Source organism: Fundulus heteroclitus, chromosome 5, assembly GCF_011125445.2.
Source record: "Fundulus heteroclitus isolate FHET01 chromosome 5, MU-UCD_Fhet_4.1, whole genome shotgun sequence".
In the NCBI taxonomy this organism is placed as follows: Eukaryota; Metazoa; Chordata; class Actinopteri; order Cyprinodontiformes; family Fundulidae; genus Fundulus; species Fundulus heteroclitus.
Window position 1 is genome coordinate 27,766,802 of NC_046365.1, and position 72,089 is coordinate 27,838,890.

A 72,089-nucleotide genomic window follows, 5' to 3' on the forward strand; every position below is an offset into this window, starting at 1 on the left:
AGGAACTTTACTCCGCCATGACAGTTTCTGTTTTCTGATAGATACGTTTTCTGTCTCTCTCTTTGGAGAAGTACCCGTTCTGGCATCTTGGCCTTTAATAAAACATTTAAAACTGCTTCAGTGTTTCACAGTTTTTTGTCTGAAACACACAACAAAACTTAAAACTGGACCCCTACAGACCAGCAATTCGTATATTTCCTTAATGGGGTATATGTAGTGGGAATTTTTTGATGTACCAGAGGTGGGTGTGATAAATATTGAGAAAATAATTTCTAATTGGATCAAATCATTAAAGAAAAACAATGGTCCTGCAGAGCAGCAGCTGGGCATAAACAAGTGAGCAAACCACAAATTATTAAATTTCAGGTTTCAGCTGGTGTATTCAAAGTTTTTCAGGCATCCAGAAAAACTTTATTTGGATTTTAAATTTTGATTTTAAAGAAGATAAAATAGGATAGGGCAGCCTGATTGCCTGAAGGATCTTCAAATCTCTCTGTCCTGCATTGGACAGGAAACGTCCACCATGTTCTGATCCAGCAAGGTACCATGAAGCAGATGACCTGAGATTGCTGTGTCTCCACCACATCCCTCTGAATCCATCAGGGACACACAGGGTCTGAAGTCATGTTTTATTTCATGAAGTGATGTGGCTGTAATATAGAGTACATCAGGATTTGTAGTCTGTATCCTGTATTTTATTAAAATCTTTTGCATAAATTAAATTATGATTATGTAGACCAAGGATGTCCAAACTTTTTGTTACGGGGGCCAAAATTGTGTGGACAAAAGTATTCAGGGGCCAAAAAATATTATTTAAAAAGACGAAAATTACTAACTCTTGCAATATTATCATTGTCATGAATACGTATGGTCTTGGTTACTATGAAATTAAAGAACATGTAAAAAGTGAGGTTATTAAAAGACAGTTACTTTGTGTTGTACCATTTTACATTCTACAATTTTAACTTTTCTGTAACTAATTTGTTCTAATTAAAGCCAAAATAAGCCCCCATCTGCATCAACCATCTGTGCTGGTGGGCCAGACCTTTCGTGAACTGCCATCCGGGGCCGCACAGAATCAGTTCAGGGGCCACAAATGGCCCCTGGGTCGCACTTTGGACACCCCTGATGTAGACTACCTTCACCTATGCCCATTGACAGCTGGAGATAGGCACCAGCACCCCTCGCAAACCCAGCAGGGATAAGCGTGTTAGAAAATGAACGATGAATGAACTGGACAATTTCTTTTTCCTCTCCATCAAGATCTCTGCCAACTGGCACCAGGAAATGCTATTATTGGGCTTTCTTCGTCTGGAAACAGATGCACACAAACTTTACGGTCGCAGCCATGATGAACTGGTTGAACTCGCATGGCTGACAATACAGCGATCTGATTGGCTGAGCAGCAAAACTCGAATCATGTGACCTCTTGGACCGGAGAGCTACTGTTTAGATTTTTTTATCGGCTATAACTTATTAATGTGCAACCGAAAACGTGGGAACATTGGTGTTTTGAGATCACTGCTATGTGTAGCAACTTATCCAATTGCAAGCAAGTTGCCCCCTGACAGTTCATACGAAAGTTCTTAAGGAGACGTCCTACAGATTCTGGCCCATGGACTATTTTGACATAGTTAAAAAAATAAATAAATGAGTGTGAAAGACGCAGACACTTTTGCTTTGGGAAAGAAAGCCTATTTCTGTCATCACGGACAGTAATACATTTTCTTTCAACAGGACTTTTGATGATGCACAAAAGATGATCTCGCTATTGAGGAGGAGCTGTATGGCCAACCGCTGAAGGAGCTGAAAGTGAAGATGTGCAAAATACAAGGTGTCTGGAGGCGGTGAGAAAGCATGAATGGAAAAGCCACGCTGCTTTTTCATTCTCGTTTGCCTTCTGTATACCATGACGCATTATTCCACATCTGCAAGGACACATGCAGCCAACATTTCTCTGAATTCAGCTGGACACGCACGCCGGCAGCTGAGATCCTTCTGGCACTTACCGGAGTTATGGGTCTGCTGCATATGAATCTGAGTCCTGGCTCTTTGACGTGTACCCAAACTAAAAGCTAAAGCAGCGATGGATGCGGTGAGTTCATCCATTAGCCATTACATCAGATGGTCGCCGCGGTGATGTAACGCCGGCTGGTGGACAGGCATTGATGGGAAGTCCTCCTGCTGCTTGGACTTTAAGATATGTGACAGGTGCTGCTACCTCCTGAGGGCTGTGCGGTCTCCCACCTCTGAAGCAAGATGCTGCTGAGCTAGACTATTTTGCTTCAGTATATATTTAATTTATATGAAGTATATTCCTTGTTACTGTTTAATTTAGCACACAAAAGAAAGATTATTAACCCAACAATGTTGACATTGTAGACTCTGCATTTTAGGCATTTTTTGGGCCAACATTATCTTCTCTTATAAGCGTGATGCTCAAACATGAGCAGATTTCCTGCTCTGCAACCAAAACGTGTTCTGTTGTGGATGATTGAAAGTCCAGCTTTAAACCGATTTATGGGAGTAAAGGTAAGTACACATATCACACCTTGTTAGAGTCTAAACAACACTATTTATGGTTCACAACAAAAACTGTATGAGTTTGACTTTTCTTCATCGTTCAACTCTTTACTTTTTCAAATTTTTCTTTATCCGATGTTAAGGGTAAAAAAAATATGTTACATTTAAATGATGATAACATTTAACTTAACAAAGTCATGTCTTTTGTTTATTGTGCTCTGCCAAAAAAAAATGTTGCAATTAATTGGAGGAAAAATTGTGCAATTGCAATATCAGTCCCAAACTTTGCATCAAAGCAAAGCATAAATATAATCTAAAGATGAGGTTCTTAGTGTGAGGATGACTGCCTGGTGCACCCATCTCTGTATTAATATTATTTTTTATTTGGACTAATATAGATGAGAATCTGGAATAGTTTATGATTTTTGTTAACAACAGAATGAAGAATTTCAGGGAAACTGACCAACAGAAAGAAAATTGCAGCCACATTTACATTTTTCCCTCACATAAGACGCGTCGAAGATGTTCCTCGCTGGGGGTGAATGTCCGTTCTGTTTTTATGTACGTCTTAGTGGGAACAGAGCTGTGTGTTTCTGTGCAATCTTCCATCTGATTCCTAATTGGTCCGTTCTGGCAGAGGCACCTGTAAGAGATCCATCTCCTCCACAGGCAAGGGGCCCAGGCGCTGCAGCATCCCCCACACAGATGGACCTCACAGTGGGCGAGCAGCCATGTGAACCCCCTGGCCCCTCACCAGCGGAAGGTGTATCACAGTGGGAGCGTGGTCACACATCAATCCCAATAAAGTCCTGGCCTGGCATGTCTCGCTGATGACATTTAGATGCTGTTTATTGTAGGCTGCTGAAAGGAGGGGCTACTCTTTCCTTCGGTTTACTTTGGGGCTGAGGAAGACAAAGCTCCTTATGCCAGTTATGTTTCCTTGTGTGTGTGTCATTTTGTGTAATTTTAAGGTCCAAGTCAAAGGCATTAAAATATAGTTTCAATTTTTCTCTGCCTCATAAAAAAGCATCTAGAGTAATTTTCTATTAATTAAATAATTTATGGCAGCTTACATTTCATTTAACAGCCCCGATTATAGCACAATTAAAATGCCATTACATTTATGTTGCTGTTAAAGTTATCTACCTAAATAAAGGCAGTTTTCAAATAGTAGAAGAAAAATGAAATTATTTTATTAAAACAATATAAAAAGCGGATCCTTTAATCGTCTGTGTGTGGGTTGGTAAAGGAGAAGCAATGTAGGACAGACTGATGGATCAATAGGAGGATGTGGGAGGACTCTGTCGCTGTCAGGAATGTCCAAATAAACACGGTCCAAATAATTTCCTGTTCTGGTTCAGATGTAAACACAGTGTAGGAATTTAGGTAAACCAGTAAACCAGTGGCCTGATTGTTTGAAAACCCAAGCCACTCTGTATATATATATATATCTATCTATATATATATATATCTATCTCTATATATATATATAGATATATATATATATCTATATATATATATATATATTTGCATGTTTTTGAACTTTTGAATTGGGATGGGCAGGAGATAACCATTTTCTATTCATCAGTACTTAAGTACATGGCCCATTTTAGCACTATTCTTGCTTGGAAGACAAGCAAAAATATTTTTATTATCAATAAATACATCATGGTCATTTATACAGAGATGTAGGTTTAACGTTCTGTACCAGCATGGAATATTTGATGCAAATTACCTGCTTTCCTGACAAACTGTCACATTATATGGCAAAATTATGAAAAAAACATTTTGGAAAAATTATAACAAAAAAGAAAATTGACATATTTTCCCATGAAATACAGCAATTACTTCCAGTGAGGAATACAGGCCTTGTATTTTCCTGCCATTCAGCATTTAGTTCAATATTTAGACTTTAACCCACTAAAAAGGGGGGTCTGGTTAACCAACTCCTCTTACTCGCTGTAACCCTCCAAAATCAAAACACATGGAAAACATAATTGATGTGGAAAACATAATTGCAAGGGCCATTTTCTTGTGTTGATGGAAGATGATGACTACAGCTCAAAAAGGTATACAATAAAGTAAATTTTTATTTGTCTCTAGTTAAGGTTGCATTGTTGTTTTTTTTCTGAAGCACCATGCAGGCTTTCTGTCGCTTGTCATGGGGTTGGTGGGCCTTTTGGGGATTTTATCATGGTTCTGACAGTCTTACTTCCACGAATTAAAGGGTTGGTTTACCGCATAGTGAATATTCAATGTCTTTCCACGTACCTATTGGCTGGAATGCAACATATTGGGCACATTTTGCTCTCCGTCTCCCTCTCACATAAATATTTTTAAAGGAAAGGGCTAGATGCTTGGCGCTACCTTTTGCGTGCCTATCTGTGGTAGACATCTAGTTTTCCCAGTACGAGTCAGATCCCAATCTGGATGTGTACTGATACCGATATTTTCTGAGACAAAATGCTTTTACTTAAACATTTCTAAACTCTTTCTTTTTTTTATTCAAAGTTTTGTAAAAGCTCGGGATCTATTACATATTTAGCATCAAAACGATGCCTTCATGTCTAAATTTCCATCCTTTTCAAGTGTCGAGGTGATAAATCCAAACACGTCATGTTGAGTTATAGAGGCAGAAGGGCAAACCTCAATCAGATATTAACAATAGTTCAAAATACTGACTTTAACTGTGTTAGAGAAAAAGAACATTGCTAAAGTGATCAGAAAAGCAGCCAGCAAAAAAAAAACCTTGGTTCTAGTGTCTCTTAACAAGCCTTTCTGTCGTGACCAAATTAATGATATGATTAATGAACTTCCTCGGCAGCTGCAGAGGAAGGAACTTTTCTTTCCTTTCCTTTTTCATGGCACTACAATGTACTTTTTAATTGGTTTTCTTATGTTTCGTCGTGTAAAGCACTTGGAACAGTCTTGCCGCTGGAAGCTGCTGTACAAATAAACTTGCCTTGCCTTTTCTTGTCCAAACATAAACGGACATAAACATCTCTCAGGATGTCTGTGACTCCTGAGCACCTCTGGAGAGCCTGACTTTGTTTTGCCAGAACTCTTCACATGTTGCTGCGACCTGTGTCGCCCATTGTTACACTCTCTCTGCTTATCCCCCTGCCTGCAAAAGCATCAGGGAGGAACCCCACGGTAGCAGAGAGACGTTCTCTTCCAGAGCCATCAGAGAGAGCGGTGTTGGGGAAAGTGCAGATTCCACGCGCCGCCACATCCAAACAAAACTGCTGTCTAAAGCAGCATGACACTATCCATTAGCAATGCTTTGCCACATTTTGTGCCAATTTTGAAGCACAGGCAGAAGCAAATTTCTGCGGACACATTTCTTCTTAATTGCACGCCTGGTGACAGTGACATGAGATCTACTGGTGTTTCTGAAGACACTGACCTCTGTGGTGCAAGTGCTTCTAGCATTGGAGGGGGTTCTGTTTGGGCCCAAAGCAAAATGCCTTCTCCCCCAATGTCATAGTGGAACTTTGTGTCTGTTATGCAGCTAAACCAGTGTGCCGGTGCAGTCTATAAAATAAAACGTCTGAGTTTCAATGCTTTACCTCTTAAAATCTAGTCTGTGAAAGAAAGGGCTTCCTTACATTTATTTATATCGACATTTGGCTTGACCACTGCAACAACTGGAGTTTTTGTCTGAGTGGTCATTATTTTTTTTTATTTACAGCCAGAGAACCCACATGTAAATAATTATAATAATTAAAAAAAAATCCTACATTCTTTCAGACCACACCTATGGTTCATAAAACTGGGTGTGGCTTAGGAATCAAACAAAGCTTTGAATCATGTGGTGTCATGATTTGAGAACCAAATAGATCATAACACCCAAGCACTAAAACAGTTTGTACTCAAAAGTAATGACAAATGTGGGGAAAGTTTCCAGTTTAAGTCTTGAAGAGTGTAAAGTTGTGAAACGGAAAATTTGATAGAGCACCTTTCCTTTTTGCCCCCAAGACCCGGATAAGCGGAAGACAATTGACGGATGGATGGACTTATCCTTGTTTTTTATTTCGTTAACAGTTCCCTAATATTACATTGGAATAATGCCAGCAAAAAGCTATATTTGGCTTAAAGAGCTGTCCTTGTTGTCCTTGTAATGCTCTTCATTATTAATGCTTAGAATTATTATTCATATTCAAGATTTCAAGATACAAATTGCCTTTTTTAAAAAAATCTGAATATTCCAATGTATGACAGATCCATGACCTACTAGATATGTTTATTTATATAGCACCTTTCAAGACAGTACAGCGATGTACGCTGGTGTCTGTCCACGCAGAGATCTCCAAGTCACACCTAAGATCTTGAAATGCACTTTATAATAAACCAGGAGCCAATGAAGTTGCATTAGAAGTGGAGTAACACAGCACAATTCAGAAGATCTTGTCAGGAGCCAAGCTGCAGCGTTTTGTACAGACTGCAACCGGTCTGGGGAGGTTTTGGTGAGGCATGTGTAGGGGGCATTACAATAATCCAGACCTGACGAAACAAAAGCATGAATTAAAATCTCCATCTCAGGACGAGAGACAATAGGGCTAAGACTGGCAATGTTTCGCAGACGGTAGAAACAGCAACGAACCAGAGATCTGACATGATTTCAAACCGTAAAGCCTGAATCCTAAGGTTTCTGACAAGTGGCCCAAGGATCTGTTCTATCTTTGCAGTTATTTTGTTCATTTAATTGAAGAAAACTCTCAGACATCCAGGTTTTAACTAAATCCAGGCATTTTAGTAAACCCGAGGGGAAAAAAAAATCAGAACAGGGTTTAAAACTGATTCTGGCAGCCACACAGCAAGGTTACAAGAAAGGTGAGTTCTTTGGATCGCAGCATTCAGAAAGCCATAGTTTCAACCAGAATCCAGTCTTTTTACCCCGACAGACTACTGTATCTGTGGTGTGTCATATTAACAAAATTGCAAAGCGATGCAATAAGCATGACACATCTCATTTTAGGAGGGTCTCCAATGTTTCTGTCCTCCATCGGCCAGCGGTAATTCCACCCTACAGTGGTTATTTATCAGAGTGAAGAAGAGCAGCTGGTGTTGGAGGGACTTACCGGGATAAGTGACTGTAAGAAGAAGCTCACAGTGCCAATTAAAAATACATGTGATTGGACTGAAGGAGTGAATGAATGACTCACCTTCTGTTATATAATGTGCTGTTGAGTTCTGAGAAACATACTGACTGCCTGCTTGGCGTTGGACTACAGACTGTTTGCTCCAATAAGACTCTGGAGGAATGTCTGTGTCTGTGTTTTTCAACCTCTCGGTTAGGTCTGGGGGTTCAGCAAAACTGCAAAGGCAGACAAGTGAGTTGAGAACAAAAAAAAAGGGGGGGGGGGGGGGGAGAGGTAAAGAGCACAGTTTTTATGCGGTCTCTTGAGAAAGTAAAATGCAGAAATGTTGCCTAAACCATACAAAGGAGAATAGACTAAAAGGAACAGAGAGAAATGGGTCTGAGAAAGGGTAAAGAAATGGTGTTATGTAACTTTGTCCTCATAAGGCTTTGCCAAAATCTAGCTTGGCTGGGCCCACCTCGCTGCTGCGATGGCAAAGATTTTCTCATGGAACAGATTTAACGCCACTTAAGCAGGACAGTGGCAGATGTATGACGGCACTCAACGCCTCTGTCTCCCATAAACTGCAGTAAAGCACCTCTGTTCCCTCATGCACCGCCCGAGGACACTGAAACGTGTGAGCACACCACAGAAAGCAGGAACAGCGCAGCGTCACGTACAACATGTATGTTCGGATGGAATGGGGACGGTTCTGCAAAGAGGTTTGGGTCTAGAGTAATCTTGGATGTCTGTGGATGCCTGGCATTTTGAGCGCAGCATTAAACTCTCTTTGCATTTTCATGCATAAATTTAAAAAAAAAGTGTTTTCAAACCGTTTTTTAAAGAAAACAAAAACAATTACACCTCTTTCTGGGAAAGATGCTTAACAGAAGAGTTGGAAGACATGAAACTCTTCTGTTTAAGACACTGAAGTTGAATGTGGAACAAAAAAAAAGTAGATTCCTTGCAGGCTTGTAAAAAAGACTCCCTGTGCACAACAGACACTCAGCAAGGCTTGGAACAAACAAGTCACGCATTTTAGGTTGTGGATCCCAGGATGACTTTTCTTTTTCATGCACGTACCCACTTTAAACCCGGTGAGAAATGTAAATATGTCTTAGAAATGCTGCTTAATCTGTTAAAACTATTGTTTTCAGTTATTTGGACTGTGTTAAAATGTCAGAAAGCATAGAAAATTAGTTCATTATGAAATCAAAGCACTATTTTTCTTTTACCACAACCATAATATTGAGGTTAGCTTTGCATTTTGATCCCATAAAATACTATTTTATAGAAGTTAATATCTACCTCTCTGCTGATGTGACTTAGATTCTTTTGCACATGTCAAAACAATTCTCTCCCAATGTCATTGCAACTTAGAGACACCGTTAACACCTCAGAGATGTGCCAATGATCTAACATTTACCCAAGTAATGACCTAATAATGTTAATACATCAGAATCTGTCCTGGAGCTAAATATGCACAGATGAAGGTTTAACTCACCTAGACATGCTGCTTGCTTGGAGAAGCTGGCATGGCACCGGAAGTTACATTTCATTTCTGATTGGTTCGCCTAACTCTTTGATGACTTGGGGAAACTCTGCTAAAAAACAACAAACTTTCACCCTCAGACGTTTAGGTAACCAAAAAATAAATAAATAGGGAACTTTGCTTTTCTGTTTAAAACAATAGCACACTATATTCTATTGTTTATTCCAAGTTAAACACACACTGAACGCAATGGGAGGGTGCATCACGGATAAGATGCAGCTGAGCTGATGGTTTAAAAATGTAATTAAATCTTCACGTTTACATCCAGGTAGATACGGTCACATGCACTCACGGGCCGCTTTATTAGGTACACACTGCAAGTATCAGGTTGGACCCACTTTTGCCTTTAAAACTACGTTTTTACATCACACCAAAAGTCAGATACACGTCGTCAGTATAAATAATTAGGTAGCTGGTGGAGTTTTAGCCAACCACCACAGTCCTGAACTATTGACACGTTTCAAGATAGCTTCTTGTTTTCCTGTTGGCATCTGGTGGGGGTCTTCTGCTAATATAGCTCATCTGCCTGAAGGTCTGAAGCGTTCGTAGGTGCTATTCCACAAACCATAGTTTTCTACCTACTGGTGTTGTCAACTCAGCCGCCGCTCACTGGATATTTCCTCTTGTTTTGAACCATTCTTTGTAAACCCTAGAGACACTTGACACATGAAAAATCCCAGTAGATTACCAATGAAATAGTCAGCCTAGGCACCAAAAACCTCCAACACGTTCAAAGTCAATCAAATCCTACTTCCTCCACATTCTGGTGCTCAGTTTGAACTTCAGCAGGTTGTTTTCACCATGTCTTCATACTGTACCCATATATATATGCAGAGATTGACAGCAGATTAAAATATATATAATTATATTCGGTTTATATTAATCTCTATATATCTGGCTCCATTTATTGCACCACACGGCTAGAAATGTCACGCATATTTTTATACTAATTTAATGATTTTCAGTGCTCCTTCCTTGAGTCAATGTCTCCCTTTTTCAACACACCTGGTTGATATTGACAGCCGTTCGACATGCTTCTCCAGACGGTGATGAAGAGGTGTTAAGGTAATTCCTTCCTAGGAAGGGACATACAAGACAGTGCGTTCTTAGTACCAGAATTTGGAAATCCTAACACGAATCCCTCGATGGCAAAACGAACTAATGAATGCCCTAGCTCTGCTTTCTGAACCATCATCCTGAAATGACATCCTCCTGACACCCAGCGGTGGAAAATGCTGATTCCCAGATTGTTATATTGTGAGCACGGTTCAGGAACCTGCTGGAAATCTTGACTAATTTCTGAACCCGAATGAGTCGTTTGAGTCATTCCGAAAATGGGTCGTGAAAGTTAATTCAAAATGGAATAAAATGAGCTTTAAGGAAACCTTTGAGTGTTTACCTTAACAATTGGTGCTTTGCCAGATCATGTCATCCAGACATGAGTGCTCTCTCCTGTCAACAAGTAAGCTCTCTCATTTACTGCCTAATTGGGCACTCAAGGATAATGGCCTGTTTGCTTGTTTTGTGCGCGAGCAATCGAGAGTTTGGTGGATGTGTGCTTCCGTAATTGTGTTTGTGTGTGCAGCGCTCGCATGACCAGCTTTGTGTATCTGTGCGTGGTTTGAGATGGCCCCCTTTTTTTCCCTCAATGTTAATGTCAGGCGAATGAGGCAGAGCTATGGCAGGTGCGAGAACAGCTTGAGGCGCGTGTCATTAGCTCGCCACCAGTGTCACTCCATCCTGCACTGATCCAGCCTGGCACCATCCATCCGACACACACTGCGCACACACTTTTTATTAAAGTGTGCATTCGCTGTTGGATGATTTAGTGCCACCGGGCTCCATTTGTGACTGAGCTGATTACGGAGGAAACTTTGATTTCAGCCGAGGCTTATCCAAGGTTGAATCCCTGCGCCTCTGTCGCACCTAACTGATTTTGTACCTAAATATATTTCAGTTTTTACGGGAAAGTGGATATTTCTATAGCAGCAAAATTGTTTACCAATCCAGAGCTGAAAGAAAGTATAAAAAAAGGGAAAGTCTAAGGTTCGCTGTAGGTCCTGAAGCGTGTCATCTTGAGCATTTGGCACCTCTGTGAGTGTGAGATTCAACATGAGGAGAGGCTTTGGTGAGGACAGCGAGCAGAACTGGGAAAAAGTGACAGACTGCCCCTGTAAGCCTTTGGCGCCGTTGACACTCACCATAGTGGATAATGCCACTCGACACGTCCACAGGAGTCGGAGGGGGGGGGGGGGGAAGGGACTTTTGCAACACTGCCTCGTGGCTTCGGGGCGTTCCAAAATACCAATTAACACTCATTGATCATGATTAATGTGCAATCAAGGTGCCATAAATGTTTAATTCTCGTTAGAGGCCAAAAACTGAAATGTCTCTTTGCATTGGTGACTTTTCCATTAACTAATTCAGTTGAAAATCAGGTTAAACAATGCATCTAATTGACTTTAATCAATATGTTTAATAATTTGGTGGTGAGAAGTTACTCCATCGGTTTCGGATGGAGATTGTTACAAGGACCAGCAACTACGAAACCCCAACCAGCTGCCTCGTTCGATATTTTATTTCTTGCCAGATATATTTACCTTGTTTCTCACACTGGAAGGGTTTGCTGAGCGTGCACACTCTTTCGAAAATATTCTGCTTGTCATTCATAAAGTTACACCCAATCTAGGTTGACTGTGGCTGTAATAAATCACCCCAATTTGCTACTTCAGGCGAGGGCGAGGAAGCACTCCATCTTACGCGGCAATAAACACCAAACAGCAGGGACTCTCCTCTGAAAGGCAGGTATGCGTAGACTTTAGCCTAAGAAAAAAGTAGTTAATGTAGAACGTGTGAAATGTGCTGAAGCGCCAACAGGGAAGGATAGTCCTAGTCTGAAGATTAAGGCGTTTCACTTTCAACATTTGGAGTGTTGCCACGATTATGCTGGCTATCTGGGCCTGGTCTACATAGGAAAAGATATTTTAAATCTCACTGGGGTATTACCTGGTTAAATAATAGTCAAATCAACCAAATACAAATTTAAATAAATCAAAAGTATCATGGAGTTTGTGATGGCTGGCTCTGCGTTCCTCCCACAACGGCCTGCATCTTTTTCCTGTCTATGTGTTCAACTGCACATTAGTGTAAGAAAAAGGAATATATTTTATATATAAAAATATTTTAAATATGTTCGCTCTGGTGGAAGACTAAGGCAAAATATCTAAGCCATCCTCACAGAATTCTGATGTTTTTTTTAGGGAAAACATGCCAATTGTACAGAACTGTATTGCTTTCTTGACATTCTGCTCTTTACAGAGTAATTGGGCGATTTACTGGGTTTTCAGCATCTTTAGCTTGTCTGCATGTACGGCATTGGCCACAAAGGAAGTTGCTGGGTGCTGCACACCATTTCAGTACCCACTAATGTGTTTGTATTGCTCAATCGAGGACCGTAGGTGTGTTGTGCTGGGCTGGGCTGAGATTAGCGATGGCAGAGCGTGACACACCCTTGAGCAGGCGCTTTGCATCCTTCTCCCAACTCCAAAAATACATTTATTGGTTATATTTTATTTGAAATGGTTCACTGTTTTTCACTCTGTTAGGACTTTTTCAGCTTTTCACCACTGAAATTGAAACTTCGTTTAGCAAAGTTCTTGTATTCGCATGGATGGGTCCTAACAACTCAATGGGTTTTAATAAGTAAAGACCTCAAAATGACAATGGGAGAAAAAAACAATATTTTTAGGAAATAAAACAATTCACAAAAGGCCTATAGGCAATAAAAAGCTATAAATGCTTTAGATTACTATTTTGTTGCCAAATGAGCACAAAAAACTTTTATATTTATTACTTTACTTAATTTATTACTTAAATTTATCACTGTATTGTAGATGATTGGTGTGCTCAATGAATTAGGCCATTTTGACAGCTTTTAACTATCATCCTGTATCTTAGCAGATCTGAAAGGATCTTCTACTGGGCGTCTGTCTCTGTGTGCTGGGTGGCAGATTAATAAAGATCACCTGTAGTTTACTGAGTCATTTGTTCCAATGAGGAAAAAAGCCTCAGATAAAGTAGTTCTAATATTATAATCTGTTCCAGGGTATCTATCTTCTTTAGGGACTGTGTGGGAGGTGGATCTGTAAACATGGTGCATGTGAGTCATTTCAGCCTAATAGGGCACTGATGTTTCAGACGAAAAAATCAAATGGCAAAATCTGATCCTAGGTCAAAAACTTCCAGAAAAAAATATATATCGGCCAAAAGAAAAGAAAATAATGGCCATTGCCAATATCAATTTTCATTTTCAATACCAGCATCGGCTATAATTTATAAACCAAACTCTCGTAACCTCTATCCAGTAAAATAGTTACTTGAGGTAAACTTGTCTTTTTTCTGCTGTTTGGTGACGCCATGATTCCCATTCTTCAGTAAGATTCTTCTTTCACATCCATTTGCAGGGCTTTCATTAACCAGCATTTCCACAAGCATCTCAGCATGATGTGCAGTTTCGATATTATTGCTCGTACCATCTGTGTTGTTGTTTTTTTTCTTTCTCTTTTTGGTGGAAATCACCATTAATCACATATAACCCTTCCTCTTGTAATATTCACATAAAAGTATATGGACCCAAATTTATCACGTCTGCCTCATCCTATTAGGTTGATGTGATTTTTTTTTTTCACACATACTCTTGCATAGTGGGAGAACAACTTCCTTCCTCAAGGGCACCTTGCAAGTTTAATTTCAGTGAAATAGTGGCAGTGTTTTATGTCCCATTCACATTTTCCTTGTGTGCACGGGAAAAAAAAAAAAAAAAAAAAAGGTTCAACAGGGTCGTGGTTGTACTGTCCCCCAGCAGCTGTATATAACACAGCAGAGCTTGTTAGCTGGACCGGCCCGATCTTGGGAGTACGGTCCTGCTACATTGGTTTCCCCAGTATACAGTGGCCACACACACACACACACACACACACACACACACACACACACACAACAGCCCACGCACAAGCCTCTGATTGTGTACGCGAACCGGGGTGGCATAAACAAACAAATGGTTACCATTCTTCTAAAAAAAAAAAAAAAAAAAAAATACAAAAAAATAAAAGGTGCACACACAGACTTGCACTCAAAACACTCCCACGTGTAAAGGCACAAAGACACCAGGCCACATACTGAGAAACAATCCCCAGAGCCCAATATAGAGTCCATTACTGCGGAATGCCACACTGCTTTCCTCCGGACTTTAGATGCTCTGTACTCAGCCTCCGCTGGACCTGATTGGCGTGACTCACGCAGAACGAGCTGACATTAGAGCTACCCCCGGTGGTTGAGATAACTACGTGTTTAAGGACAGAGTGAGTCACAAATGCCCAAGATTACCCCGGCATTATGAAGCCACAGCTCGTGTAAATGTAGTTCTGGGATTCCCGTTGAGTTCTCTCATTCACTGTTTACAGTGGAGTGATTCATGGAGACAGAACACGTGACCAGAGGAGAACCGCTGGATCAGAAAGAAAGCGTTTTAAACAGAGGGGGGATTTCCCTGCAAAATGGACGACATAATTGTCGGCCCACGGTAGACTCCTCATGATTTCAGCTGACAATTTCTGTAACGAGCTGGAAAAGATTACAGCTGTTTAAGGACAGCGTTAACCATATCGTCTCCTGTTATTTTGCTGCAGCAGAATAAAAATAAAGAATTATGAGTTTAAAAGCAAGATAAACAGTTTTTGCTCAAAAAAAAAAAAAAATAGCCAAGCAATGTCTTGAGCCAGGCTGTATCCAGTAACTGGGGGCAGGGAGCATTAGACTAACAAGGGGAGTCTGGTTGGGTAACCTGGGGACAACACGGCTACATGGCCCCCACAGTTTATAGCATTACTTGAAACGCAGCAAAAAAAAGGTTCCAGGTTCACAATAGAAAGATTTGCCCCTGCATGTAGTTTGCATGTTGTCCCTGTTTATGCAGAGGCTGTTTTGGGTGCCCAGGCTTTCTCCCACAGTCACAAAAAACATCCATTTGAGTTGAATTAATCTCTCTAAACTTCCCCAGGGTGTGAAGGTATACATCAGTGGTCCTCAACTCCGGTCCTGGAACTTTTAGATGTATCCTTGGTCCAACACACCTGAATCAAATGACCCGATTAGCTCCTCAGTGTGCAGCCAGGTTCTCCAGAGTCCTGCTGGTGACCTGATTATTTGACTCAGGCGTGCTGAAGCAGGGTAGCAAATAAAAGTTGCAGGACACCGGCCCTCGAGGAAGAAGTGAGGACCACTGGTGTGCGTGGTTTTGCTGCCCCGTCACTGGTGATCTATCTAGGGTTCCTCTGGACATTGACCTCCAAATGGATTACTGGATGGATTTTCTGGGGATAGAGATGTAAATTTATTTGGGGGATCCGTGTCAGGAAATGGACTAGCTAATAAGGGAACTGGGAATATCAAATAAGGTAGACGAGATAAGAGTATGAGAGGGATAAGAGATGGATCAAAGGCTTCAGGAATTAACCGATTAGTTATGTAGTGGTAAATGGTTCAATGTCAAAGATGTCACTGTTGGTAAGAAACATGACAGAGGTCTGACACATTAGCATTGGTTTAAATAAACTACTCAGTAGTACTGCTTGGTAGTTACTGGGGTTTTTGAGGAGGGGCCTTGCTCCTCAACCTAAATTAACAAATTAAAGTCATGCAAAGAAGAGTATGGGTTAAATTAAATTTTAAGGAATAACTTGAAATCTTTGTAAAGCAAGTAACAGGTGGGTAACATTGCAGCAAAGCACTCATTTCTACTCCAATAACTGAGTCAAGGGAGAGTCTTTGGTGCTTGAAATCTTACAATTTAATCCACCAATCTATGATTTTACAATTGCTTTTTTATTCTCAAAATATAACCTTCTCAACACATTCAACATGATGGAGTTCAGGAGTTTTGCCATATTTAAAGCCTTTGCCATTAGGGGGTAACCTGGCCAGCCATATTGATAATGTGTAGCACTTTATGTTCTGCACATTATCAATCTGGGACTGTTCCTAGAATCCATTTGGGGAAAGGAGCAGAAATCTCCAATCTGATTGGGCGAAGCTGAACCAAGTGCCTAACTAAAGTTTAGTTTTAGCCAATGACGGTATCAAATTAAAATGTAAACATCGGACATCATGAGAAACCATAACGAGGTAAGCTAATCAAGACACCACTTTCTGTTTTTCTTTCCAAGAAGAAGTTGTGGATTCTTACAAAACAGATGCGATAGCAGCAGCTACGCATGCGTCCTCCTGGGCTGCCGTGTTTATGTTGCTTCGGCTGTGGGCTCAGCAGCTCTTGCTTTCATTGCACTGGTATGTCCCGCCTTAAACCACAATACTGGACACAAACGGTGAAAGCCGGAGCGGGAAAAGATGGATTCACGTATGTTTGTCAATTCACAAATACCGCAATGTTCCTCTTGCTGGCAAATTTAATAAGGGGATCAAGAGAGCTATAAGGTCAGACAGAAAACATGAAAGTCAGATTTATTCACAAATTGTGAACTTTTCAAGTTAACGGTCATAAACCTTTGATCACTTGATGAAAATGTGACTTTTTAATGAATTACCACAATTTCTTTTGTATATTGCTCTGGCTTCCTCTTTGTGAATTTTGAAACTCTACTTGTAACCTAGTCATGATCCAATGACATAAAATGCAAAAAAACATGTACTTTTTTTCCCTGGTCTTAAGAGCTTGATGAGCAGTGTATATTAGGAGACGGTTCAGGCAAAATACAACTTTAGTGATGCAACAAAAAAAGCTTTATGCTGGTTCTTGGAAAATCAGAGCCATTCTAAACAAGCTCTGAACAGGCTGTAGCAAGCTGAGCCAAAGCACCTACAGTCCCAAAACCCAGAACACCGTTCTCTACCTCCTTCAGTGAGATCATCAAGTTAAAACCTTTCTCTTATGCTGAACAGAATGTTTTCTTACGAACAAACTGTAACACTGTGGTTAGCTGCTGCATTTAGAAATAAAGCATTGAGCCACTGAAAAAGTGCAGAGTAAAAAGAACGATGGTGTCTCGATCATTTCAGATGGTTTACTTGGAAAACTTTGTTAGACTGGATGAGAATTAGTCTTGACAAGAACATTAAAGAATCCAATTTCCAAATAAACTAATGTAACATGTTGTTATATATAAATGGGATTGCTTAAAATAAAAAAAATAAAAAATAAATTAAATTTATGATCTGACAAAAAAGTAAAAACTGCAAAAAAATCTAAAGATTACGATTTTTTTATTCAGTGAGATTTTCACAGGATCAACCTGTGGTCCAAAGCACGGAGCAACAGACAACTTTTAGCCTTCTTCCTCTCCAGCTATGAGTGCAAACTGCTCATACTTTTAAAAACTTGTGCATTTTTTCCCTGATCTCCAACCAACCTTAAAGAAATTAAAGACAGTGTTTCCAGAAATCCTCACAAAGTTAATTACAAAAGGAAACTTAATCTGCCTTTTTTTATATACTGAGTTTATATGAGATTAGAATGTTATTTACACATAATTGGAACATCGATGACCAGGTTAGGTGCAAAGATGATTTAGCCATCTTTTTTTTTTTTTTTTTTTTTTGCCAGAGTGATTACGCAGAATTTCCATCTTTGCACATTCTCAGGGAAATCCACCGCTGCACTGCCGGCCATAGTTCAAGCATTCCCGAACAAGATGTGTTAAAAGTTTAAAAGAAGTTTTTCTTTTTTTGGCATAGACGTAATCGTAAAGGAGATATCCTGTAAAACCGATAATTGCACATTGATTCTGTGTATAAAGAACTCCTATTTTCAGAAACAATTGATTTTAAAAAGATAAGTGTTGCATTATAATTCCTTCTAAACAAATGGGACAGAAATGGTGTTTATTACGGTTCTTATTAACTTCTAATTAGTATAAAAGATTGTCTGCTTCCCAGACACAGACCAGATTAATTTTAGCCACTAGTCTGAAAAGAACCTGATATATCTTGCCAAAAAACCTAGTCATGAGGTTGGTAAGGGAGGAAAAACATCATCCAAAGCTCACTGTTAGAGACCTGCAGCTAAGAATGGCCTCTTTGCATCACTAAGTCCCTATATTAGCCCTCAGATGCCATCTTCATGCCAACAGTTAATTTGGGATGCATATCGGACAAAAAAAAAATATCATCTGCGTTACCATTAGAAATATCAGTATGTGGAGTTTGGTGATACCCATCAGGATTTTACCTGAAATTTCCGGCTTTGGTCAGATTAGAGTAAAATTGAGTTTCTCTGCAGCAAGCACTCTGGGAAGGTTTGAAGTGAAACTGTAAAACCAGCCTTTGCCCTCCGTTAATAATAGTGGAGGATCTGTGATTATGTTTTTTTTTTTTTTAAAAAACAGGGAGCCTTGTAAGAATGCATGACATCATAAAGTCATCGTATATCAGGACATCTTGCATAAATATTTTGCAGAAAACTGAAACTATGTACTCATGGGGTTCTTGGTAGGACAGTTGTTGATTTGGTTAAATCAACAGAGCAACTTTTCCCCAAATGTAAAACACACCTTGTTCGACGGCCATCTCAGTTCCTGTACCTGTACATCCTTTAAGAGACATGCTGGCTGAGGAAGAAAAGAGAGCTCTAGTGATGCTGTGACCTTGTGAAATGTTATGTTGGCCAAAGGAGGTTATTGTAAGTATTTTGTTGAAGGCAACAATTTTTCAACGTGTTTTTTTTTTTTTTCTCCTAGCTGAACGGGGCTACTCAATGCAGAAGTTGAATTGTGCAGCTTGAGATTGTGCTACTGCAATAAAAGTTAAGTTTATAGGAAACACTGCTGGCCAAATTTGCGCCTGGATCCCCCCATGGAGCTTGTTATAGAAATGGAAAATGATTTAATGTTTACTGTACTTTTCAGCAAAGCTGATTACAGAACACCATTGAAGGGCAATGCTGGGAAAATATCCCATTTTTCCTTTCTCTTTCATGTTTACCGTGGGGTTCTTTGGCCGCTCATGTCTCCTCTTCACGTCACAGTTATCCAGGCAGGATGTGGAATGTCGCTGGATGGGTGGAGGATTCCCCTTGGAGTGGGGGGAGGTGTGGGGGGGTGGGGGGGGGGGGGTAGTGGATTCCAAAGTGTGGGTTACAGTGGGAAGGAAAGGGTCACGTTCCTGTTTGTTTGCGTTATGGAATGGCAGCCGCAGCAGAGATCTAGATTGTACAGGGTCCTCCGGGGTCATTCCCTCCCACATCACATTCGCAGCTGTCGGGGCCGGGCTGGAGTGTGGAGAACAGGAGCAGGAAAGAGGAATCTCCCATGATGTCCACTCCTGAAGTCTGAATGGACTTGGAGTTGCATTCGCACGGTGAGGTGGATCGTGCTGAACGTAGCGGAGTTGGCAGCCCTGCATGAATAAATCCATTTTAGGACTCGATGCCGTGATGTTAAAAAGAGTGTTTGGCTATATCACAATATCTTCTTTCAATTTGAGTCTTATTTTGGAGCATAAATGTCACGTAAAATGAAAAAGTAAAATTTGTAATAACCTGATTTCTTAAGGAATAGAAGGAAAAAACAAGATGACAGCAAATGAAAGTGGGACAAAGTTGAAACTACTGATGTTTTCCTGTCTTGGCTGGGGATAACCTTAAGTATCTTTCCACTCCGTGCAGCGTTTTCTGCATCAGTGCCATATCCTCTGCTATACTGTCAAATGTTTGTTTCCACTACCTGTTTTTCCCATCCTTTCATCGTAGTCTTCTGAATTTCCCATTTGTCGGATGCAGCGGTTTCCTTCCTCTCGTGAACAACAGGATGTGTTCCACTTGGATCCTACGTGACAGTTTTTGTAACCTAACAATCATTTTTAGCTCCACGTATCGCTGCTGACTTCATTTCCACTGTGAAGTCAGCAGCAGTACCCGCTGCTAAACTATAACATTAGTTGTGCTTATTAATATGTCTGGTCATGTTTGTGTGTGATTTTTTTTTACACACTTTTGAACACGCCCGCCTAAAATTAAGTCTCAAAACTGAAGAGTTGGCGAGTTATTGTCTTTAACAAGCGTGCAGTGGTGCAACGCAACCAATTATGGAAAAAGCCATGTTTTATGTACCACCAAGATTAACAGACCTTGAGCACATCTCATTTGAATGATCCAGTCATAAACTCCCATGGTGCAGTTTAGTCATTTTTTAAACTGGTAGTGGTCTCTCTTTTCTGCTACGTCAGGTTCAGGTTCTGATGATTCGACTTATTAATTCAAACTGCTCTTGAAACATGATGCTGACACCAGGCCGAGGAAGACCGCTTGACTTAGTTTCTTCTTGGGAGTAGCTGTTGTTTTCATATCCTTCAACCAATTGTTCACATTTGCCTCACTTTGGAGCAAGGCTGCGTTGTTTTTCCAACCAAGGCTCACCCTTCCCTTTGTCTCTCGTTTGTAACAATTCAACCGAGGTGATACGTTCTCTGCAGCTAAAGCGAAGCTATAACAAGTGACCTCAGTGCTCACTCGTGATAACAGCTGCACTCCCTTAAACTGAAATCAATACTTTATCTTATACATTTTTTTTTCTAACACATTTAGCTGACTGTGTGGAGTGAAAGGTCCTTTTGTTCAGAGATGCTGAATTGTTCAATTTTACTTTCTGTCACCATTAAGTCTAATGGAGCAGTTGTCACACTTTAAGAATACCGCTGCATGTAAAGGATGAAATGAAACATGCAGGTAATAGCACAGGAGTTAAATGAATTTAGTCCCTTGCAAAAGCATTTGTTTTTTTTGTCATCTTGCAACCACAAACATTGTATTAATTTGAATTCATGTGACAGACAAACAATGAGAAGTGCAAAATCTTTAAAATGGTGACGTAGAGAAAAAAAAATATTCCTGTTTTTAAATTCAACATAAAAAGTATAAAAAGTGTAGGATGCATTTCTGGTTAGCACTCTTTACGCCGATAAATAAGATTCAGTGCAAATGCCTTCAGAAGTCAACTATGAAGTAAACAGAGTTAAACTGGGTCTAATCTAATTTCAGTTTAAAAACAGCTTCTTTGTGAATGCTTCAGAGGTTACGTTAGAGAACATACAGCATCATAAAGACCAAACAACACAGCTGAGGAGTCAAGAGCACAAAAAAAAAGTATGGTGCAAATGGAAACTTACCAAGAAGTGGACATCCATGGGCCACAATGCCAATGGTGACTCTGGAAGAGCTGCAGAGCTCAGGTAGAAGAATATGAAAACAGAGCAGCAAATAGATATCCATAAAGGATCCGGATCCAGGAAAAAAAGATTGTATGACGTCTTTGCAGTTTAGTCTAGTTGAAGTGAATGGGGCCAGGCAGACCACTTGCAATTCTCCACAACTGTGTCTGCGTAGTTCTAACCAAAGGTAGATCCCCAGTAGTCATGAGTCAGACAGGAAGAGAAACACTTTAGTAAAGTAAAACACATTCACTTTGGAGGTAGTACAAAATAATAACTCTGAACTGCTTGTTCAGAGGTATTATTTACTGCCCAGCTTGTTTATGCTGGCAGAATTTCCAGTACATACTCTTGCGTGAATACTCAACATCGCGGGTCCAGTGAACCATAGAGGGAACCTCTAAGCAGCCAGTATGCCAAGAAAAAAAATCTGTTCGGAGCGTGGAGGTTCGGATGCAAGCAATGTGTCCCGGCCTTAGGCCCAGGCTTAAGAGAGAATCTTAAGAACAAAGCCATTGTTGAAAGAACACCAGAGAACTCACATTCGCTAGTTTTCCACAAGCCATATAGGACAGTAGTTATCGGCTCACTGCCTTGACTTTTCTGGATGTATCTCCTGTTGAGCACACCTGTTTCAATGCTTGTATTACCTCCTCAGCATGCCATCAGGAGCTGTAAGACCTATTGATTTAGAGGACAGAGCAAAGCATGTGGAAGATGGGGTCCTAGTCAGTTAAGTCTATACTGGACTTTTGGATCAGATGCAAAATGCTATGTGAGGCTGAAAACATCCCCCTGAACACACCATACCCACAGTGCATCTGCTGTTGGGATGCACTTACACAGCAGGTACAGGGAAGCTGGGCAGCACCGATGAGAAGGTGGATGGAGCTAAATATAGTGTTACTGGTGAGAGGCTACAAAGACGGGGGTGTGCATTCACCTACCAACGGGATACACATCCTAAACCGCTGTTCACAGATGTTCTCTACTTTATCTGACTAATCTGGAGGTTCCTACAAATTTCTGCAAAGTCTAAAGATTTCCAACATTGGTAAAGAATTGCCCCAACACAGTTGCAGCTGAAACTGCAGCAAAAAGTGGCTACAAAGTATTAATTCAGAGGACTGGATACAAATGCATGCTAAACCTTTCAGATTTTTATTTGTTGCTCAGGATCCCATTTCTCCCACTTTACAATTAAAGCTAGGGTCAGCGATTTTTCCACAAGTTTCCCCAAGTTCCTTTTTGAATAACTGTGCATGCGGGAGACCGCCTTACCCGCTCTTCCACTCTCCAGGGGGATGGCGTGAAGTTTTTTTTTTTCCCAAATCCACTCTGGTGTTATTTCTTTCTACTGAGGCCTTCCTCTTGTTCTCATAAACATGAATGCGGTTTGCTTCTTGGGACTCTCAGCCATGTTCAAAGTCTACGGTGAAAGCAGCAGAGCTACAATGAACAGCTAACAACAAAGCTAACTGCTAACCTAGCCGCTAAGCTAACCGGATACATAAACACTAGAAGTGCGCAGCCAGCAAGCAGAAACTCAGAAGGAACGAGCACGCACACTGGTGTTACATGATGCATCAGAATAATTGACATGTGGGACGGCCAATAGATAAGGTGATACACCCAGAACTTGAGGGACAGAGGAAAGTAAGAGCAGGACCAAAACTCTGACAAATCCCTGCTATTCGGTGTGTAGAGCAGTGATTGGTAAAAGTTTTTACAGGCCTGCTGCTCACACAGAGAATGATTTTTTTATTACTTCCTTTTTCTGAAAACATAATATATTTACTACTTTCTGGATGGAAGGATGATTTTACCCAGTATAAAATCAAGTGTTTCTGAACAGGATTACAAACTATAGCTTAAATGAAGTGGGAGGAATTTAGTTTTGTCTGTCTTATAAAAGTCAAGTAAAACCCATTGAAAATCATAGCTTTAAACTACTTTCTTTTACAAAAATGTGTTAGATTTCATACTTTCAGAAATATATCTCTTGAACGTTGTCTCTTTCCCTGTTTCACTGCCTTTCAGCAGGAATTTATTAGAACTGAAGGGGGCTTGTTTCCCATGGACCAAAACAGAAAACTTCAACAGACTGACACACTTCATGGTAAATTGGTTAAGTTAGAGTGGTGGCTTCTGTTTCCAGGGAGAAATGGATCACGAGACAGACATGACTCACAGTCAGCTGTTCCTAAATCTTCACAAGCATGGCTTACTCTGGTTGCCACTGGTGCACAGGTCAACACATACATTTCATGCACGAGTTCCGGTAGTAAATCACTACTGGATTAACAACTGTATCAACAGCTCATAGCGATAAACAAAATCAGGCTCCAACTAATGTGTAAAGAGGCAGAATGTCTTATATTCTTAAATTGCCACTGACTCCCATTGGTAATTGAACACATGCTTGATGATAGGGTCATCATAACTCGCCTCAATAATTCCTAAACCTGAGTCTTAATTTTTTTTCTAAACCAAACCAGCATGGCTGCTGCTAAGTCGGTGAAAGGTGCAGTTTTTTAACATGTATCACAATTAATTAGTAGCATACGTGTTACTGCACAATGTCTGTGTGTGTGTGTGTGTGTGTGTGTGTGTGTGTGTGTGTGTGTGTGTGTGTGTGTGTGTGTGTGTGTGTGTGTGTGTTTGTGTGTGTGTGTTTTCTTTGAGCACAACAATTAGTAAATCTCACTGGCTTTTCAATCAGAAACTGGAACTGGGTCAAATTGCTTCTGACTTCTATTTGTGATTTGAATTTTAAGCAAATGAAATAAAAATAATAATCAAAACAAGCAGGGAAAAAAGATGAAGCAAAAGTAAAGTCTAAAATAAAATAACTAACTAACTAACTAACTAACTAACTAACTAATTAACTTACTAACCCACAGGTCAATTGGAAAACATCAGCTAAACAGTCTAACCTTACAGTTGCAATAGCAATTCCCCTACTACTCATACCGACATGTTAAATCATTGTAACCATTGCAAGGACTTTATAGGAAATGAACCAACTGCATAAAATATGCAAAAGAAAATAAGGTAACATATGGTGTCAAATGGGACAAAGTAGAACTAAAACATAATAAGATTCAAACATTCCAGGACCCTGTTTGGGACTTACAGCATTTATTACTCCAAGGTCATGTATTAAGCGAACATTAGAGTTACTATATACTTTGATTAGTCTGCTAAAACTTTATACTTGAACCTCATCAACACACTCAGGCCTCAGTTTTTGTGTTCAAGTGGTCCCAGAGAGCATTTATTCCCTGTACCGGTTTGATGCAGGACAACTCTAGATAAAAAAAGCAGACCCATAGGAGTCCCACATATGTTGCCCAATTGAAACAAAATTTCATAATGCCCATTACAATTGTTTTTGACATTAGTTATCTTTTTTATATGCTTTTCTATTCTACTATTTTTTTAATCTACATTATTTTGATTGCAATTTGACTCATTTTACATATACATATTACATTTTATAGGTTGAATTTTATCAACAGAAGTTGGTCCCAAACAACCTAATTTAGAACCCAAACCTACATACCTACCTGCCATCTATTTCAAGCAAATTCTGTATGGGACACACGCACACACATATATACACAAGTAGACTGGATTGTTTCACTACAGTGAGAACAAGTAAGTGCAGAAAGGTTAAAAAAGAAATTGCTTAACATACATTTTTTCAGTCATCGTGAACTCATTGACCCAAATGAAATGACACATTTTTTTAGAACTTCCTTCAATACGTCATTACTGCCAAAGGCCACAAGAGGCTTGCTCTTTTGTGAAAAGTAGCTTTTGACTGCCCAGAGTTATACAACGCTGCCAAGCGGTGTTGCACATAAATTAGCACATCAATGCATTGGCTGCAGCACTTTTGTTTTTGCCAAGCTTGTAGCAGACAGAGAGCACAGAAATGTGCACGACAATAGAAAAGTCTTTCAGGTCCCAATCAACTGCACTAATTTGGTTTGAGACACACTGGAACTTCGACACAAGGCTCTTCATGATGGTTGGGAAAGCTCTCTTGCTCTCACCCTTTTAAGAAATGATGTCACTGCTAACAAATTTACCAACACTTGCCAGCACTGCACTTTGCATCAGTTAAAAGCTTTTTGTTGCATGCCCAGCCTGTCTTCCACATTTATCCATCACATTTTGGCTCCTACTTGTTTCACTTTTTTTTTCAGTCATGGTTTTATCAACCCCCTGCGATTTTAAAATCCAGAATGCAGTACTTCCAAAAAGAGTCAACATGTAGTAGTCACTTCCTTCAGACATGAACTCTTTCTCTGAGAAAAATGGCTGACGTAACAGAAACAAAGTCATGACTCATTCAGTGTGCATTTGGAAACTTTGTGTCATATGTTGGCTATGTTGCTTTTTATAGTATTACAGTTTATTGTTCTATAGCTGAAATGCAGCTAAGATTCATTTTATTTAAAGATACTATAAACACAAATTTAGGAAAGTAGCTTCTTCACCTTAATGTAAGAGATTTTTGCCCAAAACTCAACCATAAACTGATTAAAACTGAGTTTTTTGGACTAGTCAAAATATTCTGTGCACATAAGAGCCAGTGTAATGTGATATAAAGGTGCCAGGACATCGCTGTATAAACCATTTCATGTAGTTGATATTGCTGAATATGTAAATTCGCCAAAGAATTTCATAAAAAGCTTGTTGTTTTGTCAGGCCAAATGTCCCTCCTCAGTAAAAGGGTTGATCGCGTAATGACCGCGACCAATGTGTGTGCGTGTGTCCCATACAGAATTTGCTTGAAATAGATGGCAGGTAGGTATGTAGGTTTGGGTTCTAAATTAGCTTGTTTTGGGACCAACTTCTGTTGATAAAATTCAACCTATACAAACAGTGTTTGGTAAAATCCCCATAAATGATCATCAGCTCTTCACTCTTCTATGATTCTCTCGGCCTTTGGGAGCAAGTGGGACCTTTGTGCATTTTTGACCAGCCTCGGACATATCAGCTCCTCATTTTAGTAACCGCTGTGAAGTTAGTTTGAATATGAAATATTTATATAACTGATTGTTTTTGAGCAAAGAGACAAAGCTAACTGCCCCTGAGCAGGTCCTTTGGTGTTCACTTTTGACATTCACACGGCCTCATCAGAGCACAGCACATCATATTATACCCCCAAAACCTTGGAAAAATGAGACGTGTTTTTAAGGCCCATTTAAGAAGGTCACAGCCATTACCCAGTATTGTTACTTAATCTTATGCAATGATATTCACATGCTTTGTCTGCACTGAGGAATATTCACTCATCTAAGCCAAATGCTTGGAGTGGCTGATATGGAAGATGGTTTGCCAAATTTATTTTTTTCATATATGAACCCACTTAACAACCTTTTTACAGGTGATGGAACAATTTAATTGCCTTACATTTATTGATTCATGTAGCGCTTTCAAACAGCCAACTAAGTTGGTTGTTTAACGGCAGCCTATGGGTGCAGCTGCCGTTAAACAGAGGATAACTCATTTTACACGTTGGACAACTGTAAGGACATGCATGGGAAAGAAAATAAATAATATTTAACTGCAAAACTTGCACCATGTCCATTTAAGCTGAGATTTAAAAAAAAAACAAATATTGAAAATTTGGGCTCCCATGTAGAGCTATTGGTTAAAAGACGGCCAGCAGCGTTCTGGACAAGTTGGTATCTGTCAAACAACGTAGCCAGATACATTTTTTTTAAAAACTGTGTCACGGAAGCTTAACATTGGTATGGACACCGTACAGTTTTGTCACCTTTATTTCCTCTTGACAACATGTTAACAACTCCCTAGCTAATATATGGCTTCTGGTTCCTCACGTAAAAACTGGTTTAGATCCTACTGTCACGCAATTAGGCACATGGGTATAAAAGGGGAGAAGCTTCAGTGCTTGTTGGACCAACAAGAATAAAACAAATAAAAAAACTTAAAGTGGAGGGGGGAAAAAACATCCTCCAGATGTTAATGATGGTAAAGTTGTGGATGTTGTTGAAGTTGAGCATAAAAGGGTAAACTATGTTCGTACACCCAGAGGTATTTCTGCAGCTATCTTGCTGACTGATAAGTTAAAGAGGAAAATCTGTATGAGGAAAGGATGAATGGCTGAGTAACAAGATTAGGGGAATGCTTTGGGTGTTTGCTTTTTTTTATTTTAACAACATCCACCATGTACATGACTGCTTGTTTGTTATAGTAACCATGGTAACAGCAAACCACTGTTTATTTCCTGTTTCATTCTGAAAGTGCAAGTTTAATTTTTTTTTCTTCTAACTGTTTCACTACCTCATCGGTGGCTGTTATCATAGCCATAGGAAGGGAATTCCCCCCCGTCTAAGCCCGTCCAGTTGTCTCAACAACTCTTTGTTGTATTTGCACCATGGTAAACAAACAAAGGTTAGAAAAAAGTATAAACCTCAGCTGTTCAGCTTTGAGGACTTTGGCAGGACTTGATTTTAAGGACTTGCTGTATTATTTGCAATGAATGTTCCTTTAGTCAGGAGATTTAGGGCCCATAATTTCAGGGTAACACGTAAACAACAATTAAGTTCCTTTCCAGTGTTAATTTAACTAAAGTGGACTGCTTATTCATGCTCTAACACTCATGCTCAGGTTATCCAGTAAAGCTGAACTGCTGGGAACTGAAAAAAACAAAACGTTTCTTTTAATAGCACTTTAAGGGTAAGTGGTTTTTATACGACCTCTGAGTCTGTTTTCTCAGAATTTAAAGCAGCATTCCTGTCATTTCTGCCTCCTCTAAACCCTTTTTTGTACACTTTCTTTCATGACTAAAGTCTTATGATTTTGATTCATCCACAGCATGTCAAAACCCAAGATCAGTAAGACATGTGATGCCAGGAGCCAATTAAATTAAATCTGCTTTTTTCGTGCCGCAGAGTCACCCCACTGTTTTGCATATTGTGCCCACTCTTCTGCCCTTTTACACACTGTACTTTCCTTCACATCGAACGCTTGCAGCACACTAAATACTTTAGCAAAATTAACTACTACATTCATCTAAATTTTGCCAATCCAGTGGTGTGTATTTGGAAAACAGTTAATCTAAACTACAGCGACAACAACAAGCACAGCTTCCAAATTAGTGTCAATCCTTATTACCCGATCTGGATTTTCCTTCCTAATGGCTACAGTAAAACTTTTTAGCCTAATTGCAGCTGTGAATTCCTAATCATGGACCAGATGCAGTTTGCAAATTAAGAATTGGCCTTTATCTGCGGTGCAAAGAGTTTTAAGACAGCTTATTAAAAGTGAGTGACCATTTTTTGGCAAGGTTTCCAGATGCAGGATTTCTGCAGTTTGCAAAAATAACAGTAGATTGTTTTCTGCTTCTACATCCTGTCAGTTTCTGTGGTTTGACTCTGTGGCTTTTATGTCAAACTTTATGTTTTAAAAAAAGATTTACACAGATTTGTGGCAGTAAAATTTTGCTTTGTGCATGTTTGCAGAATGTGTAACAATAAGCGGTATGCATGCCACATATATTTTGTATGCCTGTTAACGAGTTTGGAGTGAAGCATGCACAGCTGTACTGCAGATTTGTGCGTGCTCAATATTTTGTTGCTATGGATTTAAACTTGCCAAAGATGGGCACTTAGTGTACTGCGGGCTGTCTACGTATAATATTTCTGTACGGCCGAATGACTCATGTTATCTAGGCATCAGCATGGTAACGCCACATAACACTCATTGAGAAAAGACAAAAAGGGACTTCAGTGGGAGGGGATTTTAGTGATGACAGAAGCAAAGTGTCTCTTTCAGAATACAAACAGGGGAGCGTGCAGCATTCTTGAGATTGCAGAAACGTGCTGACTTGCATCACACTTAGGAGATTAACAAGCCACACCAACACCGTATGCATGCATGCCGTTTTCATATGTTACCCTTATAGTGTGGTATGTTTGGACAGTGCAAGTTCAATGCCAGTGTCAGTAGAAGTATTTGGGCACCATTCTGTAAGGAAGCTAACATTTGAAGCTAACTTTGAAGTTGTCTGTAAAAAAAAAAAAAAGCCAACCATTCTCCATTCTGTTTAAGACAATGTAATGATAATCTATTTTTCAATTGTTTTCTTTTTCTTTTATTGAATCTGTTTGAGAATGGTGTTATGGTTTGGTGACCTTTGCATGGCATAAAGCAAGGTTAAGGTCAATAAACAGGTTACTGGTGCTGATTTGAGACACATTGGTCAGGTTTTCAGAGGGAGACATTGATACTTGAAGATCCTTGTCATCCTCTATACACCATGTTTAGGCTTCTACTATCAAAAAGGAGGTTTACTTATGCCCAAGCGGCAAGATCAGATCTGTACCTTTCTTTTATTACTTTAGCTGTGAGGTTTTTAAATTATTCTAGATGAATTGCGCTGTCCGGAGTCCTGATATGATCTTGTAAAGGTTTCTGATTTCTTTTGGTTCTTGTGAGTGTTTAATATATCAGAGCTCTGATTACCCCGTATGTTCCTAACAGAACACTTCGCTCTCAGACTGCAGGTCTGCTGATGGTTCCTAGAGTCTCTAAAAGTAGAATGGGAGGCAGATCCTTTAGCTATCAGGCTCCTCTCCTGTGGAACCAACTCCCAGTTTTGGTCCGTGAGGCAGACACCCTGTCTACTTTTAAGACTAATCTTAAAACTTTCCTTTTTGACAAAGCTTCTAGTTAGAGTGGCGTAGGTTACCCTGAGCTACCTCTATAGTTATGCTGCTATAGGCTTAGGCTACTGGAAATCAGGGCCTATTTTTCTCATTCTGCTGAGTTCTCCTGTTCTCCAATTTGGACTGCTTGTTGTCATTTCAGCTTCTAACTTTTTGTTCTCTGTCATTTTTTTCATCATAGAAGGTACACCTGGTGTGGCGTTTTGTTAGCTGTGACATCAACCAGGGGAGACAGATCACCCGCTATTGCCATCTAATGTAGAACAGATTACTGGATCAATGTGTGCTTCTGTGCTTGTTTGTCTCTCTTGTTGTGTCTCTGTTCTGTCTTCTGTAACCCCAGTTGGTCTGCTGGAGGTTTTTCCTTCCCGTTAATGGGGAGTTTTTCTTTCCACTGTCGCTTCATGCATGCTCAGTACGAAGGAGTAGAGAAAGAAAACTTAAGTTGACTGTTTGGTTAAAAAGCTGCACTTTCTTGTACAATCTACAGTTCTTATGCAATCAAATATATATATATATATATTAAAGTGGGCTTTATCAAGATATTTCTATGCCATCAAAACCAAAACCAAAAAAAAAGAAGAAGCATAGACTAGAAAATCAAGATATTTCTGTGAAGAGAAATTTAGTGGGGAGCTAAATTTGGTATCAAATCAGATGCATTATGGATTTCAACACTGGGTTACCTGCTGTAGCCTCCAAGAGGAAAGATATATTATCTTGTCTGTCATACAGCATGAGCTACACTAACATATTGTGCCATCATCATTCACTAGAGTGCATTATGCTTGGCAGTCTATGTAATATTTATATATGAATGTGTGGTCTTGACATGTAATTCAGTCTTTCATCTGCCAGGAGAAAAATAAATAAATATTCTGGGTCTCCATTCACTCATCACTTGACACTTTGATTAAATTGCAAAGGAATCCCCTAAAAACCTGTTGCATCAGAGTGCACAACACAAACAGTTTGCACTTTGTCATGCAGTAACCTCTTGTCTATTTTGCCGTGCTTATAAGGTCAGAAATGAATCATCCGTGCTACAGGGGGGAACATCAAGCTTCCCTGCAATTACCAGTGATGCGTGTCACAAACGAGTTCCGATTAGCGTGCTCTCAGTCCTGTCCCTCGGACCCGCAGAGCCGTGTCCGAATGTGATGCTGCTGAGTGCTGCAAATGTGCCCACCGCCGAGACCCCAACAAAAGAGACGCCACGGTGGAGGCGCTCTGCCGGCCCCACGGCTCAGACAATAGTCCTCTGTTCCAAATATGTTTGTCCCATCGCCGTCCCTTAACTTGTCAATGGTGCTGTTGTCGCTCCTGACTTCAACTTTGTCCCACATCCCATGCAACAGGGCATGAGGTTTTACCTAGATGTGTGTGCTGTATGTGTGCTGAACTTCTGGTAAACACAGAACAGCTGAAAGAGTGTCTCACAAAAGTATTCACACCCCCTGGGGGTTTTACACATTTTGTCCTGTTGCATCCACACACCGATTCGTTCGTTGGCTTGCATAACAGACAGACCCAAAGTACAGCAGAACTGACAAATGGGAAGAAACAACGCATGGATTTCAAACTGGGATAGAAACTCTGAAAAGTCTTGGGTTCATTTGTCTTCATCCCACTTTACCTTGATACCCTCAAGTAAACCCCAGGACAACCAGTTGGCTAAGGAGGTGGAAAATAGTCTGTGTGTGGTTTGATCTGTTTAAATGCAACTGTTTTGTGGAGATCTATCAGGTTTGTCAGGGAAAGTCACTGAATAGCATCATGAAGATTAGAGAACACAGCAGAGACGTCATGGATAACATTGAAGAAAACTTTGAAGCTACATCTTAAGATGGAAAGAGCACCTTACCACTGTGGATCTACCCAGACATAGCAGTCCACCATAACCAAGAAACCTATGGTAACTCTGGAGGAGCTGCATGGATCAACAGCTCATTTGGGAGTATCTGTTGACATGGCAACTACGAGCTGTGCACTCCACTATGTCTGCCGTTCAGGAAGAATGGCCTAAAGGAAGCCGTAAGAGGTCAGGTTGGCACTTTGCCATGTACCTTGAAGGATTAGACCAAATTTGAAGTTTTCAAGCTACATGAGCACCGTTATGTGTGACAGAAAGCAAGCACTGCACATGACCCGAAACATACCATGCCCAACGTAAAAGACGGAGGCACACGCGTCATGGGGATGCTTCTCATGAGCAGGTACAGGGAAGCTGGTCAGAGTTAATGGGGCGATGAATGATGTTAAATACGGGGCGTTCCTAGACAAAGCCCAGGACAAAGGCCCTAAACTTACAGCCGGCGCTACAATAGACGCTTTATGTAAAAACTCGTGTTACAATGGCCCAGTCAAAGTCCAGACCTACATGTCTTGCTGGTCAAAGACAATTTGCGTCCTATCTGACTGAGCTTGAGCTATTTTGCAAGGAGAATGTGTGAAAAATCCCAGTGTCCAGATGTGAAAAGAGGCTTAGTCCAAAAGACTTGCAGCTGTTTAGAGTTGTAACTGAAATAAGTAGTAAGTAGTAAATAAGTAGTAAAAAAATAAAAAATAAAGTTTTTATTTCTAACTTCCAGTTGGAATGTTTAACCATAGTTAATTTTTTTTTAACTATGTGAGATTTTCAAACAGGTTTTGATGCCAAACATTTAAGCAATTATAAAATGAACCAAACCTGAAGAATGGAAACCTGTGCTTAATATGCATGTGTTTGATCTTCACCAGTTATAGCAAAGCAATGATCATTTGCATTCAAAGAGGGCGGGTGGATGTGGGGTATATATTTCCAGAAGCATGCCAGTGTGTATTTATATCATGTCATTCTAGAAACGGGAGAGCTATATTACCATCTTTTAATAGAAACTCTCATCGTGCGCGGTGGGTGGCCACCAGAAGAGGTTAAAAAAACCTTTTCTTTCAAACGCTTCTGCAGGAAACAAATGAAGCAGCGGTGTGGTTTCCTGGATATCGCACCACAGCAAGTTTGATGTGCGCCACTTTAACGAAGACAGCCACAGGTGACTGGGATTACTGCGCACACGTGGACATTATCTCCAGCAGAAGCCAACCAGTCCCTCCTGAAACGCCTCAAGCTGCTGCCACTACAATAACCGCCACAGCATTTCTGTTTTTTTTTTTTCCCCCTGAATTATCATTTTTATGGCTGGTCTATTATAACTTAATAGCTTATTAAATTGTCTCCACTGCTGTGGAGAGACTCATAATAATCCTCATGGATCTCTGGACAGTCATGAAAAGGAGAAGTCTATCAGATTTGTTTCATAGACCAAGTAGATTGATCAGACTTTTGATGACCCCCCTGAGCTCACTAGTGCCTCAGAATATTGTTCTGATGATTTGCACTTTGCAGCGAGGAGACAAATGTGTATTTCTTTTCAGCCCCTTACATCACGGCGCGATGAGACGTATGCAGAGTCTTCTTGATATGTGGAACGTAGCTCTTCACCCAGGGCGGTTCTGTGTTAGGGGGCTGAATGAGTGCCTCTAATAAGATGACTTTCTCCTGCACTCTGAATGATTTGCCTATTTGCATGTAAAGTCAAAGGGGGGTAACACACACACGCACATGCATGCTGAATGCCGTGTAATCACTTTGAGAAACTATAGCAGCATATCGTTGGCCTGAGATGGCATTGAAGCAGGAATATTATCCCAGATTTGTATTCCACTATATATTAAACAGCTATTTCACAGTTCTTATGAAATCTGGTCTCCATTTGTTGTGGACTGGTCAATCTTGAACCTGAATATTGTATGCTGAACCGAGTTTCGTTGATACATATTTTGGGATTTGTATAGACAGTGTCTGTATATGCAAAGTGTACCGCTTTGTTCACATCTGAGTCTAAATGGAAGCACATCTGACGATGTGCAGCACATACCGTCTAAGCTCTCATGTAGGTTCTAACCAGTAGCTCCTTTACATCCACGCTCTGACAGTCTCGCCTGCGCTCGGTACCTAGTGACCCTTTAATGGGTTGGATCACAAAGCTTGTTTCAGAGCCTGTGCTGTCACTTCAGCCTTGTATCCTGTGCAGTTCAAACTGCAATGCTCTGCAAAACTGCATCCATTGAGTCATTTAAAGTTGTTATAATTGGCAGTTCTCCAAGTCTTTCTAAGTTGTTTTTTCCTTTTTGGATGTGGGCTGCTCTTTCTGGTGAAATGATATATATATATATATATATATATATATATATATATATATATATATATATATATAGAGAGAGAGAGAGAGAGAGAGAGAGAGAGAGAGAGAGAGAGAGAGAGAGCTACTGAATCCAACAGTTTGCTGAAAACATATAAAACATCAATCATTGTTCATCACAAAAACACACTTTTTTCACCCATTTAAAAAAATACAATAGATAAAAAAGATTGGTAAACAGAAAATATTATTCTAGCATCAACAAAGTGAATCCCAAACAGCAACTTTGTTTTTGTGTAACATCTAGACTCACTTATCTGTTGGAGATTATAATATTAATAGCAATATATATATATATATATATATATATATATATATATATATATATATATATATATATATATATATAATGAAGGGTGTAGCGGCAGAGCTTCTAGTGGATGTATGGGTGTCATGTTGGGTGATATAAACATAGTTAAATGGCTCTATTAAAAGACAGAAGCAGCCGCTTCTCAGTGCCGCTTCAAACCACCAGCAGCTCAAACATTTGAATCGGCACTGAAATCCACTTCCTCGTTGCGCTGCTGGTTATATAGCGCTCTATAAATAGTGCACCAACCACACCACGGTGGGCTGCGCCAGATCCGACAGCATTGGGCAAGAGCGGCGAGTAGGCGGGCAGTGTGCTCCGCAAGGCGATTGGTGCGCGTACAAAACGTAATGTAATCACATGGGGGTGGGTTCGTCTGTAATTTTGAATCGGGGGGGAAGTTTACAGTGCGCTGACAGACTTTTGAGTGAGTTCAGTGTGGTGCGCTCCTCGGTGCGTCACACACTCAGAGAGCCAGCAGTGGAAGTGCGCGTCCGTCCCAGGCTGTCATACATGCCCAAACAGCAGCGTGGCCAGCTTCTCTCCAAACACAGCAGGCTTCTCCTCCTTCACACGCCTCACTTCGCTTCTTGGTTCGGCTGAGACTCGGAAATGGATGTCATACCGATGTGCAGCATCTTCCAAGAGCTCCAAATTGTGCACGACACGGGATACTTTTCGGCGTTACCGTCGCTGGAAGAGTACTGGCAGCAGGTAAGGAGACGAGCGTAACTGCTTAACGAGGAGCGCAGGGACTGTGCGTAATTAGATTTGGGGGAAAGCGTGTTTTGCGGTGACAGCTGCACGTCTCTGTCAAAAGAAGTTGTTTTAACGGAAGTCCTGTCAAGTTCCCTCGGTGAAGTTTCACATAAACTGACCCAAATGGACAATTTAATCATATTTTACAAATTTTAAATGTGGTTTTGGAACAAACAAACAAAAATAAAAATACCTGGATAACTTTTAAAAATATTAAATTTCACAGTGAAGGAATGCGCACGTTTCCGAAAGTATTTGCACGTTTGCTGTGTTTTGCTCTGTCACGCCATGCTTTAGGTCTTCCTGCTGCGGTTTTGCTCATGCAAAAATTCATGTAGATGATTTTGGCTCCTTGGCATGCAGTGAAACGAAAACACCGCGCTGCAGATAAGCGCCTGAATGGCCAGCCTTGGGTCTTTGCGCGTATCTCTCCTCTCTCTCTCTCTCCCTCGCTCCCTCACCCACACACACTCACGCAAATACAAATGAGAGTGACAGGTTGGGGGAATGACAGTTGGGACTTGTTTCTGCTCCAGCGTGCCTCCACCAAGCGGACCCTGGATAACAGATCCGTGGTTGGAGTTTCAGACTTGGGGGGGGGAAGTCTCGTCTTGTTCGGGTTGGGACGTGAAATGAATTGGCTTTGCTTTCCGTTTTTCAATCTCCGTTGATCCGACTCTTTCCACGCTCTTCGTTCCAAGTCACCCCCCCCACCCCCCACCCCCGCCCCCAGGCATTTAAAGCTCGCCTGGGATTTGTACAGGGCTGCTGACATGGACAGGGGCGCATTCAGAATGCTCTCTAATGGGGGCCAATAATTATCTTTGGATGTATTTTTAAATTTAGCTAAAATAATAATAATTATTATTATCTTGATCCTCCTTAGAACAACCTAATGTTCTTTTAATTAATGTTTCGTTTGTGTATATCCCCAAAATGTGCAGATTTCATATATTAGAATATGCTTTTATTTAGCAGCAAGGCATTACATACAACTCAAAAACGTTAACTCTCCTCAATGTTGAGCTAAACACGTGATTGTGGTGAAATCTGAGGGCGGGGCCATGAGTGAGAGACAAGTGACGGACATTAGAAAAGGGTGAAGGACCAAAGAAGAAAGCATGTTTACCATAACAATCAATGCAGGCAATTGGATTTATTTTCTTACATATTTAAAAACAATGAATCAAACTTAAGGAGCTCTACCGTTATGGTCTAAAAGTATATTAACGGATAAATGATCCTAACAGAAGGTTTGATTTCATAAATGAGATTAATCTTGTAAATCCTTCCTTGTCTGTCAAAACTCCAATCTCCATTAACAAACCTGCAGCCTCCCCTGGAGACACCACTGGACAAGTAGCCTTTGAATTTAGTGCATTTGATTTCCTGTCAAGTTACTCCCACCATCTTCGTCATCAAGCTTAGTTAACCCTTTATGGATGGATGTCATCAGGTTCCACTGATTTGCAAAGAAAAGTAAATGTAAATTACAAACGAATTACTCTTTAACTGGAGTACAATTCATGATGGAATTACTTTAGCGTTTAATAGTAGTATAATTTGAGTTGGTTATACCAAGTGCATGACCATTGCTTAGATTTGTGTCATTAATGTAGCTTAGATTAATGCATTTTTTTATGCTTTCCCCAAATTAGATTCAAAGTAACCAAAGAAAGATTGATCTCTTCCCAGGTGATGCACCTATCAGTTTTTTCTTTCTTTCTTAAATGCAGAAAAAAAGCGTAAATTTTCATGCTGCTGGTTGATGCATGCATAGGCTGAAAATGATGAGGGATCTTAGTTTTGACACATTCATGATAAGGTTTGACAATGGCAGCTCTGATCTCTAAGCTTTACTCTTAGTTTGTATTTGCTAAAAGTTTATCACGGCAGAAAAGCTCAGTCTGTCCACTTTGTTTGCAGACGGTCACAATCGTGCCGTCCAATTCGGAGAAACCACCGTTTTACTGAGTTCCACCATAGTAACTTTTCACTGAGAACTGGAATGTGCCCCATCACTAGAAACCGCGTGTAAGCAGATGTCATTTCTGCTCTGCAGTTGCTGACTGCACAGGGTTAAGGAAGTGCTCTCTCACTTCCTTTTTGCATAGAGAGAGAGAGAGAGAGAGAGAGAGAAAAAACACAAACCCACAATCCAGAGCGGCTCTTGCAGTATTCATGCCGGGCTTTTTATGGACCACCACGAACCAGACCTCCCTCCTCCCAGTCCCCAGTGTGCTATGTTATTTCAAGCGATGCCTCCAAATACATTATTAAATCCACATTATGCTGAATAATTGATGGATTTAAAAGATCTACAAGCACTTCTCTAACTCAACGAGGGGGTGGCTCTTTAGCATATGTAAATTTCATGACCAACCTCGGCGTGCGCCTACGCACACGGCGCACACATCTTTGCCGCCTCGCACAGCCATGCACGCGTTTTACGGGCAGGACCACCTTGTCCTCGCATGCTCTCGGGACGATACGCGGTGCTTGTAATACTCCCTGACAAAGCCTCAGAGGGCATTCTGGGAGTGCACTGCATAGGACATTGCGTCTCGTCTCGTTGCTACGAGCAGAGGGGAAAGTGTAGCCTGTAGCATTGCCACAACATCTCTCCCTCCTGCTGTTGGTGAGCATGAAAAGCCCAACACAGGAGGACAGAGTTCAGATAAAGACACCTTTTTTGGCTCATTTTATGGATTTTCCAGCTCAGCAGACGTATTTCATTACAGGCCATTAGGCTCAATGCGCCAACAAACTCATTGCCATCTTGTCCTGCTTCCACACAGACATGCCTGGAGCTGGAGAGGTACCTCCAGAGCGAGCCCTACGTCTCCGCCACCGACCTCAAGTTTGATAACCAGGAGGACCTGTGGAGCAAGCTGATGCTCGCCTGCGGGGACAAGTCGAACGAGGCGGACCCGAAGCTGGCCCACATCAAGGAGGAGGTGGACGGTCAGGACATCCAGCCCCTTGACGTCGGCGGCTTCAACTCTGACGCCAGCAGCGAAGCCTCGGACAGCTCCGAGGAGCTCTCCCCGACCCTCGACTTCTCCTCCGGCTCTTTGGCGGACATGTTGGGCGACAGCGGAGAAGACCTGGGCTCTGCCATCATCGGCACGCCGCCTTCCTCCCCCGAGCTCGGCAAGGAGGGCTCCGTGGCCCAGGTGTGGAGCGGCATACAGACTGTACTGAACTCGCCTGGGAAAATAAGAACTGAGGGGCCGGAGAGGTCCGTGGACAGGTCGGGGATGACCAGCGGGGAGGCGTCGCCCGACGGGAGGAGGCGGGTGCACCGGTGCCATTTCAACGGATGCAGGAAGGTGTACACCAAGAGCTCACACCTCAAAGCACACCAGCGCACGCACACAGGTAAACGCACTCAACATGTGAAGCCTCTGCACATACATCAGATACTCCCGCATAGTTTGAATAGTTGGGTTTTTTCCAGAAGGAATGCCCTCAACTGTGATCTAGTTCACACAGTGGAACGTGACTTCATGCGTAGGGGGGGGCGAAAGAGGGGGAGGGATGTCCTTTTGTGGCCAAGCAGCGCCCAGAGGATGTGGATCCTGAAAAACAAATCAACAGTTCTCAGATTTCACCATGGGAAAAGACTCTGTGTGCATTCAATTAAGAAAAAAAAAGGGGGTGGGGGGGACGAAGAGTTAGCATTTAATTATGGGAAACTGACATTTGCAGTGTTATGTAGGGGGGGTTCAGATGTTAGCAGTTTCCCTCGTCACCTTTGACCTCTGCCAGGGTGTTTACGGCGGCGCTGCCTATTAGCAAAGGAAGCGGCATTCCAAGCGTCTTTCTCCGACCACGTTGGGCTCATGGTTAAGGGCCGTCATGGTCTTTAGAAACGGAGCCCGTCTTTCTTTTTTTTTTTTTTTTTTTCCCTCAAACAGCTTCCCTCTATTACATAAGCCTTCCACTCGGGCAGCTCCGCTCAGCTGCATACCACAGATCCCCAGTCTCACAAGATTGTTTTTCTCCTCGGCTTACAGTAGTCAGCCCAGTCCACTTAGGGATCATACTTTCTTAGGTATCAGCATTATATCTACTCACGCACTGTAAATATCAGCTCATATTTCAAGGGCTTAAAATGATAAGTGAACTTACTCACTCACGAATACTAAGGCCTGAACATCCAAATATCATTTATTCATGAGAGTTATGCAAGGATTCTTGGACTCATTGACACAGAACATTTCCACAGAACGTGTGTGTTTAACTTTATTTATTTTTGTATTTATTTCTAGGTGAGAAGCCCTACAGGTGTTCATGGGAGGGTTGTGACTGGCGCTTTGCACGCAGTGATGAACTAACCCGACACTTCAGGAAGCACACTGGAGCAAAGCCATTTAAATGCAATCACTGCGACAGGTAAGATCTGGTTTTCCATCTTTCATTCGTGCATTATTTAATTTTTTTTTTTACATTTAAGACAACACAGGGAAGCAACAATCCTCTTTTTGTTGTTACTTTTTGTGCTAACCAAGCCAGCCATAAAGCAATATATCAAAATGGGATGCTGGGAAGTGGAGTAAATAAAGGTTGAAGACAGACCAAATTGTAACATTGCTTCAATCAGTAAACTTTATGGGTCTGTTTTTTTTTATTTATCAATTCAAGAGTGACAAAGAACATATTTTTTACAGAGCTCATTTATTTGGATCAAAATAAAATGACAATTTTGCAACTAAATCCAAGGTTAATGTACTGGAAAATCCTAATCTGTATTTCTAAAGTTAAATTTTTAGACCCTAACCATAGATAACACTGCTCTTACCTTTTTAAAATATGAGCTAATTTGTCACTTTAAAACAAGTTTTTCTGTTTATTAATTTTACTTCTTAACAAACTGCTGTGGAGGTGAAATTTTTAGAAAATGTACGCATAATTTCAGTATGTTTTCTGTTTTTCATCCCCTTTGGGATAAGCAGACCATTGAATTAATAGTTTTTTGTTATTTCTTTTATCCTATAATATGCATTTTAATCTATCTAGCCACATTAGGCCTGTATTGACCATGATAGCAATAATAATACGATGAAGCACATTTTCTAAATGTCTGTGGCCAAATGCAATGTTAACATTTCGATCCATTTTTTCTTTGAATAATAAACTCTGTTTTTAACAGCGTATCTAAATGATCCAAAAATAGTTATGCTAACTTTGAGGGTACAGCAATGCAAATATCTCTAAATTTCTGTACTTTTTTTTTTTTTTTTTTTTTTTTTAAAGCCAACATCTTTATTTATCGTATTTCTTATTTTTATCTCCACTAGGTGTTTCTCCCGTTCGGACCACCTGGCGTTGCACATGAAGAGGCACATCTAAGATGGCCTCCTTGAGTGCTCTGAGGGATGAGTCTGGTTGATTGGCCCGACCATTTGGGGATCAGCAAGGCCGGTGTGTCCGGGGAGCATTAACAGGGGCGCCGGCGTGTTCCAGTCAGTGGAGAGACACGAAGCAACACAGGCTATTATTTGCACCATACTTTGTGCCTCCAACACCTCGCTGTGGTGATTGCTCTTGAAAGGCTTTTAAGGAGGAGCAGGGGGTGAAAAGAGACGATGGGGAAGATCTTGGCTGGAGTTGATGGGAAGAGACTCTTCTGTATGGTGTTAAATGCTTTTTTTGGGGGGGGGGTTCTTTTCCTGGAGGATTATGGGACTCCAGGAGTGGGGGGCACTGTTCCTCCACTGACGGTGTGTGTGCCTGTACGCATGGGACTCTGAGTGCCTGTGACTGGATGCCTGTGCTGGCTTTATGCAGCGGATGGAGCTTGCGAGTGAATGACATGGAAGGGGTGGCGTTGTGCAACGATGGTTTCTTCTTTTTTTTTTTTTGGGATGGAAGGGAGGAAAAGAGGCGAGCGGATGACTTGATGTCTCTGTAAGAATGAATGCAAGCAAAGAGTTCTGTCTGTGTTGATCTGATCTGTTCATTATGGCAGGGAGTAAGGGGTTGTTTGCTGGAGCTCATTCTTCTTTTTTTTTTCTTCCTTTCATTTATCCAAAGGATGACCCCTGTCTGCCTGGAGGTGGAATTACAGCTCCCTGTCCGAACTCGGGAGGTTGTTTTGTTTAGTGCAGCTATTAAATGTGCAATGTATTACGTGGCCTGTCTCACAACATACACGTTATAAAGCTCATTTTGTTGTCCATTGTGTAAGCCTTGTATCCAAAAAAAAGACAAAAACAAAAAAAACTACCGTACACTAACAGTTATGGCAGATTATAACAGCCGTTGCATGGGATCGGGGGATGTGTTGCTCACTGGCGCGCGTAGAGGACGACGAAATTCCATTCAAGTGCAGCTACCTTCATGTTACTCGGCATCATAATATTGTAAAAAAACAAAAAAACATAAGGCAGTCTTTTTTTGGTTGTTTGTTTTAAATTGGGGATACCACTATTGTTAACAAGTGTCTTGGTTGAGGTTTTTTTTGTTTCTTTTTCTTCACATTTGCTTTTTCTCTTTTGTTCTGTCTGTAAATGCACTGTTGACCTTACTGATGCCTTATGTAAGTGGCCTTGTCCTGTTAAAAAGATCACTCCCTCACACATACTCACACCAAACGGCTTACTGAATAGCTTTATAAAGGCTCTTATCCATACATTTGCACCTTTTTTTTTTTTGTTCCGTCTCCTCATTGGATTCTTCCAAACTCTTGAAAAGTAAAAAAAAAAAAAAAAAAAATCTATAAAAAGTTATATACATATATATCAGCTTCACAATGACTGCTGCTTTTCCATATCTGCCACTTCTTTTTCTTGATTACACCAGAACAAATCATGTTCTAATTGATTCAAATTTTGAGACAGAAATTTGCAGAACCATTTTTTGCAGGGGGAGAAAAACAAAATCAACTTTTATAGTGGTTTACTACTATGTAGTATAAGACGATGTGGATGCACTGCAGATAAACTAAGTTGCTGCGAAGGTACAGAGCCTTGGAAACATGTTCTCGTGAAACGTGGATCTGGTCACATAACCAGTGAGGCGGGCAGAAATTACAGCCAACACGTCAGGGCCGTTTAGAACCGTTGATGTTACCTGGTATAATAGTCCTATGAGATGATGACAGCAGTCTTAATCACGAGTCTGTTATGTATGTTTTGTCTCGCTTTACCGTCAACGTGAGTCAGTGGTTCTCCTCAATCCCAGTTCAAACAACGCTTAATCTGACTAAACGGTACAAAGACTTGTCTAACCAGTTCAGCTGTGCTGCGCTTCAGGTCAACGGGTCTCTTGTCTCTGAAGCGGGACCTGAGACCAGACGTTTTTTTTGCTTTTACAAACTTCACTTTTTTGCATGATCAAACTTCAGTTAAAGGTTTTTTTTCGTCACCATTTGCCACCTGAGACAAAATGTTTTCTTCTGGATAATGAAAGCATAAAACAAAAGTGTTTTTAAAAATGACCTTCCTTCACTCATTTCTTCATATCGGTCAGTATCACAGGTAGCCTTGTGATAAACCTTTTGCAGGGTTAGCCCTGTTGTAGATGAATAAAAATCAATTAGTAATGCTTCTTTTTTTACACTGAGAAATGTAAAAAAAAAAAAAAATGCAAATATGCATTTGTTGTTGAAAGGATGTTTTGTAAGAAAGCATATATTTTGAACAGGTATGGGACCAAAAGCAAGCGCAGTGAGTCATTTCCAAATAAAACCGATAACATGTCGAAGAATTACTGTAAAATAGATGCACTCCATTTTTGTTTTCATTTGTTTGTGTAACATTTTTTTTTTTTTTTTTTTTGTTCTGGGAGAAAATCTACGTAAGATTGAGCAACGCACATTATCAAATGGCATCAATAGCGCCTACACCTGTGGCCTGTCATTTTTCAAGAGGATAAAAAAAACAAAACTTTATAGATGTGAACTTTTCTGGACACTTGAAATGTCATCATGTTGCATTCTGGTGCCCATATAATTTTAATGAAATTGTTATTTTACATGTAAGGTCTTTCTCTCAACTTTTCAAAAGACTTGCAAATATACCCTGTCTTTAGCTAGAATAAAAAAAAAAATATTGGATAAACATGGAAATATGAGGCTCTATTTTTGTTTGTTTTATGGCATAAGATTTTTTTTTCATTTGAACTTGTTTTGTAAAATAGTTTCTGTATGAATGTATTTTTTATTGAAAATGGATAAAAGACTTTATTGGTTCTACATGTGTCACATTGTTGTTCTTTCTCCTCTGTTCCACTCATAGGGTCACGTGGGAATAGCATGTTTATGGTACATACTATAGTTTCCCTGAGGTGGAGTTATTTTTGTCTCTTTCCCTTCAACTATAGGGGTTAAAAGTCAGGGTCGGCTACACAACTGGTGAAACCAGTAGTGATTGAGTTACCAGTGTTTAAAGATTCTTTTCTGGACATTTATTATTCATTTAAACAAGCTCACGGTTCATTGTAACAATGCAGGCTCTTCCGTTACGTCTATCTTGTGTATTAACTTTAAAACTGAAGAGCAATAGGGTCCAGTTGAACAATAATAAAACAGCTTTCATCAGAAAATAATTTGATCATTGGTGATACAAAGGTACACAGCAAATGGGATGCGTGGGTAAGTTTATTTATATGGCACTTTTCAGTAACAGGACATTCAAAGTGCTCAGTACGTTATCCTTTAAAGGTAGAGTGTGCGATTTTTCTACAATGAATGGCTAACACCGAAGCTAACCGCTAACCTAGCCGCTAAGCTAAAAAACATAAACATTAGATGTGCGCAGCCAGCAAGCGGAGACTAGCAGGGATCAAACACGAACACTGGTGTTACGTTAGCGCGTCACAACGATTGGTATGTGGGACAACCATTAAACCAATACATAAGGCGATAACCCCAGAAGTCGAGGGACAGGGGATTGAGAGCAGGACCAAAACAGGAACAAAACTCTGACCAATCCCTGCCATTCAGACCGTTTTTAAAGGCCTGCTGCTGCAGAGGCCGTGTTTTTTAACCTCCTTTTTCTGAAAGCTTAATGTATTGACTACTGTCAGGATAGAAGGACAATTTCACCGAGTATAACAAAAAGAGTTTATGAACAGGATTACCAACTATAGCTTTAAGATTGCATCCATCCATCCATTTTCTGACCCGCTTAATCCCTCATGGGGTCGCAGGGGTGCTGGTGCCTATCTCCAGCGTTCACTGGGCGAGAGGCGGGGGGTACACCCTGGACAGATCGCCAGTCTGTTGCAGGGCAACACAGAGAGACAAACAGGACAAACAACCATTCACACCTAAGGACAATTTAGAGAGACCAATTAACCTAACAGTCATGTTTTTGGACCGTAGTACCCGGAGAGAACCCACGCATGCACAAGGAGAACATGCCTTTAAGATTGTATATTTTAGGTAAAAGATCCTTTGTATTGCGCTCAAAAAATGTCTTTTGTGTTTTTGAACGTGTTCATTATGATAATCAAATGTCCAACCGTCCAAAGACATTTTGTCTAACCTACTAATCCTTACAAACTAAATATAGACAAAAATATCATTCTCCTGGAACTTCACTTTTTTTAAGACCTTATAACCACAAGTTGTACTTTGTTTTAATGGGATATTATTGTGTGTAATATCATGGTTCATGGTTTTAAGTTATTTTTATGAAACCAAATCTTAAAACCTGTACTCTATTTCTGTCCCCCTGAATCAATATCAGCATATTGCAAGGTAATTACAGCTGTGAGCGTTTGTATCCTGTAGGCACAAAGAAAGTTAGTACCCACGGTATTTTGAAAAATAACTCAAACTCTGCTTGGCTGGAGCGTGTCTAGAAACATTTTTAAGCTCTTGCCTTAGGTTAGCTATTAGATTTAGGTCTGGGCTTTGACTAGACCATTCTGACACACAACTATACATCTAAAGTGTTCCGTTCAACCTCGAGTTATATGTTTAGTTTCGCTGACCAGCTTCCCTCTATCTGCTGAAAAATAAGCATCCCATAGTACGATGCTTCATCCACCATGTGTCACTTTGCAGCTGCTTTGTTCATTGTGAAACATTTATAAAATGTTTCCATTTATAGTCCTACAGAGGTGAAATTGTATCTCTATGTTTAACCCAACCCTTAAGCAGTGGTGGACTGTCTACAATGAATGGCGCACAGGGAGCAATCTGTAATCTACGGTCTTAACTTCCTCCCATGTATTCTAATGCAAAAGGTACATTTTGGTATCGTTTAACCAGAGGAGGTTCTTTTACATTTATTTATGCAGAAAACCATATTAATCAAATCAGTTAGATATGCTACAGGTACTGTATGTATTAAAGACATAAAAACCTGGATGATTTTACATTTTTTGCTTTTAAATTCAAACAATACAGGACTTTTTATCTTTCGGACCAAAGGCTAAAAAACTGCTCAGTGAATCATTTAATCTGAATGGCATTAAATTGGCCTCTGGTAGCAACATGTCATTTAAATCCCATATTAAACATGTTTCTGGGATTTAGTTCTTTCACATCTGGAACACTGACAAAACTAGAAATATTTTGTCAAGGAATTACACTGAAAAACTAGTCCATGCATTTTTTACCCCAAGGCTGGACTATTGTAATTCTTTACAATCAGGAAGTCCACAAAATGCAGTTCGAAGTCTTCAGCTGATCCAAAATGCTGCAGCAAGAGTTCTGATGAAAATCAACAAGAGGGATCATATTTCTCCAATTTTAGCTTCCCTTCATTGGCTTCCTGTTAAATCAAGAATAGAATTTAAAATTCTTCCTCTAATGTATAAAGCCCTTAATAATCAAGCTCCATCATATATCAGAGCTCTGATTACCCCGTATGTTCCTAACAGAACACTTCGCTCTCAGACTGCAGGTCTGCTGGTGGTTCCTAGAGTCTCTAAAAGTAGAATGGGAGGCAGATCCTTTAGCTATCAGGCTCCTCTCCTGTGGAACCAACTCCCAGTTTTGGTCCGTGAGGCAGACACCCCGTCTACTTTTAAGACTAGGCTTAAAACTTTCCTTTTTGACAAAGCTTATAGTTAGAGTGGCTTAGGTTACCCTGTGCTACCTCTATAGTTATTTTGCTATAGGCTTTGGCTGCTGGAGGACATAACAAATCCACTTCCCCTCGCTCTGCTACATTCTCCTACTACTCTCCAATCTAGCATTATTTGCGATTATTTCAGGTTTTAATTTCATGTTCTCTATTTTTTTTGCTCTGGCATTCTGTTTAGGTGTGGCACCTTCATGGAGAGGAGTAGCGGCTGACCTTTCTGTTGCTATGTTCTTCTTCTATAGATGATACACTTGGCCCTGTCTTTCCGTGCTGAACCCCATCTCTCTCCTTGACATAGCAATTGGCTGATCATTTATTCATACTAACTGTGTATGCTCTCTTTCACCCTCTAGACTAGAGAACTGGCTCAGAGGTTATCTGCGTAACTGTGTTTCTCTCCTAGATGAAGCCTCTAAAGGAGCTTATACTGTTATTAACCTTTTACTTTTCTCTCACATTAAATGTATTCCTGGATCACTGCTTATGTTTTTGATTTGTGTGTATGCTCTGTCTTCTCTGGCCCAAAGTCTGTCGTGGCAGACGGCCGTTCAAACTAAGCCTGGTTCTAGTAGAGTTTTTTTTGTCTCATTTAAGGGAAGTATTCCTCTCCACTGTCACTACATGCATGTTCGGTATGCGGGATTGCTGCAAAGCCATCAACACAATGCCAGAGACTCTCCGCCATCATTACATGCTCATCCAGGCGGAGTGAATGCAGTAAGTAAATTACTTGATGCATTCTGCTTGGTTTTCTTTTGATAAAAAAAAACTGTTTAACAAATCCGTCTGTATGATTCAAATAACTCCACCTTGTAAAGTGCTTTTAGATGACATGTGTTGTGAACTGGTGCTATGTAAGTAAACTGAGTTGAATATTTGCTGTATCTCCTTTCTGAATTATGGGAAATCTTGGATTTCTTACGTCATTCTTCCACAAAGGCCCAATTTGTGGTGTGCACAACTACTGGTTGTAGTTTTGACATTTTTTGCCACCTGAGTTGTCGATCTCTGCAGCCTCTCCACAGTTGTCACAGGGTTCTTTACAGTTGAACTTGATTTGTTTGGAAAGCGCCTTAAGTTTTATATGCGTTAGAAATATGCATTTTATAAGTCAACACAATCAACACAAACAACCCAAACTAAAAAATAAACATGATCAATTTATTTATCCGTTTGAATGTCAGCCTTTTCCCACATATTGAATTGCATACACCTTCTTTGGAAGTAAACTACATATAAGATGCAGAGTTGTATTTTCATTCAATTTGCAAGAAGACTTGCACCAACCAGTGTGAATGAGGGTCAAGGGAGAATTTTATGTAATATGCTTTTCCCGTGATAAAAACTGGTTTGAGATTTGCAATAAAGATTTTTAATTCAGGCAGATATAATTGCATACCTCAAAATGCTATTTTGCATTTTTAGCTAATGTACCTACAGTGGGATTCGACAACTTTGAGGGTTTACAGTTTCATTTTTATTTATGAAACAGAAACTCAGATTGAATCTTAATGTACAACTTTATCCTCAATATTTTGAATATGTTTAAACTAATTATGCTCTGCCTTGTATACTTATTTTCCACCATAAAAGCAATACTTTGTGGTTTTGATAGCTCAGTTTCCCACATTTAAACTGCCTGTGAGCAAGAGGGTTGAAGAAAAACATGTTATAACAGGGGTTCATTTAAATACAAAGACTGCATTTATAAATGCAGCTAAAATAAAACTATACATGTAAGTGAAGAAAAAACAGTTGGCTGTTTATTATTCCATTTTTATTATTCGATGTTGCCCTGATAATCCTATCCCAAATTTAACATTGAACGACAATACGAGCTGTGTGGAGGAATGCACGTTGTGAGGACAATCTGTTCCTCCTGTTACAGCCAAGATCGCAGCGTTTTCATCAAACTCTCCAAAAAAAAATTCATGCAAATTAAGTTGTACCACAAACAAATCGCTGATAAGAGCTCTGCACACTACAGAGACAAATAGCCTCTTCATCTCCAATTGCAAGCACAAACTGCCTCAGCTTAAACACTGCTCTGCCGAGCACGCCGTGCTCCATGCCCCAAAGCTCCTGAATAATTGAAGTGCTCTCGAGAGAGTTTCTTTCTTTTTGTCTGTGTATTTATTGATATTTTAATTCATTACACCAGAATAAAACCAGTGACATATCACAAAGGAATAAAATAAAATGAAAAAAAAAAAGAAATACTCTGTTTAAAAATTGTCTAACACTGAAATAAAATAACCCATTTCAATAATCATGGTGTCTAAATATTTGGGAAATGGCCAAAGTTTTTTTTTTTTTTCTACTCTCGGTTATCTAGTAAGCAAAACACAGACATTTGTATCAATTAAAAATTCATGACTGTGACAGATTCAAATTGACCTTATTTCCTTCCTCCAGAGGTATTGCACTTCCCACTGTGCACAATTAGAGACAGCCACGGTGTGTTAATTTGGTCAGTGTAGCAGAGAAAGTGAATCAGTTTCATTAAAGCAAACCTGAGCATTAGTGCTTTTAAAACTCAGATAGCCTTAAATTACACCCAGTATCTACTAATGGTGTAGACATAATAGTCACACCAAATTATTACCTTTGTCAATGCATGATATGGAATCTTTAATCAAAATATGTCCATGTTATTTTAAAACCAGTCTTTTTTTTTCACCAAGTTGACCCAATTTTCCACAGTCTGACTCTTTAAAGGGTACGGTGGTGTGAAAGGGCTGTTGGTAAGGCTTGAACTCCCTGCTCTACCATTGCTTCTACTGAGGAAAAAGCTCAAAGGAGTTTAAATGTCATAGAAAGTACTCCTGGTTCAGGGATTTTCTATAAAACTGTTTTTTTGTCCTGGACAGAGCCTATGACAGAGCTATTGCTGTTGTAACCATGTGGACGCTCTTCCTTTTTCTTGGAACTACTTCCAAATGCTCTGCTCTGGTGTGTTTGTGTTCTTCTTTTACTCCCTTCTGTCCTCTTAACCCCCCCAGTCGGTCCTGTTAGATACTGAGGCTGAATCTGTTGGTTATTTCTTCTCATTAAAAGTAAAAGTTTCCTTTCCACCATCACTACCTCCTTTTTTCAGGATAAGGGATTGGTGAAAGGTAGTTGACTTGATGCAATTTACACAATCGAATCCGCTGAAAGGTCCCAACAAATAACGACTAAAGTTGACCCACCAATGTTACGGCTCTGATCCACCTCTTGAGATAGTCGCAGACATGTACACACAGGGTGAGGGTAAGTTGGGATTGTGAAACACATGTAACACACTGATACAATACAGGGCAAAGACAGCAGAAGTAGCTCAGGTTTGTCAGAAGAAAGACCAGAGAAATAGAAATGTCACATATCAAACTAATTTTAACTTGGGATAAAAACAACCCTTTCAAATCTTTTATCATTCATTAAGTGGATATCCATATCCATGCCAACCTGGTACACTTGGAAAATACAAGTGCCCTCTTGTTAAAATCTGAATTAACTGTAATCAAACAAATTTTTTTTTTTTTTTTTAGAAAGCTGAGCTCAGTTTCTCAAGCCAAACCCAGATGTTATCATGACCTGCAGATATAATAATAAAAGAAACTAAATTGAACCTTTGGAAGACCAGTGTACCAAAGTGAAAGCCATTATCCACAACTGAGGGAAACATGCTGTAGTGGTGAACCTTTCCAGCCGAGGCTGATCAGCAAGAATTACTTCAAGAGCAGATCGACGATTCACCCTGAAAGGAGGTCACAAAACAACCCTGAACAACATCTAAAGTACCGCAGGGCCTAACTTACCTCAGTTAAGGTTTAAAACAGAGAATAGGAAAGATGGCATTCAATGCGGTCAAAATTCCCGAGTGAAGCTGCCAAGGAGTCATTGTTGGTAATCACAAACTCTTGATGTCAGTTGTTGCTGCTAAGAGTGGCACAACTATCAGTTTTAGGGAGCAATTACTTTTTCAAGTTGGGCCAGTTTGGTTTAGATAACTTTCACTGTTAATGCATGAAATCACCATTTGAAAACTCCTTTCTCTATTTACTCAAGTTATCTTAACCAAATATATTTTTTTTTTTGGCTGATATGAAGCCTTTAAGTGAGACAAAAAATTAAATACAGACAGAACCTTTATGCAGGCGAGCACGTTTTCACAGCACTGTGTATGTTGGCGGTAGAACATGTGTTTAAAGCACTGTGTGAAGACATAGAGCTCAAACATAAAAAAGGGGAAATCCCCACAGGTGTCACCACCTGAACAGGTTGGAGATCCGAAGGTCAGCCATACACAGTATTGCTCTTTAAGAAGTTTATTACAATGTGAAACAGTGATGGTCAGAGCAAGCTGAGACCTGGCAGTGGAGAGAGTTGGTTTATTCAGTGCAGAGGTGACAGGCAGGATGGCCGAGGCTTGATCAGAGTCCTGGGGACAGGCTTGGGTTATGCACAGTAGAGCAGACACACACTTACAAAACCAGGGGCATGGCAAAGTTAAGCTATGGTACTAATCTAAGTCATGGTCCACATGTCAGAAGCTTGGAGGATGTCCAACAAGGGCAAAGGCAAGACAGGGAAATCCAAGTAATGTGAAACAAGGTCTTGATGAGGTAATCAAGCATGAAGGAATGCTAGACATCTACTAACAAAGAGCTTTCAATAATCCTGTTGACTGACGTGAGCTCATCAACAGCTGTAAGGAATGAGCCGAGAAGCAGGCTGACAGGTGCAGAGCTTGAAGCTAATGACAGCGGAGCATGGGAGGAGGATGATGGCATCTCAAGTATATTCCACAGGTGATTGCTGCTGCTTGCCCCTTTGGTTCTGCACTCCAAGCCCACATGATCGCATCGGATCAACTTCAACCATGTGAATGGCTGAAGACTCTAGAAATGGAGGTTTGTGGTTGTGTGTTTATTGTAGAGTAATGTTCTAAAATGGTTTTGAGAGACCGTCAGAATATATTTTTGTTATTCTTGTGGGGGAAATGTCACAAATAAGTCAGGTTTAAGACTCTAAGTCTGTCTGCCTCATATATGGCAGGCAGTCAGTATGTAGGTAAGATGATGTCGGTGATTTTCAGCACTGAAACCAACTAAGTCATGTATCATGGTAAACACAACACTGAAACTTGAATCTATAAACTTAGAACATGAACTTAATGATTAAAACACAGTGCGGCACGGTTTCCAGTTCATCACTGACATCAATGGGATGTTTTTAAACCTCTAATGATTATACTGTCATAACTACCTGTTTCCCTTCAAGTCAAAGCCAGACAACAAAGTATTGAACTGAAACAGGAAAATAACGTCAAATTATGACAAAATTATATAAAATGTAAATAAAGTATATAACAATGTATACTCTAGTTGGCTTAAACACCCCTCTATGTGTTTGGATGTAGGACGGTACGGAGGAAAGATCCTGCTTAGTCTTGGCTTGTTTTCCATCTATTTCCATCCAAACAAGCAATGCAAGCAATATTTCAGTGATCGTTGAAAATGCATCAATCTTGCTGAAACCTTTTGACTCCCTGTACAAACAAAAAAGAGAAGATCTTTATGCCATTTAGGTAGGTTATTTTCAGAAGAGCCAGAATTACATTGCACCCTTTTTAACTGCTGGACAAATCTGATAAGGAGATGTCGGTTGCATTTAACAGCATAAAGTTCCCTATATTTTCCAACAAAACCTGCATTGTACATGGAAGAACAGCTTGCATGCAGCCTCGGTGAATTTCAAACCCAGATCATTGGCAGAGTTAACACTTAGCTCTATTTGAGCATCTGCTCCGACTGATGCCTCAGAAAAAAAGTGCATTTAAAAAGGATGTATTGATATTCAGGGTTTTCAGTGAAATGAATGAGAACAGTGAAGGACAACCAGGAGAACAAGATCTTCCCCAGAGCAAGGTTTCACCACATGCACACACGTATGCATACACACAAGCACACTCCTCCCCCTCCTAAGAGCTCTAATGCCCAGCAGAGCTCCAGGATGGGGAATGGTGGAGCTTATTGAACCAGAAGTGACAGTGGTGGTCAGAAACCCCACATGGGGACTGGACTGTCACGTCTCTGTCACCTGAAAACCTGAAGGCTATTTCTTTTTCTTTATATTTAGCCACAAAAAGGTTAAAAGCTGTTCTGCTGTTGATAAAACCTAATGGGAATTTTGTTGGTCTCCAGTGATTCGTAATCCTTCCACTTACATTTGGGTATTTACAGGTTATGACGCTGAGAGCCTAATGCTCGGGCAAAATACAATGAGGATTAAACACTGATGCTGAAGCTGCTGCTACACTGTTTCTATCCTTTTTGTTGGCTTGTCAAAAATAGATGTTACAGGTGTTTAAATATGATAAAATGAACTGCAATTTCAATTATATCATTTGCCCATTCTGTATAGTGCAGGTGTGTTGGGATGAAGGGTGTAAACTTCTACACCATCACTTCAGCTCACTATTAAGTGTCCCGAGGAGGTAAAACAGTCATCAGATGAAATAACTAAAAACTTATGCACTTCAAGCGTTTGCCATGCTGTGTTGAGTGAATCTCCATCAGGGAGAACAGATGGTCTGCACTACGAAGCTTAATTTTTCACTTATCTTGCTATGCAATTAAAACACACATCAGATACTCTATAGTCTGACAGAACAGGGGTTCCCAAAATAACAGTGCCAGAGACTGGTGAGCCCTTTTGGCAGGAGGAATGTTTTTTCTTCCATTTTTTGGGAATAAAATCATAAAATTAAGAGAATAAAGTTGTAAAATTACAAGAATAAAATCTTATTTTTATAAGAACATCTACAAAAAGTGCAGGAGATAGTAAATCTTTTTAGCACATCAGCATCAAATCCCAAGGCCTGGGAACGCCTTGGGATTCCTCCTGAGGAGCTGGCCCAAGTGGCTGGGGAGAGGGACGTCTGGGCCTCCCTACTGAAGCTGCTACCCCCGCGACCCTACCCCGGATAAGCGGAAGACAACGGACGGACGGACGGGCATCAAATCATGTCATGTCTCCCACTTTGGGAACCGCCATGATATGGAAGCAGGCCACTTTATTAGGTATATCTTGTTAATATCAAGTTGGACCCCCTTCTGCATCAGAGACTCCTCAATTCATTGGGGCAGATCTAACAAGATGTCAAAATAATTCTCAGAAATGTTGTCTACATTGATATGATAGCTGATTATGATTTACTGGCTGTTGTTCTATTGTTCCACTAAACCAAAGGCGCTCTACTGGATTGAGAACTAGTGACTCTGCAGGCCGTTTAAACACAGAGGACTCATTGATATTGCCAAGAAACCATTTTGAGAGGATCTGAGCTTTGTGATACGATGCATTATCCAGCTGGAGGTTGCCATCAAAAGATGGTTACAATGTGCTCATAATGAATGTGGACATCAACATTACCCAGACAAGCTAGGAGCTGAAGATCTTAGCCAAATTTAAGACTCTGGGTTGTTTCTTGTTCCTAGCTGACAGGATTGGCACTCAGTGTAGTCTTTTTTTCTGCTGAAGCTCATCTGCTTTAAGGTTCAAGGTATTGTGCACTTAGAGGTGCTGCTCTGCATACTTCGGCTGTAACAAGCTGTTATTTCAGATACTGTTGTATTTATATTATCTCAAACCAGTGTACCCGTTCTCTGACCTCTGACATTCAAGAGTCCTTTTCATCCACACAGCTCAAAATATTTTTCCAACCACTCTTTGTTGAACTAAGTGACGGTTATAATGTGAAAATCTCAGCCAGTCAGCAAATGCTAAATCCAACAACCGTGTCATACTCAAAGTAAGACGAAAATGTGAATCAGTTCAGCAAGTGCACCAAATAATGTAGCTATGAGTGCAAACTGAGCATTTTTTTTATTAACGTTTGTTTATTCTACAGTTGTTTAATGTTTAATCTGCAAATCACTGCAAAAATGACTTCTTAAAACCTACAAAATGTTGCAAAACATGGCAAAGTCAGAATTAATTTGTAGACTTGAAGTTTGGGTGGATGTCTGCAAGGCGACTGTGGAATGTTGTCTGGACTGTCCCTTCAGTTGCAACATCTCTCAGAAGTGTCCAAACAGGTACGCTGCACTGAAACCAACATTTTCCTAGAAACTCAAGACTGAAAGTGGCTTGAGGGAGAAGACCAAGTTTGACGAGATTTACTAGAAACCATTCTTTTTTGACCAATGGAGAAAAGAGAAAAACAACTTTCAGCTTTAGATGGTGTCGACAGGTAATCCACATTGCATTATAAAGCTGGTAGAGACACTATATACTTACAGCTGCCATTACAGTGAAGGGTGAAATAAACAGTATTGACTTACGTGGGCTAAATACAAATGTGTGCCACGCTTTTACGATTCTTAATGGTAAAAATTTCAATTGATATAATTTTCCTTCCACTTCACAATTATACAGTGCTTTGTGTTGGTCACTTAAAATCTAAGTATGGTGAAATTTCTGGTTAAAATGTGAAACACCAAATCAAAGGGTATGAAGATTTTACAAGAAGATTTTTTTTTTAACTGATTTACAATTTTATTTAACTTTTTAGCTTTTTTTCCACTCTTTTTCACGTTTTTCAAGCTTTTGGGGTAAAACTGGTTGTTCCGCTCTCAGGTCCTGCTTTGGTTTGCATACATTTTGGGGAATGGCTGGTTGATGTGCAGACAGTGATGAAGCGGTTTCAAAGTGAGAGGGGGCTGTTGCTCTGGCCAGGCTATGATTATGGCGCCTGATGGATGGGCATTTCTCATGGCCCCCCCCCTCCCCTAAATCTCCCTCATCCACACGCCTATTCTCTCCCTCCCTCTAGGTGATGAACAAGCTCATTACTATGGTGGACTGATAAAAGGAGGCCATTATCGTTCCACGGTGCACTTTGAACCCTGCCAAAGGAATCTACTCCTTCTTGTCTCTTGGTTCAACTTACATAATGCAGCACTTCCCTGGTGGAAGAGGAGGCTCACTGGCAAGGTGTTCCATCCATCTCCAGCCCTCCAGTGTGGCAGACGCAGAATGCTAAATAGTGGCATCTGTCATTTTTCATGTTACGCTGTATTGCTTTGGTCATCACAGGTGACGGTTTGTGGTGTTATAAGGCCTTAAATTGTAACCGGTGATCGTTTTCTTCGATGATTTCTATTGTGCGTGAACAGGTAGTTTCGAGATTGGTTCACAGGAAACTATTACCGGATTGAATCTCGTAAATTTGACCGAACAGTTGGACAATCGGAGCTTTAAAGTGTTATAACGGTTATAACGGTTTCAAACATGCAGGTTCTAAAAAGACACATGATGAGGGGGAGGGGGGGGGGGTGTAAATGCTTCAGGCAGTCAATGCAAAACAATTTTATGCTGTTTATTATACTGTTATTTTAGTCTTTTTTTCCGGAGACACGTCAACTATGTCGTTTGCCAAATAAGCTGCCTTTTTTTAAGATGTGTGGATTTCCGGAAATGTCAGTAAGAATTGGTTTTAAGGGTCAATTTTATAGGTCAGTTTAGCAAAACTCCTCTTTTTTTTCTTCAAAAAAACTAAACTAAAAGAAAAACCCTGTAAATAATAAGTCTGTTGTGCTTGCGTGTCATGCTACTTGTCATTTTCTTTTCTGCACATCCGACGCCGGTGTCTGCCTCAAAGGTAATTTCATCATGGTAACACGTGACGACAATAAAGGATTCTTGATTCTTTTATGTCACTGCTTCGCACAATAGCTAATAAAAAAAACAAGAAACACATATGAAGCTTTCATGTTAACTGTGAAACTACCGTTTTAGACAAACACCTGGCTAAAATTGCTACTGTATGTCTTCAAAAGGCTCTGTAAAAGATTCCAGCGATTCAACCAAACGTAACTGTGGGGCCAGGTTGTTCCTCAGCCTCGGGGCAACGACCTGCAATGCTTGATCTCCTTTTGTCCTCAGCCTTGACTGATGAATTTAGATCTTGAGAACAAAGAAAACCAGGAGCTGAATTATATCCGATTACTTGTACGTACATTTTAAAGTTGCACATTTGCAAAGTTGATACCAGCAGTCATTCTTTTCAAAGATTCAAAGAGTCTTTATTGTTGCCGCGTGTTACTGTGGCGAAATCTCTCTTTGGCCACTTCGGTTCACATTACACATAATGAAGGAAAACAGACAAAAAAACAAACAATGAACAAGGGTTACAGTGTTTTTTTTATCTGTAGCGTTGAACAGAGATTAAAAAAAATAAAAGGATTATTCAAAAGTTGTTCGAACTGGTCTTTCATGAGCTGCAGATAAGCGATAATGAGGTAATAAGGTGCTTATTGTGCAATGATGATTTGAGGCTTCGTTTACGCAAATGTGCATTTAGATATTCAGAGGTGATAGAACGCAGGCTACGGAATAAATTGGCTACGAAATAAATTAGTGGTAAATCAGGAATCCGCTTTTTATTGCCTGCTAAGTGAGAAATTATAAAATTTACATTTCATGTATGTTTTAGACCAGACATTTTTAATTGAAGTCACTTAAAATAAGTGACTGCAAGATAAAAGTGAATGAATTAATTACTAAAGCGTGGTCAAAACAAAGCGCCTTTTGCGGATGCTTTAATAGCGTGCTACTCCAAGCAACAGCTCGTGCTTACGTGTAAGCAGAAAAGTTAATGCATTAATTCATACCATGTCAAGGTTTATACCCAGTTTGTGCAGAAGCACACAAATCCACAAAGTTAAAATGGCTTATTTAAAAAAAGGGCATTTTTGGTGTAGACACAGTATGCTATCCTGAGCTTGGGAATAAATGTTGATTTTTCTCGTGTTTTCTTTCAAGGACAGGCTGAAGGAAGAGTGTGGGAAGGGGGGTGGAGAGGAGGTGGGGGGGGGGGGTGAATTTGCAGGAAGCAAACATGAATGGCAGGTAGCGTTTGGCTGCGTTTTCAGGAATCCTTTCAGAAGAGGGATTCGAGGACAGACCCAGGATTGGCGACCAGGAAATAATCGCGGAGCTCGAGAAGGTTAAAACGTGGATCTCATCAGATAGAGGAGAGGATCAAGTCAGTTAATATTACTGAAGAGTCCTATGGCTTATAGGACCTGAAGCAAAACCCACGAGAAATGATACACGGAAGACAAACAATCTGTCAGTGAGTGGAGAATTCAGTGGTTCTTATACCCAGGAACTCTTAATTAGTCGATGAGCCAGAGATGCACGCTCGCAAGGGGATGTGTCAGCAGGAACCTTAAGGGATAAAAAAAAAGCTGCAAAGTCTAGTGGATGTAAAAAAACAAACAAAAAAAAAAAAAAACAGAAATGCATGCCAGGCTTATATTTTTCTATTTTCTATAGCTACTCAATCCTGTGCACTGTCATCATTGGCTGGTACGTCTTGGACAGGTAACAAGGTCATCACAGGGCCAGCACACTCATGGTCAGTTTAAAATAACCAATTAACCTACCGCCTACTTTCCACGCTGTGCTTATCACACTCCCTCTAGTGGTACAAACAATACATTTTGGTAGTTTTCTTCAAAGTTAGAAGTCAAGAATAAGTGCAATAACAAGATAAAAGCTGCTTTGTGTGTTTCTCCCTGGCCTTCACGAGGCGTCTCGATATATCCTGGCTTCTTCCCACAGTCCATAAAAACATGCACGTTTCAAACCTTGAGGAAATCATGCTTCGCTGAAGAGAAAAGCACCAGCATCACAAAATATGCGAAAAGCCTAAAGAGCTGGGGCCGTAAAAAAGGGCTTTAAAAGTTCTACATGCTGAGGCACAAAGCGTGTCGTTTCATTTGTCGTGATTCCTGTTTACGTGCAATGTGTTCTCAGGCAACAAACTGACCTCGGTGACAGTCCTCTCCACACCAACAGCGTTCATTTATGTTGAATGTCAACCAACAACAGAGGCCGGCTGCATCGTGTTTGACTGCAAACAACACGACTCACGAGTGGTCAGAGAGATGTCCCTGCATTTTGGTGTTCTTCCTAAACAATGTTTCTCTACCTATTATCAAAAGATAGGCAACTGAATGTTAGGTTTAGCTAAATTGTGAATGAATAAATCCTCTGGAGGTTAAAAAAAAAATGAAAAGAGCTTTGAGAATTGAGGACAAGGTGAAAACGGAGGTTTTCTTTTAAGCAGTGTACAGAATATTTTGGAAACAGAGTGCATCCTTGGGGCAGTTATTTGAACTTTGTTTGGCAACAGGAAGCTGTGTCCTTAACCCTCTCGGGCCTCTCTGGCATACAACTTGGTCGGGTTGTGCATTGTGGGTATTCTGTTTTCTTTAGGTTTTTCATGCGTCTTTAAAGCCAAATAGTGGAATTTGTGTCTCTTCGGCATTTTTGCACCACTGACCCTCCGTTTATTCCCTATTGTTTTGCAGTTATTTATCTATCCTAATCTAATTTATTGCTGCTGTGGTCCCTTCAAAACATCACGTTTCATTGTCTTCCAGCACGTCGCGTAAGTCAATCAAAATCTGTTGTCTGCTTGGATGATACCCTTCAAAAAAATCCAATTAGCCATTAAGTAAGAGGATATGTACACTTTTTTGTGCATGTTTATAAAACAGCAACAATAATTGTTAGAACTGCCAATCAAGACAACAAAAATACAAAGAATCCTTGAATATTTTCTCGGTACGGTGAGGACCGACATTTATAACGGCAGTCATAAAAACAATGGAACCATGTTGGTACATATGGTATTTCTATTACGTTCATGGAAAGAGTAATTTATGTGTGCGAGAAAAAAAAGAAAAGGCAAAACACAAAATGAAGGGACGTGTACAGGGATTATAAACACTGCAAAAATAAAACTAAAAATAAGTAAAATTTTCTTGAAATTAATGTATTTGCCCTTGATTTGTGCAGGTAAATAAGACTATTTGCCAATGGAACAAGATTTTTGTACTTAAAATAGGAACAATTCATCTCCATCAATTTATTTCAAGTGCAGGATGTCTAATTATCTTATTTTAGGGGTAAAAATACTCATTCCATTGGCAAATAATCTTATTTACCTGCTTAAATCAAGGAGAAATACATTCATTTCAAGAAAATGTTACTTATTTTTAGTTCTACTTTTGCAGTGTAGCTGGCTGCAGTTGTCTTTGTGCCCATGAGAACCAAAAATGACGCGAGCATTTTAAAACATTAGAGACTGAGTTTTTTTGTGAACAGGAACATCAGCATCCTGCCCTGCATTTAAAGCCCTTAAAAAGTTGTCTCGTTTTGCCCAAGTTAAAGTCGGAATGTATCTGGATGTAGGCAATTTGAAAGCACCCCGACGTGTGAGACTCCATCAAGGTCGGTGCAACTTTTCTCCCCTAACAGAAACCACAGCTCAACCAAACGCACGCGCGCACACTCACTTTTACACACTTGCACCTCTTTCCCTAAAGGTTTGCAAACCCCTGTTTGAATTCACCTATCACCATGACAACTACTCTCTCTTTACTGGCTGTGCCCGTGGGAGGTTTTCGCCCAGCCTTTTCTAATTTCACACTGTGTGGATATCTCCATTCAGTAATTACAATCCCATCCATTCTCATTTTCCCTGTCCAGACAATGTGCCCTGGATATACACAGAGAAAAAAAATAGTATCTTTTGCCTCTGTACACACACAAAGTACAAACTCTCTGTGAGGACGCCGCCGTGCACCCCCTGTGGTCATGAGCACACCGAGGGATGGAGGGAACGTACTTGTGAGTGTGCAAGAGAGAGATACGGAGGCAGAGAGACGGATGTGAACTGCCACAATTCTTAATTTGCCAATGTTCACGATCACATACAAGGGCATCGCTCTCTAAATCCAATTACAAGCCGACCTGCAGTTTTTAAAAGTTAAGCCCAATGCTAAAAACTTTATAATTGCGAAATAACAGAAACTCAAGTCAATATGATTTCTCCTGCAAAGAGACAACAGTTCAGCCGAATAGAAATTGGTTTAAAGACATATTTCTGAGGTTGGATAAAGCTGTGTCTCTTTCTACAAGACATAAGCATTAACTTTTGACATTAAACCCGCATTTAATGCGCATACATCTGTGAGTCTTTCACTCTGGATTGGTACCATGTCTTTATATGTCTTCACTAGCGTATAAAGGTGTCCTAAAAAGACAATGTCAGAGAATTACGCATGAGAAAATTTAATAATGAATTGGACTTTGCTCTCCAGATCTCTGACCACAGATTTCATTGAAGACACTTCAGAGTCTTTATCACATGTGCAAAAAGGTAGTTAAAGTGTCATGTGAGTCAATGCATTTTTAACTGTATCTGACAGCCGATAATTACAACGCTAGCGGTACAGATATACAGAATAAAAACACTTATTTGGTACGCTGGTTCAATTACTCCCTAACACAAAAAAGCTGTTGGATAGCTAATAGATATTGACTTTGCTCGTCATCTGATCGTGCATTTCTCTAGATCAGAGAGGTGCTGCTGTTTCTTTTACTTTTTGTTGTTAGACAGGTTCTATTTAAGGAACCACTGGATTCTGCCGGTCGGCCAGTGGTCAGGCCTGGATGCAGCCGGAGAAAGTGAACAAAAGAAATAAGAAGGTAGGCAGAGAGGATTTAGGTCTCTATCTACTCTACATCCAGCCAATGGCTACATACAGGTTCCTTGCCCAAGGGCACATCAATATGTAGCAGGTGGGAGGTAGAAGTGAACCCACAACTTTCTGCAAGATGACAACTATTTCCATTGAGCCATAAAACAAGTTTGCCAACTCCCAGACAACTGAGGTGATACACGCCTTTCAATGTGTTGATCTTTTATGTAAAACTTAGCCAGCCTTGGTTTAGCCTGGTTTCAAAAATATTGTATGTTGCCACGATGTTGGGCCGCATTAAAGTCAACCACCAATGCCACAAAGTTATTTTGCCGATCAATTAGTTTTCTTATATAGGCTTTTCATGCAGTGGCCTAATAAGAATTTAAAGGACATCACGAGTCTGACGTAGCTCCTCATTGGAGTATCAACACTCAAAAATCAGAAATCAACAATCTTAATTGTACTGTGTGTTATCATAGTGAAATCTTTGATGAGGCAGACATCGGCTCAGGGTGCGCACAGATTGCACGCAGATAGAAAAAGATTCAGATCAGCATTTCCACTGACTTTAAAAAAAATAAATAAAAATAAAAATAATAATAATACTAATATGCAGCACTGACCAACATTTTAGGGAAGAGATGAAAATGGAAAAGTTATCAGAAGCTGAAGTTCATGTCTGCCTCATTTGCAAACACTGGAACAACACGGGCCCTCTATTTTTGGTTTCTATGGGATTAAGAGGTTGCACAATCATTATTTTCCATGAGTGGGTACCGACAAACAATGGATGCTTCTCAGAACAATTCTTATTAGACTGCCAAGAGTACGTTATTTTGAAACTTCTGGTTTTTACCTGAACATTTATATAAACTACAAATTTTTTCGGGCTGATCTACAAGCACTATTCAAAAAAGAGGCATATTCTTTATTCTAAATAATAAAATTGGGAAGCATATGACCTGAGTATATCAGCTTGTTTTCCCAAGATCTCCTCAGTTCTTGTTTACAGCCTGCCTCTGCCGCTCACAGGAATCCCAGAGGTCTGACGCTGCAAAAACCCTCTTTGATACATATAAACACTGGCCCAGCTTAGCTTGTGTTTACCCCATAACTTGTTTAGGTCATTGTTGTGTCTCCTTCTCACTGAAACAGATGCCAGTCCTGAATGACAAGCGTAGATAAAGTTCAACAAGAATACCTGGAATAAAAGTTGGTTATAATCTTATTTTGTTCTCTCCCTTTAATTGTAGAAGCCAATTTCAAGTGGCATCTGTTAAGATAACAGTTTTTTAAAGGAGGAATGAGTAAACTTGCACCACTAGGGGTGCTGTTGAGCACTGTCTCAAGACCTGAACAAGATGTGTATCAAGCCCCGCCTTTCTCTACCTCCACTCCAGCTGCAACATTTCCCTCCTCCTTTCACTTCACCCCCTATGTGCATATTTACAAGGGATAAATACACAACAGAATAGCATCAGCTTTTAGAGGAACATGTCCAGTGAAGATGTAAGTAACTCATAACTTTAAAATGCTGTTAGCTAGAGAACGTTTGGATCCGCTGGATGTGCTCTCTGCCATTTTGCTCCTACGCCAAACTGCCCTGGTGGTGGCATTTCATGTGCAGGGATGGCTGCTCACATGGACGTCCATGCACGCACGGCGGCCCCGGCTTTGTAAAGAAGAGACTGGAGAACAACACAGAGAGATGATGTGTGACGTCATAACATGTTCCATCTAAAAAGATACCTTTAGTTCTTCACATTACTATTTTTTAGGTTCAATGTAAACTAATGAATTGTTCCTTATTACTCCTTTAAACACTTAAAATGTTATCAAATCAACATAACTGAGGTAGTTCTTGTGCTTACATACAGTGCTTTTGTTGAAGTATTTTACATTAATATGAACAGTTTAAGACTTCCATTTGGAACATATATATATATATATATATATATATATATATATATATATATATATATATATATATATATATATAGAGAGAGAGAGAGAGAGAGAGAGAGAGAGAGAGAGAGAGAGGAGAGAGAGAGAGAGAGTCAGAAGCCACGGGGACTAAGTTAAATGTTTGGTAATGCTAACCGTTATGCTAATGCTACTTATTGGCAAACAGTACAGTTGAACGTTGGAACGAGAGCTGCCGAACGCGCAGCCTTCTTGAGTTAAACTTGTTAAACCTTTATTGTAGCCCAGGTGCCTTTTGTTGCACATTTTACACATACCCAGAGTCACACTGAATGTATTTTACTGCCATCTAGTGGTCAACAATAACAACACCAATAATTTAAGCTACATATCTGAGACTGGAATAATTGTTGAAATATTGTTATGCTAATTTATGCATAATATCCTTCATTTATACATAACATCCTGCTATCTAAAAATAAAATAAAAATAACGAGCTTTACTGAATTTAGCGTCCGCATGGCAGCAAAAATAAATACACAAATCACCTTAACTTAGTTTTTATCCCTTTAAAAGCAGCCTACTTCAGCAGAAGTAGAAACTGTATTCAACAGATTTTTTTTTTTTTTTTTTTTTTTTTTTTACAGAACCTAACATATTTTATCAATAAATAAGTGAAGGTGTCCAATCTATAAAAAAAACTGTCTAGCATCTGAGACATGGAGCTGGGCAGAAAAAAGAGCTTGAAAGAGCCTTAATCATCCATCACAACACCAGGCAGTGCAGATCATCTGACTACAGGGACGGTCTCTGCAACATTCCTCTTTTTATGTGTCAAATGGAAGATTAATCACAAACTTCTACTGTTTTCTTCATTGTTTCATACAGGAGCAACACTCTTACTATATCTTCTTCTTTAATGTTACTCCATTTTTGCATCTTTATTGGGTAGAACCATGAAACTAGTTTGTTTTGTTCTCTGAAAAATGCCGATTTATTATTCTTAGCAGGTCAAAAGGTTGTGACACAGTTGTTTGGCCCAACAAATTATTAACAGTCACTTGCTCCCAGCAGAATAGATCTGCTTGATTGAACAACATGTATAGAGGAATAAAAGTTAATTGAGCATGACTTCCTGCCATGTTTTCATGCTACCCACTCATGACGCTCAGAATATTTGACCTCCCTCATTCACAACTAAATACCAAAGCATTGCACACATCATGCCATTTTCATGCTGTTTGAGCTATTCTGAGTGAACCTCCCAAGGTTTCGCACCAACACCACCATGTTACGTTATTAGGAATGAGGTTTTGAAACGGAATAATAAAACAACCGTTAGCTAATTGGCAAGAGGAGTGGACTGCAGAGGAATAATAATAATAAAAAAACTACAAAGTGACTCTACAAAGAAAATTTTGGGGAAAAAAACACAGTGAGAATAGACACACAAACATCATAGGGTTTTAAGGGCATTGCAGAAAAATCCCTAGCAGAATACTTTTATGCCTTCAATGTTAAATTTTTCATTTTTCATTTCTGCACAACACAGATACCGAATGTGCTACTGAAATTTAAAAGTGTCTGGAAAAAAAAAAAGTTAACACGAGCATTAGGCCGTGGCTGACTCAAGCGGTGCTGCTTAATTTGAGTTTTCCAGATTTAAATTGAAAATTGTTTAACATAATATATTCACTTTTCAAATATTTGAGTGATAACATGATATCCTGCCCCATTTTTTTTTTAGCAGTCCTATCGGAAATGCACGAGTTAAAGCTCTATGAAAAATCAAGTTGTGAAAAGGCAGGATTAAGCATTACGGGAGCTGCCTGACAGCGTTTTGAATAGGATGTGAGTGTTTATGAAACACAAAGGGAAAAAAAACTGCCCACTATGTAATATTTTCCAGGAAAAGGTGTCCACTTTAATGATAAAGCTGTCTGCTTATTACTGGAATATTTAATGAACAATCTAAAAGGAAAAACCAAGGAATCAGCTAAAAATAATACACATATATATATATATATATATATGTTTCTCGTTTCTGTAGCATACACGTTATTCTACTTGAGTATTTTATATAAATTTGTGTATGAATGGTAAAATAAATATCATTCAACACATGCACTGAAGGAAAAGCGTACCCATATTGTTCCTTTGCAGACTGTGTGACACAAGCCATCACATGGCAGGGGGGACACATTCGCTCTCTGCTGGTCTGCTAATAATACGCTATCATCAGGCTGAACCACAAATGCAACGCTCATGGCCATAATCTTGTTGTCAGCTGTCTCACACTGCGGATGACGTGCAGACTCTCAAAGCCATTCGCATGTAGGGCTGAGATCCCAGAGCTGTGGGATAATTGGATTTTGAAATGTGGTGCCTGAGCGCTCATCTGTGAGCGCATGCACATAAGCATCGGTATCTCAGCACATCTGAGTGTTTTCATATGAGCGCATGTGTACGTGAGCTCACATCTGACAACATAAAACATCACTGTCAGGCGCTAACTTGGTAAATTGCATCTACTCAGAAGCACAGGGAAACTGCCTTGATCTTAAACAGCTTAGGTTTTGAGATTACCTAATTGGTTTCAAAAGGGTTTCATCATCTGGGACCTTGTGATTTCCTCACCTCCTAGACTGGCAAAGAAATGCCAAAACCTTAACTTTAAGTTTCGCAATGAAAATTTGCATTGACTGTGGTTTAATCGGATTTCTGCAGATGCCTTTTGTCATCCAGTAAAAGGCAGTTAAATCATGTTTTCACAACAATTTACAAGAAGAAAATCTATATTTAGGTTCCAAATAAGGATGTTTACAGGATTGCTAGAACTGAAGAATGAATGAAAACAATTTTCTAATTATTTTTCAAGACTGTTGCCTTGTTTCAGAATGTGGTGGTATCTGATTGAGGGTTGTAATCCAAGCTCCTCTGTCCTATGATTGGGGATCTTGACTTTTCTCACTTTTCTGATCCTAAGGGGGCTTTTGTACTTGAAGGTTGGCTCTCCCTAAAAATAACAGGTTGAGGATATATATATATATATATATATATATATATATATTTATATATATATATATATATATATATATATATATATATATATATATATATATATATATATATATATATATATATAATATGCTACTAGTACTAGTTTTATGTACATTAAGTGTACCAAGACTATTTAGTCAGAAGTATTAATTCACACACATGGGAACTTGGGTGATGTCCCACTCTAATACCATAGAGTTTAACATGATCCCGCCTTAACATTTGTAGTTGGTCAGTGCCAGATTATTGAATTGAATGTCTCTATCAGGTTCATGTAAGTAAACCTTTTAAAGCGCAACACAGTGTCAGGCAGAATATCGGTTTGTCTGTCTTGTCAGTGCATTACAGCTACTTAGGGTTAGGGTAAGCTCTTTGTTCTTTCTCATTTTCCTAATTCATCAACTCGTCAAAATACTCATTCCATCTTCTTATCAAACTTGCTGCACCTGTCAGTAGATTTCCATCACAATTCTTAATCACCCTAGCCTTCTGAATATTGTTTCCATCTCTGTCTTGCCAACCTTTATGACTTCTTGTCTCTCTTCTTACCGCCAAACCTATCATGCAAGTCGCTGTGCGCACTTTGCTTCTCCTTAGCTACCTCTAGCTTCACTTTTTCCTGTACGCAGGGTGACTGGCACAGTGGGTGGAGTAGAGTAGACATTATGCAGTCAGAAGGTTGTGGGTTTGATTCCAGCGTACCATGTCAATGTGTCCCTGAGTGTATCGGTGTATGAATTTGTAAAACTTAGTGAAGTGCGATTGGGTAAATGTGGCTTTAGCGCAAGGTAATTAAAGTGGTCAGTATGACTAGAAAAGTGCTATTTAAAGTCAGTCCATGTACCATTTTCTCCTGGTGACTCTTATCAGTCCTCACAGTGTCCCACTTCTCCTTAGCTGATCCCTTTTATAATTATACCGTATATACTCCTGTACTTCTTCATTCTACTGCCAACTCACCTTATCTTTCCCTCACTCTCCCTGACTTTCCTAACACAAGTAATATTAGGCACTCTCCCACTTGTTTCCCTGACAGCATTAGCTGTAGTTGTCCATTAATCTGGAGGTTCCCCAGAGGCTGCCACAAATATCCACTAACAATATTAAACATCACACCTTTAGTTTCTAGCTTTAGGCTCATCAGCGTTACGCTGTCCTCTGTTTTCACTTCAAGGACATTCCTAACAAACGCCTCCTTCAAGGTAACTCCTACACCATTTCTCCTGCAATCCGCTCCATGACAGAACAGCTTAACACTGCTCCTAAAACTCTAGGCCTAGTCCACAAAAACTGGGTATCTGGGAACGCGGATACATTTTTATGCGGTTATGCCTTTCATCCACACATAAACAGCGTTTTACATATCTAAAAACAAATGATTCTGAAAACTCCGGCCAAAGTGGAGATTTCTACAAACTCTTGAGTTCTTGAGCCTGTGTGTGTATGTGACAAGACGGAGTTTTAGGGTCTGGCGCATCACACGGCACTGACGTCACTGTTATAGACTAGGCAATACAGTGGAGTGAAACATGAAGGCTGTCAGAGAGGAGCTGTTTTCAATGTTGTTGTTGTGACTGTTAACAATATGCGTCTAATCAATGTTAAACCGGACAAATTCAATAACCTACGACATCTCGGGTGGTTCAGTTCCAACTACTTACCTTGCCACCACTAAGCATTTCCTGTTTTCACCTCGATATCGAGACTTCTAAGTGAAAGCGTACATGTAACGTTATAAACATCACAGTTTGTTCAGATGCTTTTTATTAGTTTGTTTTTACAAGCCTAGCTCCTCCAATATGCTGAGGTGCAAAGGAGGAAAAAGAGCTTGGAGGTCAGCTGTTTCACACAGGCACAATGCTGTTCAACATCAGTTTTATTTTGTAGGACTCTGACTAGCTGACGTAGGTTTTAGCTTTGTGGTATACTGCCCCCTATGCGTCTGGCATGTTTAAAACAACAGTCAATAGTGAATTTACACAGGTTTGTGTGGATGAAAACGTTTCTAGTTATGTGCATACAATATTAGTTTTAAAAACAATGTGGGAGAGATATTTGTAAAGACCTGACTATGTGTGTACAAGGCCCTAGTCTTGTTACCTTTTCACCTATTTCCTGAACACAGTTTGTCCGCCTTCCTCGTCTGAATCATGTCAGCTAACTCTTAAGCTTTTCTGGTCATAGTTCCAACATTCAGTACCTAGTCTTAGGCCTAGACTCTTGCCTTTCCTCTTTTTTCACGCCCTATGAACACGATTTCCTCCTCTTCTTCTTTGCTGATCAGTATCCAGTCAGTCGCCAACACCAATTGTGGTTGTTGACTGATCTTGTATGGAAATAATGTCCTTGACTCGCATGGTAGATGTGGCAAATGTTTTATGCCGGATTCTCTTCCTGATGCAAACTTCCGCATTTATCCTAGCTTGGGACCTGCACAAAATTGACAGGAAACTTTGATGCTACATTTAAAGAAATAATCCAAGAAAATAACAACAAAATTGTATAAAAACACGATTCCTCTATTTTTGATATGTCATTCATTGTGATTTTCAGTTAAACCATTGTACTGAGAGAGAGTTGTTACAGAAATAAAGCATTGAGTTTTTTTTTTTTTACCGCAATCTCTGTGACATCCTCGAAGTGAAAGCTGTTTCTGCAGAGCGACTCCAGCTATGCAGAGGTATGAAAACAGCATTCCTCTTTGAAATGACAGATTCCTTCCTTTATTAGTTTAGATGCAGCCATCTACTTTTTCGCCCCTAAAAGCATGAAATCGCCTAAATTGAAAGCGGTTGCCGTACCAATAGCAATGGGTGTTTTCACTTTCCCATTTCCCCTGTGCATGTGCTCGCTCTTGCATGCATCAGAGTTCATAAACCCTAAAATGAAAGGTATGAGATAGCTGGATGGAAGCTTGCCAGTGTGTGAGATAGAAGTGGACGCTCCGCTGCCTCTCGGAAAGACAAGGGAGCCAGCGTCTTGTCTGTATTCACCCAAACAGCGTTACCTGCTCTCTCCAGAATTCATTGTCCCTGTTGACTCCAAACAGGAGAGCGTAAGCCTACAGGAGGAGATCCGGTGACAGGTTTTCAGCCTGTCAGCGCTCACAGTGGTGAGAAATGTCTTTCTCTTGAATAAGAAACAGACACTGAAAAAGTTATAAATTTCCCATGAAAGTTAAAAAAAAAAATCTGTATCTCAGCTGAGAAAATAAAATCATATTATTGCTAACGTTGGAAGACATTGTTGTAAGAGTAAGAGATATGCACATATGCGTTAGACAATTTTTCAATCTGTCATTCTTCGTATAAACAAAGACAAGCAATACAACAACACTCAGCATGCTGTGGACGGTTTAAGAGATGCAGATAAAAAAAAATCTAATCACAGAACACCTGTCCAATTCGAAGTAAAACACATACTGAAGCACCTAAACAAAGGTACTAGAAATATACTGTATTTCCACTCTAGGTGTATTTCCACTCTAGGTGCTTAAATAGTTTTCAGTCCTTGCTGTGAAATGAGACACAGCAAGGAAAACATTAGTAAACAGAACCTTGTACAAATGTTTTGTTCATTTTAGTTCATTTCAGGGCAAACTGAAAGTTCAGTTCAAGAAAGACTTGATCTAAGCATCAAATATGCTTCGGGGAAAGAAATAAAACTGCTATAGTTTGAAATTTACTTTCGACTGTATCAACCGCTGTTTTGTGTCTTGTAAGGTACTTCTCTGTAGCATAATTTTGCAGACATGCTGATGATGTGGGTATGTCCGTTTGAGAACAACTAAATTAATACCAAGCAAACCTCAGCAACAATTTATTTTCTGCATCTGATGTTCTAATCAAACTGACTTAGGCCCCTGAAATAGATCGATTTTTTTTAAAATGTAGGCTACCTTAATATCCCCCAGACAGGCAGATGTATTTGTTAAATACCTCTTTAAAAATGTATTTGTTACAACAGTGGATCTAATAAAAAATCCAATGCGAAGTAAAATAAACAAAATAGAATAACCATTGTAAAAATGTAACAGATATTGGTTACATGCAGCACATGTGTAAAAAAAGCATCTGGCTTTCCTCAACAGCTACAGTCTACTCAACCCCTTCTTTTACATGAATTTAGTGATAGATTCCTAGTCCATTCTGCTGTCGCTGTCCTCCACCTCTTCATACGTGCTATCACAGATGTTTAGCTGCAGGTAATTTGGTCCAGATTGTTCCACACAATTGTCTACTAATACCCAACACGCTCCTCCCTGTTGTGATCTACAATGGCTCTCAAAAGTCTGCGCATCACTGCTGAAATGCCTGTTTTTTGTGTTTTTAAAACATGAAACCATGATATTGAATTGAAATATTCTTTACACATTTATGTCCTGATATACAGAATCGTAAAAAAAAAAATCTGTCATAAAACTACTTGTAAAATAGGTGAATTTATTCAAATTGACTAAAAACACTTAGCCTTAATGGTCTTGCCCTAGGACCAATGTTAGAAGCACACTATATACATATGCATTATGTGCAGTGACTGAGACAGTGTTTTGGCCAAAATCAAATGTAATAAAACAATCCTAAAAGGAACAAATGATACGTAATATTTTTAGAATACATACTACTCCAACTGAACAGAAAAATAAAACATTTAGATGTGGTTTATTGAACCCAAGCTCTTTATTTAAAGACTGTTAGTAAATTATGTGACTTGTGATAATCAGATTAATGTCTTTTGCTTCACAAACACCTGGCTACAGCAAGAGTATATGTTACTATCAACAGGTCAACTCCTAATTATTTAGGTTTTTACATTCCTAATACTTGGCAAGCAGTAGGAGTAGCAAACATCTTTCAGTCCAATTTATTGATTAGTCCCAGGCCAATTAAAGCTATAGTTGGTAATCCTTTACAGAAACACTTTTGTTTTACTGGGTGAAATGGTCCTTCCATCTTGACAGTAGTCAATACTGTAATGCGTAGGAGCTCTAGGAACCTGATATTTGAGCCAGACAGTGTTTGCACTGTTTTGTTTTTTTAATAGGAGATGGTGGCAGGAACGACTGGAGGTAAAAGAGTCAGGCTTGACCAGGTGATTGTGACAGGAACTTGCGAATGACCGGGCGATTCATGCAGAGACAGACTTGACCAGATGATGCAAGCAGAGGCTAAATTGACCAGAAGATGCCGATGAGTCCCCAGCAAGGGCCAGACAGAATCCCAAGGTAATTCTAGATAAGAACCGTATCCAGACTTACACAGACTTCCCGGGCTGAGCAATCCATTCCCTCAGCTCCCAGCAAGGTTGACTTCAAGAAATGATTTATAAATAGAATATATTGCATTAAAGACAAAATTCCCGGCATCCCCCCTGAGCATGGTAGCTATCTCAGTGGAACCTGATCTATGTTAGATAGTTCTGACTTATAGTTTCTGTAGTATTTACACAGTGGGAACCTGAATGAAGAGTTTCATTGACGGTTTATAGCTCATCATAGCAGGGACAACTGGTGATAATATAAAAAAATAGTTTTCTTTTATCAGGACATGTCACTTAAGGTCCTATACTAAACAGGTTTTGAGGACTTCTATTCTTAACCTCAATTCAATTAAATTTTATTTATATAGAAAACAAAATGTTTTCTATCTAAGGAAACCCAGCAGGTTGCATCAAGTCTCTCCAAGCAGCATTCACTCCTCCTGAAAGAGCGTAGAGCCACAGTGGACAGTCGTCTGCATTGTTGATGGCTTTGCAGCAATCCCTCATACTGAGCAAGCATGAGGCGACAGTGGAGAGGAAAACTCCCCTTTAGAAGGAAGAAACCTCCTGAAGAACCAGAACCAGGCTCAATGTGAACGTACATCTGCCTCGTCTGACTGAGGTTTTTAGAAAACTAAGCAGAGACAAAAAGAGACAAAAGAACACAGAAGCACACACTGAGCCAGGAATACTTTCTTTTTAGAAAGGGTAATCTGCCCCCCAGAATGATATCACAGCTAAACACATAGCAAACCAATGCAAAAACTAAAAACATTGCCAAAATTACAGAATCAAATGTGTAACATCCTTTCCCAGAGTGATGCAGAAAACCTTTGATTTACTGAGTATGACTATATATATGA

At 39.9% G+C, this 72,089-nt stretch overlaps 1 protein-coding gene across 1 annotated transcript; it reads left to right on the forward strand.

Moving 5' to 3' along the window:
- The first annotated feature begins 35,001 nt into the window (after positions 1-35,001).
- Positions 35,002-43,587, forward strand: LOC105930945 (Krueppel-like factor 6). Its single transcript, XM_012869406.3, has 4 exons — positions 35,002-35,345; positions 38,189-38,771; positions 39,665-39,788; positions 40,694-43,587. Exons 1-4 carry the CDS (start codon positions 35,244-35,246, stop codon positions 40,743-40,745), a joined length of 861 nt encoding a protein of 286 aa, XP_012724860.2. The 5' UTR covers positions 35,002-35,243; the 3' UTR covers positions 40,746-43,587.
- Positions 43,588-72,089: the final 28,502 nt, after the last annotated feature.

Coding starts and splice junctions, on each gene's coding strand:
- LOC105930945 (XM_012869406.3), top strand. CDS start 35,244: ATGGATGTCATACCGATGTGCAGCATCTTCCAAGAGCTCCAAATTGTG. Junction 35,346..38,188: donor TGGAAGAGTACTGGCAGCAG/GTAAGGAGACGA, acceptor GCTTCCACACAG/ACATGCCTGGAGCTGGAGAG. Junction 38,772..39,664: donor ACACCAGCGCACGCACACAG/GTAAACGCACTC, acceptor ATTTATTTCTAG/GTGAGAAGCCCTACAGGTGT.